The sequence below is a fragment of the Vigna unguiculata genome, chromosome 3 (assembly GCF_004118075.2).
Source record: "Vigna unguiculata cultivar IT97K-499-35 chromosome 3, ASM411807v1, whole genome shotgun sequence".
Classification (NCBI taxonomy): domain Eukaryota; kingdom Viridiplantae; phylum Streptophyta; class Magnoliopsida; order Fabales; family Fabaceae; genus Vigna; species Vigna unguiculata.
The window spans coordinates 46428052-46500140 of NC_040281.1; the positions used below are offsets into that span (position 1 = coordinate 46428052).

Sequence of the window (72089 nt, forward strand, 5' to 3'; positions counted from 1 at the left end):
AACTAGAAGTTTCATTGAAAGCTAGGCCAAGACTTGACGACACTTTGTACTTTTAGTTTCAAAGACAATTGATATTTCTTTCTTCAAACCTTTAATTATAACACAATTATAACATCGAAAATGTATTTTAACTCATTTTTTTTTATCTATTTTTAACTTACTACTTCAATCACTATTAGATAATTTATTTTGATTCCTAATGATGATTGAAATGATGGATTAAAAATGAGTAAAAAGAAAGTGGATTAAAGTATCATTATTCTTATAACGTACCTCGAGATTACAATAGTTACTCAACAAACAAAATTATTTAACTATGTTCTTCCGATATTTGAAAACATAAAAATATAGAATATTAATTATGACAGAACATTCAATCATAGCTTCTTAGGTCGCAATTAAAAAATTTGCATTTCAAAAAACTTTTTTATATATAAAAAATGCGTTTTATAAGTAGAAATTTTTCATTTACACAATTATCTTAAAATATATCTAAAAAACTATCCTTGATATGTTAAAGAAGGCCTTAGTAGGATGTTTTCATCATATACGAAACACTTAATTAATTTTAGAGGCTGGATTCATACAGAAAGGGACAAGAAAACATAAGAAGGATGTGTTATGTTCTGAAAGAACTTGTCTGAAGTAAATTTTCAGAAGTGTAGAAATCATTTTCAAATAGAGAATAATAAAAGTTTGCTTCGCAGTTTAAAGATAGTTAGCACAAATAACAAGACATTTTGAACAGAGAAGTATTAAAAAGGCTTACTTTAAAAAAAGTACATTAAGATATCCAATGGTTACCCAACCAAAGACTTTTTCTGAAATCTTCATTAGAAAGAAAATTTAATCCATATCATTAGGAATCCTATCAACTTAAACCAGGCCCTCGTATTGATTAAAAAATACAACATCCATAAAAAGAACAAGAACCTAACTTCATAATCATTCTACGAACATTGTCTCAACCATAATGTCGTTATTACGGAAGCACTAAGGCATGATTACAGGCCATAACAATGACTCTAATCAAATGCCTGGAAATAACAAATGGATATTCCTTATTCATATTGAAACTCCAGAAATATCATTATTAACTTGATTGTTAGAGTGTTTCCTTTATAGGGACACCTTCAAAAACTGTTCAAGACGACATCAACAATATATACAAGCATCCTCACGCATAATTATTGTCTCAAAACATAACATTTTAAAAACTAACATATACCTTATCATCTCTGATTGACAATTTATTAATTACTATTATCTGATTGTCTTCCAATTAAATATTTTTTACAAGGAATCCATATGAAACCATCATGATTTTATAATTTGAATAGTTCTTTATGGTGAAATCTTGATTGATTCGGCAGGTTGTTCTTTTTTCATATATGAACTACAAATATGAATTATTGAACTATTATGCAATAATATCTTAAATTTTATAAAAATAAGCTGGCATTCTTTTTTACTATATATATATATATATAATTATATGATTTTATTTATATTTTAATCATATTTTTCATTTTATTTGTTAACTTAAAGTATTATCACATATTATTGTATTATTCACATTATAAGAATTTTTTTGAATAATAAACAATTTTAGTGACAAAAAATAATTAGTCACTATAGTACTATAGTGTAGATACCAATTTATAAACTAAAAACTATTAATGACTAAAATAGTTTTAAAAATTTATAATTGTTCTCTGACCTTAATAACTAAAATAGTTTCTATTATGAATTAATTTTTACATTGGTCATTAATATTAATTACTAAATGAATTGATCTCTAATTAAAAAATTGATCTCTAAACATATTTTTAGTCATTAAAATTAATCATTATTTTTAAGAGTTTTCTTGCTATGTCAAATGAATTGTTAAGTAAATATATATTTTTTGCTTTGAAGAATGTCAAACTACTATTTTATTTTTTCATAATTTAAGTATGCACAATGTAACATATTCAAATATAAAGAAAAAACTACGTACAGGTAACTATTGTTTCCTTTTAAATTCTAAATTTTTCTAAAATTTGCTTACATAACCACCGCTAAAAAAACTCACATTTTGTAAGTATGACTAAGTGAACTGGATTGTCTTTCGTGGTAGTGAATTCTGAACGCTATAGGCATTACTGTTGATATCCAATAGATAGATATACTCTGTTGCATTTACCTTCTTCTTTATTTAATAGGACCAGTGTCTTATTGTCAGGGCCATTTATGAAATTAATGAAGGAGAAACGTAAAAATTATTCAATGCATTCATATGACGCAAGAGTTTATCTACCGATGTCAACTAACCGTACGTGCTCAATTAATGAGTGCTAATAAGATAGAAGAATGATATTTTAATCTATTTTTAATTTATATTTCAATTATTATTAAATTATCACATTACATCAGTAAGAAATTAAAATAATTAAAATAAATGATTTAATAATTATTAAAATACTGAATTTAAAATAAGTAAAAAAAAGAGAGTTAAAATATTATTTCTCAATTAGTTAAAATAACCCATTTAGTGAAATTACTAACTGATACTTGACATCTATACGATATTTTCATATGGGATTATTACTCTTTTGAATTGGAAAGTAGATATATAATTCCATCATAAAATAAGTAGGTGACTTTTAATAATTCCAACTTCCAAAGAGATGCTGATGAAGGGCTAATATCTTGTATGCTTGCCATTTGTAAGAGGCTTGTATGTCTTTATTCACACACACACAAAAAGATTATATATATATATATATATATATATATATATATATATATATATATATATATATATATATGTCTTTGAACTTTCTCATCCTTTCCCCTTTTTTTTCTCAAATAAATGCTTTTGGTTTTCTTATTTAATTCTTTTGGAGTAGCATGAAAATCATGTCTATATTATAAGATAAACATTATTGTCCATTCTTATTTTTTTTATAACTTAAAATAACACTATTTTTGACATAAAGACTAATTGAAAATAAGAATAAGATCAATTTCTTGATATATAAATGATAACTGTTATAAGAATTTATTTAGGATAATGCGCAAGTTCCAAAATAAAACAAGAATTTCTCAGGTGATATAAAAAGATATAATTATTGATTTGGTCTCTTAATTTTTTGATTTAGTTCAATTTGGTTCCTTTATTATTGATTGGTTTAATTTACATTTTTTGGTTTAGTTTACCGTCATAACACGTGGTAGTGGTAATAGTTGTGTTCAATATAGTCATTTATTTACATTTTTTATTCAATTTAGATCCCAATTTTTTAGAACAATTCAATTTTGTCCTTTCCAATTTGAAACCATATTAGTAAATGAGTTTAATTATAACTTATATATACATGTTAAAATAATTGTTTTTAATTTATACATCAAATCACTACACCTAAATATTCATATTATTTTATTTTTTACAAATGTAAAAAATTACAAAGGTAAAAATGTTAAAAATAAAATAATTTGAATATTTAGACAAAGTTATTTGACGTATATATATAAAAAAACTTATTGTAACATGTATATATAAATGTATATATAAGTTATAATTAACCTTATTTACTAATTTGATCTTAAATTGAAAATGAAAAAATTGGATCGTTTTAAAAAATAGGAATACTAAATTGAACAAAAAATTTAATATATAAAATTTTTTAAAAAAATTTTGTCCCTGAAATATATATATATATATATATATATATATATATATATATATATATATATATATATATATATATATATATATATATATATAAAGTGGACTATAATAAAAATAACATCAATTGATTAAATATTTTAATTGAGCGTGTTTTCTAAACTTAATTTGATTAGATATAGGTTGATATATCTTAACACTATTTTGTCCTTTTTCATTTTTTCTATCATTGTAAAAGTTTATTATTTTTAATTACTATATCATCTTAAATAAGGTTATGATAAGAGTGTATGGTATCATTATTTTCCAATTTTAAATAAATTGTTCCATGGTGATCAAGTTGAGAAAACCTGCATGGAGCATTAGTGTTGAATTTTGTTGAACCTTGGATCTGTTGTTTGAAGAAGCAACTTGGCTCCCACGGATTAAACAGCTGGTTTTGAAACTTTTTGAACTGTGTAACATGTGCTACTCAACTTGTTACAGAGCTACCACTCTGGCCAAGTGGAAAATAGATACACATTCAATTATATACAACAAAACAAAACAAAATCAGATTAAACTAAAGTTAGATTCTACAAGAACATCTACAGGTTTTTTTGTTTTTTATCTACACGTTTATCTTTGATTTATATATAAGTTAATTTTATATTATGAAGAAATTAGTTTTATATTTTTTTATGTGAAAGCCTAAATGTATTCATAATCCATTTTTTCTTTTAGAGAACACATCATTTTGAAGAAGTACATCCAAATACTGTAGCAAAGTGTTTACCTTTTGTGCATATTTAGGGCTGTTTCTCCCTGCACTCCCAACAATTTTTTTATACTCCAAATTTTACAAAATTACCTAAAATATCTTTTTAACTTTGACCATTACATTCTAAAAAATAACATTATCGATTGGATTATATATTTTGATTTTCGTAAATCGATTTCTATAATATATTTTAACATCCAGACTTCTGTAATATATTTTAACTTTCTGTAAAATATTTTAAGATTTAATATATATATATATATATATATATATATATATATATATATTCTAAATAGCTGTATATACGATTAATTTAGAAAGTACCATAGAAATCTCTCAATTTTTTATTTATTTTAAATGACACACTGTACGGGTTGATGAGAAGATCAACTTTTTACATTAATTGAAAATGGATGTTGAAAATCTTCACTTTGCTAGGGAAATTTCTAACGAATAATATTTAGAAAAAAACATAAAAACAAGTCTTTTTTAAAATTAAAAACGTCAATTTCAATTTAGGAAACAAAATCCAAATTTAAACAAAACGTAATATTTTAAGCTTACGGAAGAAAAATATTTATTTTTCAAGAGTTAAAATATATTTAGTATTTTTAGTTATATGATTTTAGTTTTACTTCCTAAATTCACACTTAATATTCGGTGACACTTTTCAATATTATAAAATTGAGGAGAGGACTAAATTTACATACAGGTTTAAGAACTAATTAATTTGAAACTATAAAAACTAAAATCAAATTTAACGAAAAAAATACAAATTAAATAACGCAAATTGTTTCTTAATTTTTTTTTCTCCTTTCTTATTATCGAGTAACAAAAAGAACACAGTTTCATTGAATAGAATTTTGATCAAATTTAATCGGTAAGTTTAATGCGATAGTATAACGTTTTTCTTGCGCAGAGATGTGTACTTTCCCAACCTAATGATTTCCAATTAGTCGATAAATCTAAATTCAAAAAGTTTCTGCTATATAAAATATTGGCTTTTTTTTTTTAAAAAGGGTCACTATGACCTAAAATTTGTAAAAATGGGTTCGTTGAATTTTTTTTTGCAAAATAGGATCAAGTCGTCATGGTGGAGGACGACATTAAAGGTGAAGTCGTCCTCCACTGTGCCGGTTTCTTTTTTTTTTTCCAAAAAGCGAAACCGTGCTTTGAGAAACCGGTTTCTATATATTTTGAAAGTGAAGTCGTCCTTGGGCCTGACGACTTCACTTTTTGGTTTTTTTCTTTTTTTTTTACACATTCAGCTTTGTATATATATATATATATATATATATATATTTTAATTATATATTATTTAGTTTTTTTTAAATATTTGTTTACAGTAGAGAAATAAAGTGACATCCTCAATGGTGATTTTTTCGTCAGTTTCTTCTGATTTGGTCAAAACATTTTCTACTTCTTCGTTTGATTTTACAAATTTAGTATTTTATTAAATGATACTTGATAATTAGTAGACTAACTAAACCACAAATAAAATAAACATTAACAAATTAAATATTCAAATATAATTATCGAAAGATTTTTTAATATTTTTTTAATTTGTATCATTTTATCTTCTTAATTTTGTATTAAGGTTTAACGATTAAGTATTTTAGAATTTTTTTAAAACTATTTTTCATATTTTTACTCAAACAAATATTTTAAAAAAACTAAATAATATATAATTAAATATATATATATATATATATATATATATATATATATATATATATAAAACTGAATGTGTAAAAAAAAAAAAAAAAGTGAAGTCGTCAGGCCCAAGGACGACTTTACTTTTAAAATATACAGAAACCGGCTTCCGAGAGCACGGTTTCGCTTTTTGAAAAAAAAAAAAAGAAACCGGCATGGTGGATGACGACTTCACCTTTAATGTCGTCTTCCACCACGACGACTTGATCCTATTTTGAACAAAAAATTCAAACGACCCTTCTTTACAAATTTTTGGTCAAAGTGACCCTTTTTACAAGAAAGCCTAAAATATTTTTTGAATGTATGCTCATCCTTCCCTACGGGGCAAATACCATCCAAGATTTCAATATCTCAATTCCACAAACCATGGAATTCCGAATCCCAGAAACTTCAACCAACAACACTGCTCACAATTTGAACTGTTCCTGTTTCTTCTGCATCTTGTCTGAAACGGTGCCTTCCGTGAGAAGAACCAGAATAGCTAAATACTTCAAACAAATGTCTCTCAGAAACAACCAAGAACATGTGCTGGTCCTAAGTGGGATTTGGAAAATCGCCATGACTAAACCAAACGACCCTGAATTTCCTTCCCTTGGCATCTTCACATGCATGGCCAAACTCATTAGTAAAGGAGTCACTCATAGAAGTTGGCTTCTTAGGCACCAGAACATTTACATACCCTACTACGCGGCACATATCATTGGTTCCTATACCATGACGAAACCCAAGTTTGCCAAAAAAGCTGTTAAGTCCTCAGTGATTCAGCCTTTGCTTGAGCTTCTTCGGGGTAAGATAAGTTGGGTTGAACAAAGGGTTGCACTCAGAGCAATGGGTCATCTAGCCAGACATAAAGCAACTTTTGAAGCCCTTAAAGCATACGAAGTAGAAATCATAGAAGCAGCCACGAACATAGCTTCCACGTGCCTGAACAAGGTATACGATGATTTTGTTGGGTTGAAAAAAACAGAGAGGTTGAAGTACCATAGGAACCTTTTGACAAGAGGGTTTGGAGGGTTTGAATTGGAAAACAGAAAGGCAGAAGAATGGGCCAGCCAGCTTCAATGTTGGTCTCTCTTTCTCCTACACTGCTTTGCATGCAGAGAAAGATCTCTGAGGCTGATATGTAAAAAGAAATTCTTGAAGAAGTTGTGTGGTATGTGGGGGGGACTATCAAACCCCTCTTCACCTTCTGGAATAGGACTTCTGAAAACCCTGTGTCACACACAAATGGGAAGAGAAAGCATAGCGAGTTTGCAAGAAGTTGTAGAGAGTTTGTGTCACGTGTCAAGATCCTCAGATAAAAGGCAACACATGGCTATTGAAAGTCTTGTTCAACTTCTCACAGACCCAGTTACGAGGTATAAAGTGATAGACACAGCAGCTCCAGCGCTTGCTGATTTGGTTGAATTAAGAGATGTGAAAGGGAAATACAAAGTTGGTAAGAAAATCATGCAGGTTCTCTTGCACGATTTCCACAAGATCAAGGTTCGCGAGTTGAGTTTGAGTAGTGAAAGAACGAGGAGAAGGTTGGAAGAAGTATGGGAAATGAAGGTGGAGAGAGTGAAGAGAGAGAAAGTGACGAGCGTGCAGGAAATGAGAGAAAAAAAAGCTTTGTCACGTGTTCTGAAAGAAGAAGGAAGTGAGAGATTTTTTGGTGGGGAGATTGAAGAGGCTGTGGTGAAATACTCAGAGGCTTTAGATTTGTGCCCATTGAAACTAAGGAAAGAGAGAATGGTGCTTCATGGCAATAGAGCTCAGTGTTATTTGCTTCTTAAAGATGCAGAAGGTGCGATCAGTGATGCCACCAGAGCACTGTGCCTATCAGGTGTTGCGCGTCCTCACAGTAAGAGTTTGTGGAGAAGATCACAGGCTTATGACATGAAAGGGCTTGCTAGGGAGAGCTTGATGGATTGTTTAACGTTCATGAACTCAAAGGGGTTCCAGATGCCATACTATGCAGCACGATTTTTCAACAGGCAAATGAATTCCACTTGGCTCTTTGCTTCAGCTCAGTCAAAGTGGTATAACAAACACCCAGAAATGAAAGAACTCGTTGCGAATTTGGGTCAGAAATCGAGGAGAAAAGTGAAAGGTGAGTACTGATTAAAATTTATCTTGTTTTTCTCTCTTTTTTTGTGTGAGTAATTTATAATGGTTATCATATTAGATGAGTTATTAGAGACAGAAACAGTGATTGAAGTGGTGAATGGAAGGGCTTAATAAAGTGTTTTGGTGTTTGCATTGTAGGTATGAGTTGGTATATTGATGTAGAGGAAGGTTTGAGTAAAAGAAGAGAGTGCAAATGTAGAAGGGTGAGTGAGGGTAGAAAATTAGTGACTGCAAATGTTAAGAAGCATTAGGTTGGAGGAGATGGAGCATACTTGATGTCTCTTTTACATTGGCATGCCCTGTACTTTTGCCTTCATTCACAAGAAAAAGGGAAAAATATTCTTCTACCAGTACACCTCCTTTAATTGCTTTCGACCATAAATCATTGAATTTTAATTCTCTCCTGTTTTTTCTCTTTTCATTCTCTGTCGTGCCTCCAAATTAAATTAAACTTATGGTCATTAATTTTAAAATTTTAAACTCAATAAAGAAATCGGACTTTAAATTAATACGCATAAAAGAAGCCAAAAAGAAACTAAACAAGTGCTTAAATAACTAATATCAGCTTAATAAGTATAATCTTGAATTTGAACTTAAATTATACAGATAGAGAATCATTTACTCATATTATAACACCTTGACAATTATTATATTATGTTAGTAATTTTTTCTCTAAGTCTTTTGAGACATAAGATTTAGAGTTTTCAAAACGGTAGTCTGATCCAACCCGACTCGACCCATCACAAGTTGATTATTTAGTGAGTTAATCAAATCCGACTCATTTATTAGCGAGTCAGAAGTATTTGAATCTGCCCCGACCCACGGCGAGTTGGTAGATTAAACGGGTTGTTCATTGGCTCACTTAATTACAAAAATATATAATTTTTATTTATTTTTCATACAAAACTAAATTCTAATTCTAATTAAAATCTAAATAAACTTTAATACAATCAAAATACAAACCAAAATCACAAAAATACAAATGTTAGTAATTTTGGGTCATGCATATATATGATACATAATTAAATGTGTTAGGGTCATTATTTATAAAGCCAAATAATAAAGTGATCTGACTAAATTAAAGATTTGGCTAAAGGCATATGTCATGAAAATAAATATTGTGTAGAGATCAGATAGTAATTTCTAATTTGATGAGGGGTCAAATTAGAAATACTAAAACTTAAGTAATTCAGTTTATAAATGGTCGTGGTCCCCTTCTAAGAGTACACACAGAGTCATAACGTACTCTTCCTGTCCCTTTCTCCCTATCCCCATCAAGAGAGAAAACCAAAGAGAAATAAAGGTGCTCTACAGGAGGAAGATCAAACCAAAGGGAAATAAAGGTACTCTACAGGAGGAGGAAGATCAAACCAAAGGGAAATCAAGGTGCTCTACAGGAGGAAGATCACTATGCATATAGGAGTGCTCTAATATTATCGTTATGGCCAATTCAGGTACGCTTCCTTTTACTATTTACAATATGATTATCAGTATGGGTATGAGATAGTGTTTATGAATTTATGATTGATTATTAGAATCAATATTAGGATCATATTCTGTGTTTATGCTTACAACAAATTATCTATGTGTTGGCTACAAAAAAACCTAACATGACCCAAATGCAAAGCTCAACTCAACAAAAAATACTTATGCAACCCTTTATTTGCGGATTGGTGAGCCAATCTGGCTTATCACAGGTTTACTTCGGGTGAGCCATGTCAAAAATCAACTCGTATTAAAATTTGTAAAAAAATTTCAATTCAACCCGATCTAAATTTATGATGAACCAGATTGACAGATAGGTTCCGACCTATTTTGACCGTCGTAATAAGAGTGTTTACTAAATCAGATTATGGAGAAGGAAAAATACAAGTGATGGCAAAAGGTATTTTGACCCCAATAAATTTTTACGCACATTTTATATTTATTATTTTATCCTTCAATTACTTTATTTTTTTACAAATATAAAAGTTACTTTTTTTTAATGATTAAAATACTTTTAAAACTGAGTTGTAAAATTATGCTGTGAAAGAAACATTTTTCTTTGTGAAGTTTAGCATAATTTATTATAATTATTGTACATAAATTAGTTTTTCTTTTTTAACACTTTTACAATTTTTTTACTCATTAACTATATTATTTATAATCGCTGCACATTCAATTCATTCGTATTAATAATCTCATTTTTATATTTACATCTCTTTTTTTTTTTTTGTATAATGTTTTATTGTATTAAGTAAATTTTTTTATAAAATACGATTATCTTTTCCACATTTAATTCCAGAATGTTTCGTACTTGTCAATGAATAATCATGCAAAATTGGGGTTAATATTCTCTGAAACAAGGATTGCAATTGAGGTCTTGTTTTAAGAAAAATTGTACCTAACGTTTTGTTATCACTAGGTATTTTTATAACAGCGATTATAAAATTAAATAAAAGATTTACCTTATTAAATAAAATATAAGTTTATTTTCTCATAAAATGTTAATACAAATAAAAGTAATGTTTCCAAACAATAAATTTAAAAAGGTACAACTATAAATATAAGTTTAAATAATTCTTTTTTTTAAAAATAACTTTATTTCTATAAATTTAAATAAAAATATAATTCTATGAAAGTAAAGTTTGAGCAGTTTTTCATAAATAATAAAAATATAATTCTATGAAAGTAAAGTTTGAGCAGTTTTTCATAAATATTTCCTTTGTTTACTTTATCCTAAAAAATAATTAAATAAAAATTAGAAACAGCTGTTATAGATAAAGTAATTATTGTTAAAATTAAATTAAGTATTAAGAAAATTTAGAATTTGATACAGAATTTAAGTTATATATATATATATATATATATATATATATATATATATAATTATGTCTAAAATTAATATACTTAAAAAAAATACATATTTGATTTTAATTTTTATTGATATTTTTTAAGACATCCAATATTTGTGGTTGGACCGATACGACTAAATCACGACTAGAAATATGATAGCATACTTAGCATATAGAGAACGCAAATTTATTAAGTAAATCTTCGCATTTGACACTTACGTTTGAGTATATGCGTATTCTAACTTATCCTTTGTTTGGATGGTGTGATGATAGTGAAAAGAACTTAATGTTTTTTCTAAATTATTTTTAAAATTTTTATTTTATTTTTAAATTAATTGTATATCAATCTAATTTTATACTTTATGAAAATGATATAAATATTCTTCCTATCAAATGGTAGGACATTTTATTATAGTTCAAATGAAAATTCCTTTTGTCTCATACAAATACTTTACGTACAGTTTGCTAAATAGAAAATTTTACTTTATTTTCATTTTTATGTAAGAACGAAATATATACATTGAATTTAAAAATAAAACAAATTTTTTTAAAATATTTTGAGTAAAAGAAAAACAAATTTATCATTAAATTCAAAAATCAAGTTATTTAGATTAAATGGTAAAAATTAAAGGAGAAAATAAATTATAGACATTTTTTTATTAAAACTTGTTTAATATTATTTTTATTATTATTAGTTTTTATTGTTATTTTATAATATTTTATATGCATGCAGATATATAAAATCTTTTATCTGCATTGCAATAACCAATTAATCAGTAAAGATGTAAACTTTCTTCAAATCTTTAGTCAATCAGTCTTACACAAACAATTTGGCATTTCTAGTAAAACAAATCTGCTTCATTATTTTATTACGTAGCGTTTCTTTTCTTTTCTCTTGTCTTTGGAAGGAAACAAACAACGAATTGGTTGGTTAGATTGGAAAAAAAATTCTTGCAGTAGGCAATCTGTTCATTTTACAGTTCATATACGCCATTTGAATTTAAAAATGATGGAGGGTTGTCATGTCTTTGAAATTTCACTCTAAAATTCCAACTTTTACATATTTGTGGGCCATTGCGTAGGTTATATCAATCAATTATAGGTTTATGATCTTTATTAGGTATGTTTGGCAGCAGAAGTGATGCTAAGTAGCTGCTAAAGAAATATTGTTCCTTGTTTTACCTGTCACGCACTCCTGGCTTCAATATGCAGAATATATATACATAATACATTGCATAGCTCAATCATTCCTATATGCAGAAAAGAAAACAAATCAAATATTTTTTAAGAATGATTGAGAAGATATTATTAAAGTTATGCCTACCCAAAAGTGTAAAGATGCTTACGGTCAGATTAATTAATTATTTCAATCATATATGTAACTTTTTCGCTTGGTTTGATATTTGTGATGCAAACATTTTTGTTTAAACTTTTTTTTTTCTAAAAAACCATTAATTTTTATATCTTTTATTAAATTTTTTCGAAAAGTAATCAGAAGTTAAAAAGAATAAAAGTTCTAATTACAATAAAAACAATTTAAAGCAGCTTCTCATAAAATAATTATTTTTAACTGTACACTCGTTTTTGTATAACTCGGAAATCGTAATCACGAAGTTATTTTAAACTAGGATCTTTTTTTTTTAACAAACTGATCCTAGTAAAGTTCTTTGTATAATGTTTTATTTTTTGGTTTTAAATTCCATTTATCCGCAATTCACATTTGACTCGAGCTAATGTAAACTGAGCCTGTTGAGTTTATTTAAAAGGATACATTTCTTTTAATATTTTTTTTTTCATTTACCAAATTCAAATCTCAAATTTAATCTAAAGGAATCTAATAGTTCCTTGTCACTTGAACCGAGAGATTGGTAATTTATGCAATTTACTTTTTATTTTTTTGTCAATCATCTTATATGTCAATTATCTTACCATTATTTTGCGTAACTGTTTTCCACATGTTAAAAAAATACAAGTGTCTATTAATACAAAATAACATTACAATTAATATAAAACGATAAGCGAATATTAAAATCATGTTGGATAAAAAAAAATACAGTGGTGATAGATATAGATTATTAGTCGTTGTAGGTGATAATATGAAAAAAAAATATGAAAGTATTAGGTAATAATATGAAAAAAATATGAAAGCAATCTTGTTATTTAACATATTTTTAATAACGTAATAAAAATTAACAAAAACTCAGATTTTTCACCGCATGACACACAAATATAGTTGTACAAATGAAATGGACAAAATAAATTAATGTTATAAAAAAAGCGTGAAACTTGAAAAAATTCAAAGCACGATTATGAGTTCATGAAAAGGATAAATGATGTTGGCGTTATTGATCATAAAATATTCCTGTATAAATATTATTTTAAGACCTCTTGCAAAATGGACAGATCTTTTGCAATAAAGTTGGATTCATGCACCTTATCCGACCAAACTGCTTTGGTTTCTTCTGCGCACTACACAATAAAAATACCTCCAAACACACTATCTCAATCATGGCCGTAAACCTAACCTTAAGGCATTACGGGAATAGTGTAGATAAAACAGGAAATAAATAGAAGGGTGGAGAAAATAATAAAAGGATGTAATGTAAATAATTATGACAAGATCATTAACGTTGCGAAAAGTCTAACAAGTAAAATACAAACAAAACATTCGCCTAATCACTTTCTACTGAAGCAGTGCATGAAAAAAAATTAGCGAAAACAGAAGGTTATTTTCATCCAATGACATGATAACTTTATTGTATAATCTTTAACATATGATTACAATGTAGTCAAAGTTAATATGCAATTACCTCTCATGGTCATCATATTACCGGAGTTCAATCATCAGAAGAAAAGCTCAAAGCAGTGATAACCGACCCTGTTGTTGCAAACGTTGACGCAACATCATGATAATCTTTCCATGAGGTTGTCACCTTCAGAGATGGGTACAGCCATGTTTTAACCGAATCCACAAACGAGTTTGGATCTAAGTTCAGAATGGCTTCCCAATCAACCTGTAAACCCTGTGGGATGCTTCCCGTGAACTCCATGTTCGCAGCAAGTAACAATCCCAGCATAACGATAAATCCAACTGCAGCAGATCCCCTAGTCAGTGGCATGAAGTTATACCTGAAAAGCAGTTCAGTCAGATTAAAACAAATGATTTTCAACTGCAGAAAAATCAGAATTCAGAAGATAAATTACCCATTTTGAAAAAAAAAAAGAAAAAGAGAAAAAACATACCAGTAATATGTCATTCTTAAAATTGCATCTCGCACGTCTTCAAGCATGTCGAAATCAGTAGACCCGTAATTTTCACCACAGTAAGCTTTGCAGATAGTCTGACGCCAAGATAAGTACAAGGTGAATATTATAATTTCATCTAATAAGTTGAGCCATATATAAAAACATTTTCAGATGAAACTTGACACCGATAAAATATATGTTGGCTAACTTCATAAATGAAATATTAATGATTACTGAATGAGACATATGAGTATAAGATAGATCATTGGTAAGGATGTCAAAACAAAACAATATATATACCACTGTCAGCTAATTAATACACTAAAAGTTGTTTGGTATAAGGAACATACATCCCATGCCACTGCCATTTCTTCGTCAAAATCTTCCCATCTAGCAGGTGTACTAGGTGTTCTGATTGCAAAGTCAAAACCGTGCTCCCCCCTGCAAAACATATAGTTTCCAATTAAATTCGAAGCGTGAAAACTAAAATTTTACAAGGCTTCTGAATCAAGCTCAAGCTTACATTTTTACAACGGTTATCCTAGTCCCTTCAAGCTGCTTCCTGAAAAAAATAACATCCAAAATGTAAATAAATGTCAAAGGAATTGTGTTTCGGCACAACAGTGTTACCACTATGAACACATACCCTTCAACTGCAGTACTGTTGCACCAGGTAGCCAACCAAAAATCCTCACCAACAACTTTGTAAAGATCAGAGCATGATTTTGCATGCATAATCTGCATATCAAACATTAAAGTGTTTTAGAAAAGGATACACTACGTAATATTATAAACAGGAAAACAAGTAACATCAGCTAGTAAAGTTTGATACCATTCAAAAGAAAGAATAATGTAGAAGCATTTCTTTGTCAAAAATATAACTGAGGAAAATAAAATCGGTGAGCATTAATTATATTTATAAAAGGGATATTTATCGATCTGTTTGAACGAGTTTCTCCAAAAATCCTTCGAATAATTTAACTTTTCCACAAGCTAAATAAAAATTAGAGGAACTATATGAGAGTTTCTATAAATTAGGTCATGCATGTGCTAATTTTAGCATATGGAGAAGCTAATTCAATTTTCCTTTATTTGTCTCTCCTATAAGGAACTTCCGAAAAAGCTCGTCAATCAGCCCTATGTGTCCATCTCACTTGATGCATAAGAAACACAGTCCATCATGCAACTTGGGAATTTCAACATTCTAAGGTAGACATTCAAACTATCTAATAATAAGGATGGTTTCTGTGAGCTATAGTACTTTGATTGCTATATGTGGCTGAGTGCATGGAAAAACCGGGTCCAAAGAGAATTTAATATATAAAGAATAAATTATGCCTATCCAATAAGTAACTTCAGTATACCACCGATCCAAATAAGCGCATAAGAGGCCTACTGATGACATCAACAAAACTACAACATTTCAAAAGCTACACCTCGTGGGGCTAAAGTCAGTGAGGAGGCCTATTGCATAGTAAGTAATGTTAAAAGGAAAGAGGTGCAACATATCTAAATCAACAATCAACAACTGACCTCTTCTAATTTCCCATCTTCGGAAAGATGAATGATCTTATCTGTTTTGCTTCGAACAAATGTTCTCTCTTTAATCACAGCCTTTGCAACTTCTAATGTTCTGTAACATTAAAAGCAATAACCATTTTCAAAGTTAGCCTACTACAAACACAACCAAGCCTTTTTCCCACGAGTCTACCAATATAGAATAAATCAATAAAAACGGGAGAAAGGTTTCACCTTTCATAATTGGGGAAGTAACGGACAACTTTGGCTTGCCCAAGAATCATGGGCGTGTGAGAACCAAATCCAGCAGCAAACTCATCACTGTAGAGCAAAACAAAAAATTCAAAATCCAACACAAGTCTGAAGTCCAACTCTGAAATAATAATCCGAGAGGTAAAACCAGGCACATTAACCAATATTGTGATGTCAAAATAAATAAGAAAAGGACTGTTATTTCATAGCGGTTTGGTAGCTTCCTATAAATACAGGACTGTTGTATTTTAGGAAAAATGTATACAGACTGAAATGATAATCAAGTGTCTGCACAGTTTCTCTGATCCTTGTTTCTCTGTATCCTCTCTATTCTGTCTTTTTTCTCTTTCAACTTTATTCCTTTCTCTTACCACCTAAATTCTACATCATAGTGCGATTAGGCTGGCAACCAATAAAGGCAAAAATTTATCCAACCTAGACAATATACTTCTGAGCTTACTGTTACAAATAAAGGGAAGTATATACTTCATAAAAAAAGAACATAACCTCTTAGATTGCAAAATTTGAATACATGTAAAATCAATCTTAGGAAAGCAATCCACAGGTGAAAGTACTTAAAGTTTAAAGTGATATGAAGGCTGAATATACATTAGCCACTCTAATTCCAACCAAAATTCATTTAGAGTAAAACTTTAGTAATCTAAGTTTTAAAGGTAAGGGCATTTCTATCTCTTTTTTATGGTCCTTAATGGAATAATAAAATGTCCCAGTTTTTGTTGAAGTCTAAGCTAAAAACATAAGCTTAGAGCAAACAAAAATTCCATGGCATCTATCTATCTCTCTCTCAAACTGTTAAAATAATATTTTACCTCTGTTGCTCAGCTTCTATAGAGCTATTTTTTTATGTATCTCGAAGGGTCATGGTTGTACCCTATTTGCTCTGTTTTATGTACTTTTGAATGTTTATAATACAAACATTAGTGAGATGTACTCTCACCAAGAATTTCTTGCAAAATCTTAAGTTGGTATCGGAATAGGAACGATTGTGCTCTAGTCCCATCACAGGTCGTATTCACCCACTGTGTTTCTTCACAACAATCGGTCGTCTGCCACCAGCTGGCTACCATTATTTCAAGTGTGGTCGCTGGTCCATTGTGAGCCCATGTGTGCTCACACCACCACCGCAGTACTTGTTGGAGGTTTTCCGATCTATTCCAGGTCCTATTTTTCTCTTCTGTAGATGGGGGTCCCCCTTTTTCACCTCTGTCTAGGTCTCTTTACACTGTTGTCTTGCTTTCTTCTTCTTAGTTTGAGTTCTATGGTATCTCCTGGTCCTGTTCTTTCTGTTTCTAAAACTCTTAACTATTAATATGGAGAAGCTCAATGGCAAAACCTATCTATCATGGGCTTCCTCTGTAGAACCTTGGTTCCTAGTCCAAGGTTACAACGATCATTTAGAAAAGGAAGATGTTGAAGGATCAATGTAAAGTCGTGCTTAGTGAAAGAAACTTGATTTTCAGTTATGCTTGTTCTGTGGCAGTTTGTAGAACCCAATGTGTGTGAATTCCTAGAACCTCTAAAACTCATTCTTATTTTTGGAAGATTCAAAGCATCTATGCCAATAACATTTAATGTTTGTATGATGTCCAAAATTAGCTTCTCTCAAACAAACCAGTCATGATATGGTTTCAGTTGTTGCTAAAGCCGAGGTTGCAAAGGAAGAACTGGAGATGCTCCTAAACTATGAGTCACTAAAGGAATTAGAAAAAATACTTGACAGGTTGTGTATAGTGATTATCCTACGAACCTTACACTCAGATTTTAATCCTGGTCATTATGAACAACTCCTAACTGGCCATGAATTTCCCTCAACAGACAGCTTGATTACCAAACTTCTTCATATTACCACAAAGGTAAAAATTGAAAATTGAACTGGGAGAGTCAAGGTTTCTGCGATGGTGTCTACTAGAGGAAGAGAGTGTAGAAGTTGTCAGCCTTAGTACACATACTGCAAGAAGATGAGTCACATCAAAGAAAATTGTTACTAGCGTTCCAAAAGATGAATTATCAAGAGTATCTTCAAGGAAAGTCACAAGTGAAGCCTATTCACCCTAAGCTCCTAGTGTTTCAACATGTGTTTCTCAATCCATTGCTAATCAAAGTCCTCGGATTGTTTACTCAGGTGCCTTTGTTCACGTAGCTAGTAATAATTCTCTATTTTTCTCTGTTTTCTTCAATGTTGCCATTCAAATGGGTTAAATTATTGCTACCCAAGGAATTGATCAGGTTTCTCTTTTTCCTTCATTGAATTTATATATTGTTTTATTTATCCCTGATTGTCTCTTCAATTGTATGAGTCAATTGTAAGACCTTAAAATGCTTAGTAACATTAGGTGTTGTATCTTGTCATTTAGCAATGTGAGCAATGTGGTACATGTCGAATGAATGGAGGGGGCATTGAATCTCGGGGACCTCTACTGTTTGAAATGCAGTCATTTGTATCTTCTGTTGTTTTCTCGAAAGTTAGTTCATGATCAATTAGGTTATGCAAGTTTGTCCAAATTGAAACTCTTGGATCCACGTCTCAAACAATTGAAGTGTTTGAGTGGGAATCATGCTTGTTCAGTAAACATGTTAGGCCATCTTTTCCCAAGCAAACTGAAAAAGGACATAACTTGGTTTGTAATACCATTCGCTCAAATATTTGGAGTCCAAGCTGTGTAACATTCTTTTGTTTAAGATATCTTATCATATTTATTGATCAATTTTCTTAATGTACTTAAGTATAATGCCAGATAGATTTGAACTTCAGTTTATTTTTGGGTGCACTTGTTTTTTTCATGATGTTTTTATTGTCTTTGGAAAGGATATAAATGTTATTCTCCAAAGAATAAAAAGCTACATGTCTTCTAAAGTTACGTTCTTTGACTATATACCCTTTGCTTTATCTATTGTACAAGATACTACTTCTATACAACACTCATTCTCCCACAAATAGTCCAACAGTACCTAAAGAGTTACTTGATTCATCTCCATCACCAAACGATGCTACTATAAATCCTAGAGATGATAATTCAAGGTAGTCCATTCCATTGCACTTAGGAAAGGTATTCACTCTAATCAAAACCCTCATCCCATTTACAACAATCTGAACTATCATTGTTTGTCCCCTATGCATTTCCTTCTTTCCCTTTATACCTTTATTTATTACTCCAAAAAATGTTAATGGAAATACTTGATCATTCTAGATGGCAACGACCATAATTGTTAAAGTGCAAGTTCTTGAACACAGTGGTACATGGGAGTTGGTTCCTTTTCCTTGACATTTTTAACATTGAAGAAAAGAAACCTTTTCACATTAAATCCTTAATGATATCATGTTTCCTTTGTTGCGATTTTTTCTTTTTTTGTGAAGAAATTATTGAATATTTGGGACAATATAAGGGTGGATATGGGTCCGAGTATACCTTCCACCTAATGGGGACAAAAATAAGACACAATTTTCATATTTGATAGGGATGGGATGAGGATAGGGAAGAGAATAAATTTTTACTTTAGGGGCGGATATAGCCAAACTTACACTCACCCCATTGACATCCCCAAGGCTTGTAGTGAGAATAGGAAATACTCAAGGCTTGTAGTAAATTTATGCCCTCCTTCTCTTCCTTCCCCAGTCATGTTATAGTCTTTTTTTCAATTATTTGCTATTAATTTTATATAGGAGCAGGAGTTGTCTACACTGAAAACATGGGATGTAAGAATGCTACCTCAAGTCTGTGGAGTTGGGTTTAAAATATGAACATGACCTTACAAATATTTACAATTTTACGTTAGCAGTATTAACTTACAATTAGAGTGGAAGTTTGAAAACATATAGAATTTCTGTAAAGTTAGTTGACCATAAAAGATTATAGTTTAGTCATTCCTATAGGACTACAGAATTTTAAACATCAGCAACAATTATATTAGTGTGCGCTAATAAAATAGTTAGCACAAAGAAGGGATACCTTAGCTTGTTCACCCATACAACAGGGTCACAAGGCTCAGAAATCTGTCTCCACCTAACAGCTAATGAGTAAACATCGTGCCATGACAATTTCCGGCTGGATGATCTTTCATCTACAATTCCATTTGAAGATGTTAATGAGGTACTGCTTGTACTACAACCAGCACCTCCTCTATTTTGACTGGTCATGTTAATTCTTTCCCTTCTCCTGGCCCTTTTCCCATTCTTTGAGTTTCCTTTACTTGAGTATTTCCATTCAGCACGCAGGGAACGCCAAGCTTTGGAGACCTTTTGTGCAATTTCAATGGCGGCAAGTCCAGCCATACGATGCTATTAGGAAATATTAATACACAGATTTAGAAAGGTTAATAAGATGATATTATCAACAATAATGAGCAAAATACCACAAATGTTCAGTGGACGCATGTCACTGTAAAGTGAATGTATGAAAAGTATAAAGGAAAAATATGACAACTTGCATATATCCATGATTTTAAACTAATTGAAAGCTAACAAATTATATGATTCCACAAAAAACCTGCATGTTCTTACTACGGGAAATACAACTAAAATAAAATGTTCTATTAGGTAAAAAATTTCAAGAAAGGAAGTTTGATTTGTTTAAAGTTAGTTGCAGTGTTAAATCAGAAAACTGAAATTCCTTGACTTTCCGGACTTTTTAATCTTATTCAGTCGTTATGCCTTATTATTTCTTTGTCACTAAATAAATGAAATAGAACCCCTTATATTAGACACCAGGAAGTAAATGGAAATAGTATAACATGCTTCCAACTCTTGCAATTTGATTCTACAATATATGAACAAGAATTATCAAATTTTTTGGATGCAACAAAATCCTTTTTCTAGGTCTCAGAGCAAACAAACGTACAAGTACGCTATGGCACATGAAAAACTGTCAGAATTAAAGTGCACCCCTACAGCTACGGGATTTCTTAAAAAAAAACAGGAAAATGACCAAAACTCGATATGGTACATGGAAGAAGAAATAGCTTTACCTGACGTCTATTAGGCAGAAATCCCGGACAAGCATACTGGATTTTCATGCCAATGGAATCTGAAGCCAGTAGAAGAGCAGCCTTCTGCTTGGTAATGGTAAACTCTTGCTTTTTAAGCTTTCCCTTTCTTAAAGACTCGCGTAAAGGAGGTTGCCTGAAAACTTTTTCACATACATTCTTTGGGTGCAATTTCTTGCACCAGTATTCCTGATGACAAGAAAATCAAAGATAAGAATACTGATCATAGAAAATGGAAATCAACGCATGCTTTAACGTGGATAAGGACGTTGTGGTTGAAAACCTAGTTGTTTTTGTTGGTAATTTGCCTAATTGCAATCACCCCTAGCCTGCCTCAGAATCTCAAGGGCAGTGGTTTTGTCCCACATCAAATAGATATGTCGCTTTAATATATAGCTTCTAAAGCTTGGGCAATCCTTATCTCACAAGTTAGTTTTGTAAGATTGAGTTAAATCTTTAACTCATTTTTAAATGGTATCAAAGTTGCCATGCTAGCAGTGAAGGAAAATGTTGGAAAGCCACCTTAATTAAAGTCATCCCTTGCCTGCTTTAATTACGACCTCAAGAGTGGTAGTCTAGTCCCACATTGACTAGAGAGATGGCCTAAATGAGATCATAAAGTTTGGTTGATATGACCATGACACATAATTTGTTCAAATGAGTAGAAAACTGTAAATTTGTTTGTGTACCAATTCATGGTTCATTTACAAACTGGTATGCCCTAATACAACAATAGAATGTGAACAATGGGAAAGACATTCACTTTGGCAGTGAAAAGTGTTATACAATAATGGAAGATGAAGAATGTAACAATGGAAATGATTGTGAGCAGTAAGGGATTGTGGAATGTAAGGCAAAGCAGTGGCAAGGTTAGAGGCAAACCAAAGAAAAGACAATAATGGGGTTGAAAAGAAAACTGAATTTATTTTTTATTTTACTGAAGTTGCTGACTTGTAGTTGGAGGATAGTGTTGTACAGTTGTGCACCATTTTTCTTGATAAAAATGCAGTAAATAGTTTTAAAATGTTAAAGGTCAACTTAAGAAACAATATCAATTATTAAAGGTCAACAGAATTAAATAATGTTATATTCTTAAAGGTTAGCAACATAAAATAGTAGTATTAATTATTAAAGGCCAACAGAATAAATATAAATATATTGGTGACAATATTTATTTACTGAAACATCCAGACCATTCATAGGTACCAATACTTTGCAAGGCAAATTATGGAACTGTGGTCCTAACCTTACAAACAAGTTTTGGAGATTGATTGGGGCCTAAGCTCAAATTCTAGGAGCTATACATTCTTTTATCCACTCTTAAATTCCGATAGGCATGCTTCTGGAAAAACTTACATTTTCTCTTATTCTTCCTGTTTTTCAGGTAAGTGACCTACTCTTACACATGACCATAATCAGATAAATAGGGTTTCCAATTAAGTCGCTTTTCAATAAAGAAAGATTAGAATACCAAGGAAAGTAGAATTGTTTTCACAAAATTTACCTTGAAAAGTGCATCAATATCCCCATCAATGTCAAACCAGCAAAAATCACTATTAAATTTTGAGGCTGTGTACAGCGCAAGCTCTTTCTGCAAAAAGTAAAAAAAAAAAAAAAATTCAGGCACACCATTGAACTAGGTTCTTAATTAATGAAAGGAACTTAATAAATACCATGTCAATTCACAGAGCCCCAATGGCATATGAAGCTTGAATCAAGGAAGGGCAAGATCTACTAGTATGTCATAACAAAGTGACACAAGGAACTAAAGCAGAAGGGAACAGCCTATTTCAAAACATGCCAACAGAAATCCACATGTTCAAATTAACATGCTAGCATTTTTATAATGTTGAGCTTATAATATCTCTCTTTCTCCCGTTTACTATGACTATCTCTCCTGCTCTAAATGAATGTTTGCTATGACATGTTAGTAGATCTTACAGCGTAGAAGGAAAATAATGATGTTCTTATTTTATCAGTAAAATAGGATTAAGAGGAAGAACAAAAAACAGACGAATTACAATTAATAAAACAAACCTGATAAAAGGAAAGGCACTGGAGCACAAACTTGTCCATCGTATCCAGTTCCATATCCAACGCAGCATCATAATCCTTGACCTGAGACAGTTAAAAAACATTGTAGTGTGTGACAAACAAACAATGCATCAAACATTTAAATTAAGAGAATTCTTACAGCTTCTTTGAATTGCCCAACAGCATGGTAGCAGGAACCTCGTAAATACAAACATTCGACATTGCTACCATCAATGCTCAACCCCATTGTCAAATCCTTGATAGCCTTCCTGTCACATCCAAACCCAAGTTAAAGTATAATCAAGTAAGAGAACAGAGTACCAAACTACAAAATTTAACACCTATAATTGGTGTGAAACATTGAAAGCAACTTACATGAACCTTAGGTGCCATTTCAAATCCAAACCCAACAAATTTTTATACTTTTAAACAGTATACCAATCATCCAATAATTCGTATACAATTTATCACTCTAGAATCCTAGATTTCAGGCAATAATAGCAGTAGCTATCCGCAAAGTTTTGGGAATAAGAATTTAGTAACAGAGATAATACAATTATATGATATTAGTTTAAAACTTTAGGAATACCACAATCACCACAAATCTTCCTCAAAGTACTCCTTCTCAAATATACAAAATGAACCTCCTTATAAGATTCCTTTCAAGTACTGCAGTTATTATTAACAACAGTAAGTAATCTAAGTTCCTGCATGAATCATGATCCCTCCTTGGTTCCTAAAACCAGTATTTTTACCACCCAATTATGTCTCCTTAATTGTCAGAGAGTGCAGCTACATCTTACACTAGCGTTTAGGGACCAAATCCTAAAGATTCATGAAAGTAAAAGCAGCCACTTTAAATAAATATTCAACTTCAATGATCAGCAGCAAGGCAACAGAAATACCTGTGTTCACCCATTGCATGGAATAGAAGGCCGCGCAAATGATAAGCTCTTGTAAACCTAACATCAATATGTAAAAGCAATCAGCTTCGGGTAAAGAGAATAGGCATAAAGTACATTAAATGGAAAACAATGCTGACACGAGTAAATAGAGTTAATTCATGACAATTACCTGCCATCAATTTGTAGCATATTACTTAGACATTCCTGAGCTTTGGTTGGCATTGCTAAATCTTGATAGAACTGCACAAAAACCACACATTCAGAACAACACTAGAAATAACATCATCTAACATAATAGCTTAAAGCTAATAACTGATAATTAGGCAGAAAAGGAGCATCGGGCTTAATAGATATTTACATATGCAGCCATGTCTTTGATAAAATTGTCAAATACATACTAAGACCAAAGATAGTAGCCTATTACTGCTGATCTTTGATAAAAACTGTGTCATGTTTCAGACCAAACTAGCATATAAGATCATCACACAGAATATATTTTAAGCCTATATATATAAAAATCTATAAAAAAGTGTGGCCTACCAGATGATTAAGCCTGTAATTGAATTTAAAAAATGTAGATATGAACTGATCTGATATGAAATGGATACATCAAGCAAGTTGAATCAGTAGATTGGATTACAGGTAGACAAAATAACACAGAGGAAAGTAGTGAAGCTAGATATAAGTACAGATAACATACAGACTCTAACATACAACTAAACACCTGGAAGTATACAATATAGTCATTTCTATAATATGATCAAACTATCAGTATGGGCACCATTGAATAGAAACCTGAGTCAGATGAGCCCATGCTTCAAGGAAATTTTTGTCAAGTTGAAGTGACTTAAGATGAGCTTCCTCAGCTTTCTTATATTCGCCAATTGAAGATAATGCTAAACCCTGTTAACTCAATTTGTTCAGTGAAATACTGAATTGAAAAGACCTTCCATACGAGAGATCCAGAAAACAATGTCAAATCAATGAGGATTTAAGCAGTAACACTTAAGGCCCACCAAGTATGTATAGGCGGATGTATTATCCTTATCTAGCTTCACACAAGCTGAAAGGTCTTCAACAGCTGCATCAAACTCTTTAAATTTGAAATTTACAATTCCTGCATCGAAAATCATGTAAACATGCGTTAATTAGCCAAAAAATTGAGGATTCACTAGAGTATTTCATCAATCAATTTGGCAGAATATATACAGAAGGTCAAACAATAGTTTTGAACAAAATATCTCCGTATTTTAATGTTATAATTTGTTAAAGATTTTCTAAATTATAGCCTATTTTTATGTTAAGTATTCAATCTTGGATAGCAGCACGCAGTGGCCAAGCCTAAAACCGCTAAAGTGGGATAGAGGATGGACACGGCTGTGAAGTTTACAATAGATATAATTTATATCATATACAAATACTAGATATATACACAATTTTTAAAGACAAGGTGTATGATATCTGAATTTTGTTATTACTATTATACTACTCTCATTTAATCTGTTTCAATAACTATATTACATGTTACACTTTATTTAGGAAGCTTCCATCCATTAGTGAGAAAACTGTAAGTTGTCCAGGGGCGGGCACCTCTTAAGTAAATATCAACCCACGTTAAAGTGTCTGGTTCATGAAATGCCTATACACTTCAATGTTCTTGGTTCAATCATGTTGAACCAGGCTGTGTGCAATGCCGATTTGCTGATTTATTTCATATTAAAGCTTCATAGATTTGTCCCACTTAAATCATCAAGTCTTCTAAAATAATATTAAGCCTAAGTAATTCACGAACCCCTTTAGGCATAGCAGAAAGTTCGGTTTCAGCACCAAAACTGCCACAACACTTTTAATTTTACTTCTTCCTCCAAGTTACAAGATTACCTTCCAGAAAAGTGCAATAGCCAGTTGTAGTTGACCTTTTGTCAACAATTGACCTTGCACAGTTGGCTTGCATGTAGGCTTCTAGTGTCATATTCCCATTTGTTTTCACAAAAAGCCTCTTCTTCAAGTCCCCTTTACTGTGAAATTCTGTGACTAGCCAGCAAATGAGTTCCTACGTTCTATGTACATTGACTAATTAGACAACATATGGCCTGGTGGTATGAGCCTTCTTACAAGGTGTTGATAAAATTTTTAGGATTGGAGCTATAGGGTTAGACACAGGTTTACAGGCTGTCTTGCTATGTCAGCAAAACTGGTATGCTTATTGTGGAATATAAAGATCCTTTTCCTAGGGTCCACCGCATCAAGTTCTTTGGTCAAGCACCAACACAGGATTGGCTGTTCTCTCCTATCCCATGTTAATATAATGTTATCCACAAACTCATGGATCCAATGGAAATGTAAATATACCTAGTAATTCCAAATGTTGTTTAACTTTTTAACTGCTTTTGAAAAAAATGGAAATGTATGCTTGCACAAGATTTATTAAGGGTGAAAACAGCAGTCATGCACAAGATTTATTAAGGGTGAAAACAGCAGTCATGCACAAGATTTATTAAGGGTAAGAACAACAGCCATGCCACAAAAACTATTCCAATTTCTGTCTGAACTTCTAGATATTACGAGAGCAACATCGAGGCATGCCTAATTATTCAAGTCCTGCCTAAATCTGCCATCCAAATAACAAATTAGTTAAAGACAAGCTACCTCTTTCATGTAGAATATCTGCTGTGTCAGGTTCAAACTCTAATGCCTTGGTCAAGTCTTCAATAGCCTGATATCATATCAAGAGAGAAGGGAAACAGCAATGGTCACATGTACAGGTTCATACTTGTGCAAGGAATGGAAATGCTTGTAATATCTACACAATAAAATCTTTTATTTTTTTATTTTTTTATTTTCATTTGGAATGTACAAAATATTTGCAATATTTTCTCGTCTGAGACATTTTTTACAATATCACATATGATGTTATACGTCACACATACAGACTTTAATAACATTGAATCTTGAAATATTGAAGAATACAGAACCCTTAATAACCACAATTTAGCTCTACCACCAAAATAATCAAGTGTTGAGTATTCAACTCAAAACCTACAGCTGTAGATGGTAATGTTCAAAGAGTATTAAGAAAGAACTGATAATTTCATTAATTATATAATAAGAGGGTTGCCTGATGCACAAGGCCCCCCAACCCTTGACATATTCAACATGTTAGTCAGCTACTAAGTTCAAAGAAAGTGTTGCATTCTCACCTCAACAAACTCTCCCAAGGCTGCCCTGGCCTGACCTCTCCTTTTCCATGCCTCACCAGCCAATGGGTTGAATTGTATAGCCTAATACATGTGAACTTCTTATTTAAAGAAGAAATATCATATCTCTATATGCACCTTCTAGGCAGTGTTTATTTCAGTACCTTTGTAAAATCAACTATAGCAGCATCAAGTTCCCTCTGGAATGCATGTGCGGTACCTCTTCCTATTAGTGCCTCAGGATAAGCCGGGTCCTTTTTCAGTATCTGCATAAATGATAGGTGTGCACAGCTACAGTATGTCATTTAATAGGAAAGAAAGAGAGAGAAAAAGATAGAAAAGGCATGAAAAGATGAAACCAAGAGAATCACTAGTAAGGAAAAAGTTTCACCTGGTCAAAAATGGATATTGCATTTGCATATTTTCCTTCATTAACCTGAAAAAGAGTCATAATATCAATCCTTCATGTAAACAAATAAATACAACAGCACAGAAACTGTTATGTAATTTGCTTTATTCAATTACAAGCATGAAAACAAACCTCTGCTATACCCCTTGAGAGTCGAAAATCTACACTAATGGAATTTGTATTTGAAATCCGAGCAACGCAAAACTTCTTATTTTTCTTTGCTTCACCTTTTCTTTCATCAGAAAATATAAACTTACTAATTGGGTTTCTAAAAATTTCAGTGACATTAACTGAGTCACCACTTTTGGTAGAAGATACTTTTTCACTTGATTCTGAAGCATCACTAGAGTCATTACATGATTCAGAATTATAACTAAGTGTATCGAGAACATCAGGGCTTCCATTCACTTGGCCATCACATTTATTACACTCTCTATCTTCATCATGTGATTCACTTTTTAAGTCGAAACTATCAGCAGACTTCAGGCATGTCTCAGATCTATCACTGGTAGCATTGTTGCATAATTCAGCCTTAGTGCACAACGTATCCTGGATCTTAAAAGCTTCACTTGAGTTCCCATTAATTGGAGAACCGGATTTGGTTTTCAGCATGAATGGCCCATGTGTTTCACTTTCACACAGTGCATTGTTTTCTTGTCTTGCTGTCGCTATAAGCTCTTCAAGTTCTAGCATCTGTTTCAAGTCAGCAGACTGATGCAGAGCATGTTCATAGCCCTGCTCCCACACCAATAGAGCATTTTCTTTCCTTCCCAACACAGAGAGTGCAGAACCTAGACAAGCGAATAAAAACAGCCCTAAGTTAAAACAATACAAAACATATTTGAGCATGAGAATATTTTACTCAAACCTTACCATGAAGTAAAAGAATGGCATGATCCACTATACAACAACAACATGGTCATAAACAGCATACCAAATCCACTATAGAACAACTCCAACATGATCATCATGCAACAACCAACCCCATTCATCATGGAAGCAAAATGCCTTTTCTCTTGACTACATTAATTTCAGTGTATAATCAATTATTAAACTAATCAGTTCATTTGGACACGCGTCCAATACACACATAATCCAGTCAATTTTCTTCAGTTACACAGAGGTTCCATATTGTTGCCTCTGTTCACTGCACCAACACCCACAAAATTCAGTATTAATACCCACATAAAAAGGAAAAATTTTATCAAATTATGCAGAAGTTTTACATTGTGACCTCTTTGCAACAAGCCAACATACATAACATTCAGTAATACCCGCACAAACCCATCAATTTTCAAAAATTATACATAAACTGTATATGGTAGCTTCTGTTCAAAGCACCACCACCTCTAACCTGCAGTAGTAATAAACACATAATTGACATATAACAAATAACATCCTATCCATCTATTTAATTAATCACAATAAATGGTATATCTGAAAAAGTCAGGACGAACTAGTCAGAAGAAGTCAATAAAACGGCTCAGTAAAGAAAAATTCCAAGGCAAAATACACAAGGAAAAATTAACCAACAGGAAAAATTTTACTCAAACCTAACTAGTTCGAATACCAATTCCGAGCAACTAGGATAGGTAAGAAGAGCATAAATCTAATTACATAAAAAAAAAAAAAAAAACAAAGAGGAAACCCCGAGATAGAGAAAGGGATCAAATTTGACTAGAGAAGATTACAAAACCTTTGAGAATGTAAGCTCGAAGAAGCGAGGGGTCAAGCTGAAGCGCTCTATCGCAATCCTTAATAACGTGCTTGTGAAGCTCCAATTTGCTGTAACAGAAAGCGCGGTTGCTGAAAGCGAGAATCGGAACAAGATCGGACGTCAGAACTAGACATATACATGCAAAGCAAGCATTGAGAAGAACGATGAATGAATAAGATAAAAAGGGTAACGAAACAGAAACCATAGGTCTTGAACTGCGGCGGACTGAGAAATGAGGGAATCCAGGATTCGAATGGCCTTGGACCAGTCCTTAGAGGCGCAGAGCCTGGCCAAGTCCACGCGCTCAGCGGAGGAAACAGGAGGAGCCATGGTGGATGGAGAACGTGAGGTGCACGGATCAGTCGTCCGGAGTTTGGGGAGGAAATTGGGGCTGGAAATGCAGTGATGAAATAAAGAAGATGATGGTAACTGTGATTGTTGAAGAATGAAGAGTGCAGACCTGGAAAAATTGGGTTGATTGAGAGGAAGAAGGTGAATCCTTTAAGAGTAACGGTTCTTCGAAGGAACGAACCACTTCGAATGAATGAACCGGTTCGAATGAACGAACCGGGTCACGTGCATTGCAGCTGTGCCAAAGCTTTTCTGTTCAGTATTTCTCCCCAACCCTCCACTATATCTATTTATACACATAATAATATAAATATATTTATCCAAAATATCAACTTTTTTACACATTTTACTTTATTTACTTGATAATGTATGTAAAATTATTACAGCCTTTTTATCTATTTTATTATCTTCCAGATAGTTGTGAAGTGATTCTTTTCTACCTTCTACATTTCATTTGTTGTTTTTTCTTAACTTTCAAGTTATCCAAATTCTCTATACTTATGTATCCCGATGATGAAATTAAATTCTAATAATTATGTTATATAATATCTTAAATTTAACTAAAACAACATGAAAATAAATATATATGTATTAGAAAAAGTTTATCAAATGTAAAATGAATATATATATATATATATATTAATGCAAAAAATAATATAATAATTAATTTTTAATTGAATAAAATAACATAATAAAAGTATAAAAACAAAAAGACTAACTATGTAATAGTTTATATAAAAACTATACTAATATAATATATGAACACTTTCGTACTACCAAGTTATAAGCAGTCTCTTTTAATTTATCTACTTTACTTTCTTATAATAAAAAGAAAAATCTTACTTTAAACAAGTTCAAATTATTTAAGTAAGTGATACTAGTTTTGGATGAGAGAGTTGATATTATTTTTTTCTTACTCAAATGTTGAATTATATTAACCACTACGTATCAATCATTCTTTGTGCATCGAGCATCATTATGTAATTACATGTTCTACCACGTTTCAAAAATTTGTGTAGTCATACAAATACTTGAGGGGCTTCTTGCCCCTAAGCAACACTCACTCTATAAAAAAAAATATAACATCAACTTCTCTCTTCAAAACTTAAAGATAGAACTCAGGACACCTACTTTTTAAACATTCATTTTAGTACTTAAACAACATTAATGACTTGAAAATTATAATATGTTTTAAATCCCTAAAATTATGATAATTTAATGCATAAAATCTTTTACCGACCACATATTCCTTTAAGTCACAAAGTAATTCAGAATGAGTTGAATTCATAATTAAAAATAACTCACTTATTATCGACCACATTCTCCTTTAAGTCACAAAGTAATTCAGAATGAGTTGAATTCATAATTAAAAATAACTTACTTATTATCGACCACATCCTCTTTTAAATCACAAAGTAATTCAGAATAAGTTGAATTCATAATTAAAAATAACTCATTTATTATCTATGCGTTATTATCTTTCGTTACATTGGTATAACAACTTCCTTCTTAAATATACTTCTATTTTAAATAAAATCTATAATGAATGAACTATAAAGAGATAAAAAGTATTATTAAATAAATAATGAATATTTATAACCTAAAATTTCGGGCTCAGGACCTGTATTTTCTTTCTAGTAACAAAAACAATTATTTCCAAGTTTAAAATCGTGTGCATATTTTATTTGATAACTTTATTGGCTTTGGTAAATAGTTTGTATGATAGTTTTTTTAACTACCTTGCATAATACACTTATGGTCTTTTCTAACTACCATTTTGTACATTTTTATTTTTAATTTAAAGATCAAATAGTTAAATTTTTCAACTTATCATTAAATATCTCAAATATAAAATGAAAATATTAAAACACCATATATAAGTGGTTATAATAGAAGTCATAACTCAAAATATTGAAAAGATATTTTTTAATATAAGCATTTTAAAATATAAATTATATAAAATAATTGTTTACATAGCTAAATTATTATTTACTTATTTATACATATAATTATAAATAAAATGTGCACTGCAGAGTGGGTCTAGTACTATAATGCTTTATTTATTTTGACTTAAATTTACTATTAAAATTTTGCATCATGTTACCTATATTTAAATACACATGTAATTATATGGTAAGAGGGTAAACTTTATGAAAAGCCGCAAGAACTCACAAAAATATCCATATTAAATAAGATAATATATGCTCATTTGAGTATTTTTAATTTATTAAAGTATAAGTCTTAACTGATATGATATAATATATATATATATATATATATATATTTATTTATTTATTGTCATAACAAAAATTTTACTTAAAAAAAAATTTTTTTTTGTTATTTGAATAATTTTGATGTCATTCTTTTGTAACATTAGATTTTGAGTCAACAATTATAGGTCTAAACAGTTGCAAAAAGCTTAAACACATCATTCTTACTTTCAACAAATCAAACTATAAGATGTGATTTGTGAGATGATTCGATGATCATATTTTACTTACATTTAACATTTAGTCTTAGCCTTCTTAAATTGTTTTTGAGATTAAATTCATTGTTTTAATTAAAATTTGCTCATTTAAGATTATATGAACCTTAAGTGAAATTATTTATTAAAATTAGTTTTTAGCTTTCGATAAACAGTCTAATTTAATTATTTGTTCTGATAATTGAATTATGTACATATTGTGAGTACACTGTTTATTTTTATTTCAATAATTCTTATGTCAATCTTTTGTGACATTAGATTTTGAGTCAACAATCATAAGCTCTTCAACAATAAATAACATCTTTGCCTACCTAATTGCAAAAATTTTAGACCCATCATTCTTTTTTCAACAAATTATAAGATGTGATTTGTATAATGGTGATTGATGATCATATTTTACTCACATTTAGAACATTTAGTTTTAGCCTTCTTAAGTTTTTGAGATTAAGTTCAATGTTTTAATTAAAATTTTCTCAATTGAGCTTATATGAACCTTAAGTGGAATTATTTATTAAAATTAGCTTTTAGCTTTGATAAACTGGATGAGTTAGCAATTTATTTGATTTGGTGATTTGAATTGAATAGTTTTACTCATAATATGTACATAATTAAATTATCAGAACAAATAATTATTTTCATCTTTGGTTTGTATTTATATTTGTAATATTATGTTATTTGTTTTATATAAAAACTTTCCATATAAAGCATATTTTGCCTAAAAGAATAAGATACACATATGATACGCAAAATTTCTTTTACCACGGTAAGTGCACAAATCACAATGTAGTAAATAATAAATAATTATAATTTTTCCAAAGGACTTGTGTAATTCATGACAATACTTACAATCAACAACTAATTTAGACGAATAATTATGCAAAAATACACAAAACTCTTTTTAGACTTTTATCAAACACTTGATATGCATAACAAAATAAAAATGATAGGTATGTACATTGTTAAAAATAGATTTCATCAACCTCACTCTCATGCATAATCAAACAACTCATTTTCAATCTCATGTTAAAATCTACTCATAAATTTACTCAAGTCCTAATCCCTTACCAACAAACTTAAGCCTATGATTTTCTATTAAGTTTCAATCCCGAGAATCCTTAAAAAGAGTAAACATGTTTTAATGAACAAGAGTTTAAGATTACTAATGAATCATATTTTATCCCTATATACAAGCTTCATTAGGTACTTTGTTCCAATTCTAGATAACACGATATTTTCTAATACCATATGAATCGATTATCAAGTTTTTGTGATCAAGCCACAACAAACATTAAGCAAATAAACATTAGAATGGAAAAGTGTATGTATTAGTAACATAAATACATGAAAATCCAGATAATTACATCTAACCCCTAACAAATAGGTTATGCTCTCTAGTATGGAGAATATACAAAATGGAAGAAGAACAAGGGAAAAATGTTTGTTTATTTAAAGTTGCAGAGATTATATTCAAAGGGTTACATAATAGAGGTCATTATTCCAACAGAAAACCCACCATATTCTACATGCCACACTTTACACTCCACGTCACTAATTTTCTATTTTTTTTTATAATTTTTCTTTTGTCTTCTGCATAGAATGTTACACCTTTGAGTTTATTCTCTGGCAAAGTCGTAGTGAATTTTGAGGTTTTTGTGCAATTCAATTTTGTTCTTCATTTTCAGTAACAAAGTGTGCTTACATCATTTGGAAACAAAGTGTGTTTATATCATTTGTTCTTCTTGAATTCTATTTTTTTTTTCCTTTAGGATTGTTTTTGAATACTTGTTGATAGTTTTATCTTGTTCTTTAATTGAGTTTTTTTGTTAGTTCGCTTAATTATATCAAAATCTTGATTGCTTAATTCAGGAGGTAGAATAATATAAATATCAAACATAGACACTTGGAGATGTGTTGGATACTTAACAAAATTGATTTACCTTGTTTGACTAATTCAATTTTGTTTACAAATTGAGTGAATGAAATTAGGGGAAAAAATGTTTCTTAAATTGCCTAATATGCTTCGATTTCAGGAAAAACTAAAATCTTTCAAAACGTGATGACATTTTTGAAATTTTCGCAGAAGGCTTCGATTATTTTTCAAATAATTTTAAAAATGTCATCGATGGCATTTTTTAAATTATTTTGCACAACTATAAGCTTTCGTTATGTAAACAACTTCTATTTGTCTACTAGGGTTAAAATTTCATATCCCTACCAAAAGCTTTTCCATTGCGTTGTTGTATCACTCCTCCACTGCAAGAGTCACTCTCCTCCGCGCCAAATTGAACCACATTGTCACTTTCTCCTCCATTATCCTCCCTTATTTGTTGCCAACGCGAACTGTGTCGTTGTATCGCCACTGTGAGCCTCCTTTCCTTCCCATTTTGAAAGTAGCAAGAGGTTTGTTCTCTCATCTCTTGCGTTTTTTTTTCAAAATCTTTTATTCCTAATGAAAGTATTTTTAGATGGATATGAGGCATACTAAGAAAGATAATGAACTTCTTTATGTTTATTTAGACAAGTGAAAAACAAGAGTTAAAAATAAAGTAATTCTACGAAATATTGTTCTAAGAATTAAAAATATAATTTTTGGTTTATTCATTTTTTTGGAGAGACCTTATGGTTAAGGACCACACACTTTAACCAACTGAGCTATTCCAGCTAGAGATAACAAATAAACCCGTCCCGTGGGTATTGTCTGAACCCGTCCTCGTTTTGATTAGGAATCCCCGCATTGACTGGGTATAGGTATGGGTATGGGCATGGGGAATCCCTAACTTTTTTAATTGGGTATGGGGATGGATATGGGGATGTACATATCCCCGCCATAATTAATTAAGTGACCATATATATATATATATATATATATATATATATATATATATATATATATATATATATATATATATATATATATATATATATATATATATATACTATTTTGTATTTCTTCTAATTATTTGGTTTATCATGAAACTCATTCACATCTCAATTATATTTTTCATCTTATCATAACTTTTATGTAATTATGTTAAAGATATGTATGTAAATTAAAAAAAATTATGTCTCACATTTGAATATTTCTATTATTTTTTAATATTTTTATTTATTGTATATTTTCCTTTCACATGAGAATTCAGTTTAAGTATTTAATAGCACAAACCTTTCGTTTATTAGGTAATATTAAAAAAAAATACTTATTATTATTAGTTTTTGTTTCATTTGAAGAACTCTTTTGTTTCACTAAAATAATTTTTGTTATTTCTCAACCATTGAGTATATATGTTGATATTTGAAAAGTGTTTTTAGATCTCTAAGATATTTTTCAAATTATCATACCCTTAATTATAAATTTGTTTTTCTTCGTGCAATTTTTTTCAATAGTCTCTCAAATTGTTTCTAAACATTTGTTAATTTTTTAATATTTGTATTTGCTGTTTATTTTCATTATGTAGAATATTATTTCGATATATTTTATCTAATTATTTTTTATTTTCTAACTCGTTATCAATCATACTGTAATTTTTTTCACTATAATTGTATAAATAACTTTTATTTACTACAATATAAAAATTTAATGTAATTGTCATAAATATTTTTGTATCACCATCTAACATAATTGAAGTTCAAAAGATACAAGATCTATGTTAAAATTTTATTATTATGATTATTATTTGTTTTTTGTATCATTTTGATCAAGTGATGTATTATAACTTGTATTAGTGTATAAAAAAGAGATTCATGAGAATGTAAAAGATTGAGATAAACAAACATTTAAAATATATTTTAATTTGAATATTTGTTTTTCTTTTATATTTTTTAAAAAATATTTTTAAATTTTAATAAATGTGTTTGTTCTCATTAAATTTTATTTGGTATTATAATCTAAAATGTAAACAATTATAATTTATTTTAAACTTTATTATGATTATTATTTATTTTTTGTACCATTTTGATCAAATGATGTATTATAACTTTTATTAGTGTATAAAAAAAGATTCATTAGAATTTAAAAGATTGAAGTAAACACAAATTTAAAATATATTTTAATTTGAATATTTGTTTTCCTTTTATATTTTTTAAAACAAAAATTTAATTTTATCAACTATGTTTCGTTAATATTTGCAAATTTAATAAATGTGTCGGTTCTCATGAAATTTTATTTGGTATTATACTCTAAAATGTAAATAATTATAATTTATTTTAAAGTATTTGATATTGAAGAAATAACTATTCTTCTAATATTGAATATTTGATAATATTATGTTTCCTTTACCATAACTTTTTATTATTTTATAAAAGTTAATTAAAATTAATATTGAAGTAGTAAGAAAATGGGTATGGGTACGAGATTATACCCATTACCGGATGGAGATGGAGATGAGACAAAAATTTGATACCTGTTGCCAACTGAGTTATTCCAACCTTCATATTATAAAAAAAAATATTATACTTTTTGTGAGAGATCATAATTATTCCATTCCATTCTAATTTTTCTAATTTGTTGGGAAATACGGACCTTAGGTTCCAAAAAAATAAACCTAACATTATACTCTTTTTTTTTAGAGAACATAGTTATTCCATTCCATTCTAATTTTTCTAATTTGTTGGGAAATACGGACCTTAGGTTCTAAAAGGAAACTCTAACCAACTGAACTATTCCGACCTTCATATTATAAAAAAAAAATATTATACTTTTTTTTAGAGATAATAATTATTCCATTCCATTCTAATTTGGAAGAAAAATATCGACCTTAGGTTCCAAAAAGAAACCTCTTCGCCAGAAGGAGGGCTCGAACCTCCAACCTTGTGGTTAAGGACTACAACACACTCTAACTTTTTTTTGGAGAGATCATAGTTATTCCATTTCATTCTAATTTGGAAGAAAAATATCGACCTTAGGTTCCGAAAAGAAACCTCTTCGCTAGAAGGAGGGCTTAAACCTCCGACCTTGTGGTTAACAGCCACACGCTCTAACCAACTGAGCTATTCCAGCCTTCATATTATCATTGTTTGGAGAGATCCAAAAAAAGAAACCTAATATTATACTTTTTTTTTGGAGAGATCATAGTTATTCCATTCCATTCTAATTTGGAAGAAAAATATCGACCTTAGGTTCCGAAAAGAAACCTCTTCGCTAGAAGGAGGGCTTGAACCTCCGACCTTGTGGTTAACAGCCTTCATATTATCATTGTTTGGAGAGATCCAAAAAAGAAACCTAATATTATACTTTTTTTTTGAGAGATCATAGTTATTCCATTCCATTCTATTCTAATTTGGAAGAAAAATATCAACCTTAGGTTCCGAAAAGAAACCTCTTCGCTAGAAGGAGGGCTTGAACCTCCGACCTTATGGTTAAGGGCCACACGCTCTAACCAACTGAGCTATTCCAGCCTTCATATTTTCATTGTTTTTAATTTTTTATCATTGGGACCTATATATAATTTAAGTAATATACTAATCATATGTTTCAATAAACACATAAATAGTTAATAAGGAACAATAATAAATAGTTTTGTAAATACTCTTAAAACTTCATATTTAACAATAATAATAGGACTCATGTAAACTTTTTCTGTACCAAATTTTTTTTTTAGATAAAACTTACTAGTTAAGTAAAAATACAATCAACAACACTACCACGATATTCTATTCCATAATTAATTTAAATTTATGATTTATTAGTATTGATCAGTCTAAAATGTTCCTTAACTCCTCGATTTCATAGTGGTGCAATTTTATTTTGAAAAGGATAAGAAATTGAAGGTGAAAGTTTAGATAGAAAGAGAAAAGTAAGAAATAGATGGAACTACATGAAGAGAAAAAAAAAGACAAAAAAAGTGACTATGCATAAGATTTTAAGAAAAATTAAAAAAAAAACTAATATAAATAATATAATATATATATATATATAAATATAATTTAAATATATATATATATATATATATATAATTAAATGAAAAAAAATTGGGGGGATCATGGATCCCCTATCTCATTTAAAAGGTCGGTCAGTGCGTTGGGACATCAATCCCTCTTGAGTATGAGACAAGTAAATTTCTATCTATAAGGTCTGATTCTTTTCATATTGAAGCTCCAAATTGTAGGAATCTCACTTGACTCTCACAACTATATATCTTTCTCTATGTGAGTCTAAACTAGCAGAGTGAGACTAACTTCTTCAAATCCCTCTCGATACACCACCTACATCACACCAATCTACTAATCCTTCCCTAAGATTCACTACATTCTTCACATCCACACAAGAATTCATAATTTACATTCACATAAGAACTTAAGTCATCACACCATGTCATACATATGTATCTTACCTCAACTCAAATTCATCAATCACACATTATTTATTCCAATTGCGGTGATTTTTGATAGGGAAATTTGGAAAGATAGGTATCGGAAGAAACTGAAATAATATTTAAAAATAATAGGAATAGACCTCAGTTCAAGAAAGAACCGAAGCATAAAGTAAAGAATAGAATTTGATTCATAACTAATGAAGAATTCAACTATGAATGAATTGGAGAATCAATATGGTGTTGTAGAAAATGTGATTGTAAATATTGACAATATCATATATTTTGTAGACTTTGTCATTATGAACTTTGAAGAAGACATTGAAGTTTCTCTCATCTTTGGACAAACTTTGATGAAAACAATCAGACTTATCATGGATGTAGACTATTATACTTGTATTCATAAGTTGGTTTTGTAAAGGAACAATGGGAAAACCAATATATAGCATAAATTATTTCAAAACATGTACAATACATATGCATATATACATTTATATATAGATATGCTAAAATCTGTATTTGCACCTAACTTTCATTTCAATTATTCAATTTGGTTTCTTTTCTTTTTCTTTTTTGTTTAATTAATGCCCATTTTTTGTTAAAATTATTCAATTAGGTATTTTTCGTTCGATTGAGGTTAGTGTTGTCTTTGTTAATGTCAAGTGTTAATTTGTAGTATTTTCATTTTTTTTGCCATGTGTTAGGTTATTGTTGTGTCACATGATAGTGTCACGTGACAATGTCAGTGTCATGTGTTATTGCTAGTACCACATGTCAGTGTTATGTATTCAATTTAGATTTCATATTTGAAATTTTAACCCAATTGAGTACTATTTTTTTTATATCGAACAATGTTGTTTCTCTCCAAAATAGAACCAAATTAATAATTAGTCTAATTATAATTTATATTTACATGTTAAAATAATTTTTTTAGAATTTATACATCCAATCACTTCACCCAAATTTTGAAATTAATTTTCTTTTTTAAAACTTTTAATTTCAATAAAAAAATCCTTATTTTAAATTTATAATTTTTTTTAAAATATTAAAAATAAATGTAAAGTGACACTTGCAATTTTAAATTTTAAACGAACAAGGTGTTAATGTCAACTTAATGAAACAAACCAAATTGAACCATTTTAAAAAATAATATAACTAAATTAAATAAAAATAAAAAGACAAAATTGAACCAATTGAACAAATATGAGAACCAAATATATAATTAAACCAAAAATAATAAATAAAGGATGTAATATGTGTTAAATAATAGATGTTATTTTGTCTAGAAAAGAATCTCTACACATCAGTCATGTTAAATTGATGAAAGAATTTTGAAAAATGTTCCCTAGATTTCATGTATTACACATCAATTTATACATCTCATTTAAAATGTTCTTTTAGTCCAACTTGAAATTTTAAAAATAAAAAATGTTAAAAACAAATTAATTGATGATATTTTATGAAAGATAAAACATGATGTATTTGCGCTTGCATACATACATATATATATATATATATATATATATATATATATATATATATATATATATATTAATTTAGTAAATTATCATATTTAATAATTAATTATCTAAAATTTGTCTCAGAAATACATACATTCATAATTATCTATAATTTAAAAATAATATATAATTCCTTTTTGTTAGAGTATCCAAGATACTTGGTGAAATATTGTAAAATCAATTGCTTTTAAAGTAAAGCCGGATAGCAGACCCTTCTTTTAATTTTCTTTGTGATTTATCTTTTTTTTTCCTTTCTTGAAAAAGTTCATCTCTTTTTTCTTTTAAAATTTTTTCCTTCAAACCTTATTTATTTTAACTCTGATAACACTCTTGGGTAATAATTAAGGAGCTAGTGATAAATTTTATTCTATCACTTTCAGTCTATATTTATTTTAATGATTCTTTTCTCTCTCTTTTTTTTATGACTTTGTTGTCAAGGTAGAGTAAATCGAAAAAGTGGTTGTTTTTTGGTTTAACATATACTAAAAATTTTGTTACGTTTGTATACTTTGATTTGAGTCCTTGAATTTTAAAATAGTTTTATTACTTGAGTTTTGGAAATTTATTTGTTCTTTATAAAATTTTAAAATAGATTACATGGATGTGAAGACATTTTAGTCGTAAGATTTTAATTTCTATGAAAGGGTGATGTTTTGGTTGAAAGTTGTTTAAAATTTGAAATTTATTGCTATTTAAGATTTAGGTTATTATATTTTTCTTTAGAATATTTTGAGTTATTCATTTAGAAATTTATTTGGTGGTTATATTAAGCATGTTAAGGTATATAATTTATTAAATTGAATTTTAAACACGGTTATGATAAATATAGTCTATTTCCTATATTTTTCCTTTATATCCGTTTGAGTTTGATGTAAATAAAATATATAATAAGTTTAAATTATTAAGATTAAATTAACACAAGATGATTTCCCTTGTTTTCGTTTGAGTTTGATATAAATGATATATATGCTAAAGTTTAAATTATTAAGATTAAATTGAAATGAACGAAGACAATGTTTAAATAAATTTTGGACTTTATTGACATGTTTTGTATGCCTTTGAGAGTCATGTTTGTTAAATTGGTTTTTGATAAAATCTTTGAAAATCATTTTGTTTCCTTGCATAATATAGGTTTTTTGAGCAAAAATATAAACAACATTCAAATTTTTTTTTCTATTTTTCTTAATTGAAGGAATTTTTTTTCTCAAACAAAAATGAGACCTTAACTCAATTTTTGTTTAAGCGAGACAATTTTCGCTCAAACTAAAAAAATATTTCTTTTTCTTTTCTAATATCTTTGATTAATTGTAGTTAAATGTTTACTATACATGTCAAATGAATATTAGTTTAAATATTTAATTAAGTTTTTTCCAAGTGAATTGTGTTGTATAAATATAATTATTAAGATGATAAAACTTATTGTTAAATTACAAATTAAAACAATATATATAGAGAGGGAGAGATAAAGAGAAAGAGAAAGAAAGACATCATATATATTTTAAAAGTTGAAGTTAATTAGTAATAATTTAAATAATAAGATAAGTTTTGTATTGTCCTGATCATCCGCGACCAATATGATTTTTGAATATGATAAGACATTCCAAAGTTGACCTAAAGTCTATAGGCCCAGAAATTGGACTAAGTCCCTACTTCTACTAATTGATATTTTATCAAAAGATATTAATGTATAGGAGAGATAAGAGATATTAAATATTAACTCAAAGGGTGAGGGAATGAATTTACTAGCCTTAGGCTGTGTTCTTTTAAGATGAATGATTTGAGGGAGAGGGAGAGAGTAGAAGGATTATAGGGTGAAGTTGGTGTTGTTTCTTTTAGACCGTGTTCTTATGAAGGTATTTACTGTTTAGAGATTATGGGAAGCGATGATTCTGAAGATTTTTTGTGTTCTTTTTCGTAGATTTGAAAGCGAAGGAAAGTGTTGATTTGAGGCATCCCTCCCTGCATCACATCTTGCTAGCATGGTGAGCTTGGAGAGTGATTGGGATAATTTTACGCTTATGCCCTTGTTATTTTAGCTCTAGCAGGTGAGCTTCTTCCATACCACTCTCATTCCATTTTCCTTTCTTTCTTTTCCTTTGAATATTCCCTAGGACTTGCTACCTTTCCACCATTGTTGGTTGTTGAGAAGAGAGATGGTGGCGACGATAGTGGCGCGACGGAGGGTTGACGTCGCGATAGAGGGTTCACGGTGCGACAGAGCGTTCGTTCACGAGGTGGAATTGTGAAGATATCTTCTTTGGAACCAAACCTATTTTTGTGAGTATTTAATGGAACCAGATTTGTTTTTGCCATAATGGAATGAAATATGTTCTCTTTTTGTTGGATTTGATTCCAACTTTGTGAAGCACATGCATGGTTTCGTTTTAACCGGTTCCATTTTCATGTAACCTATTCCATTTCCATTTGTGGTGTTTTTGGAAATTAAAATATTAAATTTTTTAAATCAAATATATTTTAATATTTTTTCAATTAATAAATATTATTAATATTTTTATTTATGACAATAATATATCAAAAAACTAATTACAACTTATCAAAATATCATTTTATTATACTTTTCTAATACCAAGGACAATTAGGTCATTTTACATTTTCATCTATTAAATTTAATTTTTTTATTAGTCATATCAATCAAATCTTTCACAAACTTTCATACAATTTACTCTCAAATCTACTCCACTATCACTCTCAAATCCCTAAAAAAGAACAATATAAACATCACTTTCTAATCAACTCAAATCAATCATCTCCCTCTCCCTCAAATTCATTACTCAATAAGAACACACCCTTAAGGGGTTTGGAGGTGATTTTGAAGTGGATTAGAGAGTGAAGTGTGTGAAAGTTTATGACTGAATTGACTGATGTGACATATTAAAAAAAGTTTTAATAGATAAAAAAGTTAGATTATCGAGATGTTCCTATTGTTAAAAGTAATATAAAATGATATACAAATTATTTAGAATTATTTTTATAACTTTTATTGAATGATTGAAATTATAAAAAAAATGAATAATACAAAATATTTGGTATGAAAATAAATTTAATATGTAAGGTGTGAAATAATTTATTCACATACAGATTTTATTTTATTTTTAATAGTAATTTTAGAAGTAATAAATTTTTATTATAACCATAATAAATTTTTAGTTGTGTTATTAATTTTTATTATGTTGTTAGAAATGAATAAATCACAATGCAAGGAAACTGAACTATGAGAGGTAATTTCATAAATTTGAGTGGGTCACTTTAAGACCCAATTTGGGGTGTTACAGGTCACCCTCTAATCTCATCATGCATAGGATTTCATTTGGAATTAATCTTTCTAATCATTGCTCGACATCACATTTTATCACTCTCAAAGAAATAAGGTAATCACCTGCTAATCTTCCCTTCCCATTCTGCATAAACAGTAAATCCTTCTAAAAAAACACAATATTAATGTTCTTTATTTCATATCAAATCAAGATAGTACTTCGTATTTTTGTTTCGGTAAGAGCTCTATTTCTTTTTTGTCCGATCAAGTTTCAAAATAAATATAAACAAGAATATATTTAAAATAAAGTGTTTTTCAATAAATAAAAAATAATCATAACTAAAGTAAGACTAATTAAAAATTCCAAAATCATAAATATAAATAAGCTCTTAACCTCTAAGTCTAACTCTATTAATCTTTGCCATAATTCTCTATTATAGGACGAGATTTTACTGAATCACCACACGTAATAGAAGGTTAAATTCAATCTTAATGGACAAGAAGTTGACTTTATTTATTGTCATAGAAACAACCTATTCCTCCGTACAACAATAAGAGTAATTTGTTCTATGAATAGAAGAAAAAGAGATAAGTAGAGAATGACAGTTATTATTTGCATGTCCAATACACATGCAATTTAATTTTTTTTTTAAATATTTTATACTTTAAAAGTAATTTTAACTACAGCTGTATATAATTAAATAAAAATAAAAATATTTCGAGCTATAATCTTTTTAAGAATGTGATTTTGATGATATAATATAATTTCATAAAACGAGTATCCTTTACCTACATTAAATATTTAAAAGAAATTATTTTATTATATATAATAGCATAATACATCTATGTACGTATGATGATAAAAATATTTTTCTAAGAATACATTTTACCTTATTTCAGAAGGAAAAAAAAAATAGTTCAACCGTATGCTGCCCCGAATGAAAGACGAGGAGGAGGACAGTTATCAATAGAACATGTCCTGTATCTTTTTTATAAATTATTTATTTGGTCTTTATATTTATATAACTTATTCAACTTTTTTATATTATTAGATGTTTTGATTAAGTTATTTAATTTTAATTATTATAAAATTAGTCTCTTTCATCAGTTGGTAAACAATATGACAACAGGAAACATATTGATGCTAATTTAAAAATTTCTAGACTATTTTTTTAATAACATAGGACCAAATTAAATAAGTTATATGAATACAAGTATCAAAGAATTATTAAGTTATACAATTAATTATGTATTAAAATGTTAACATTAGTTTATGTGAGGAAGGTAAATATATTTTAGGGTTATAAATTAGTCCCAACAAAAGAAATGAAGTGAAGAACAAACGAGTTTTAAATTCTTATAATAGAAATATTAACATACATCTAACTATTTTTTTAATGTTTTTAAAATCACAAATATAATTTTTATCTTATATTCAAAGTTTACTTTATAAACATGTTACATAAATCATATATAAAAACGAAAAAAAAAAATAGTATTAAAGTCATTAAAGTTAACACTTATCTATTTTTTATAACTTTGAAAAGTAATTTCGAATGAATAAGTATTTAAAAATGTGTAGGTAGATAACATAAGATCAAAAATTCCCAAATCAATCCGTGTCAATATTTTATTATATTTGCATACTGATTAATACATTTGTTAAAACTAATGGAAACGAAGAAGAAGGAGGAATTGTATTTTTCATGAAAAGTGACGGTTAAATACTTCTTTGCCCTTATATATTTATATCATAATATATTTAATTCGCTCTTGATATTACTTTTCGATTTTTAAATTAACATAAAGTGATCAATTTTTCAGATATTTTGACAACATATTTGTCTCGATTAATGGAAAGGATTTAATTAATACTAATTTTAACATTAAGAAACTTATTAAAAAATTTAACAATGTAAACATGAATATTAACATGGTGTAAACGAAGTAATTTTTTTAATAGAGAAAGGAACATGACCAAGTAGCATTATGCACTTATAATAGAGTATGAAATTTTTTGCAGTTTTGGGAAGATATTTTGAATTGAAACGGTGGAGGTTTATGATATTTGCATGGAACTTGGAAGTTTGATTAATGAATGAATAATAAAAGGAAAAAAAGGTATGATTTGATTTTTAAATATGGCAACCAAAGTGGGTTTTGTGATTCCTTTCTTGCCAGCTAGAAGGTAGCCACAAAACTAACAAGAAAGGGATAAAGTATTGTGGAGCAAAGAATCAAAATGAAATATTCTGTTATTTTGATTAATTTTAATCTACTGATACCATATATTTTAATGTTGCGTGTTACAATTACCTAGCTTGCCAGGTCTGTCATATATTAAATTCTTCTTGTGTTTCTCAAATCTCTTAGTTTATATTTTCTAGGTGTTAGTTTCTACAAGTTTCTGTTCATTTTATATCGGGTTGAGATTCCCTTACTATTTCAACTCTTTAATATGTAAGGGTAATTTTATGTTCTATGGATGTTTATAAAACGAAAACATCCTATTACTCTTACCTAGATTAACCTTACTAACTCAATTATGTTTCTATTACTCTTATTCTCACATGACATGGTAGAATATAATACACTACATAGAATTCAAATCAATGATCTCAACATATCCTAATAATCACAAAGAATCAAAGATCAATCTTGAACCTAAATGAGTCACATTTAAATAATATTTTCATATGCATGCAAAGGTCCTAAATATTACAAAAATAAAAATAAAACTGAACTTACTTAGATGAAAATTCTAATTAAGTAAGACTATTTTACTCTATGTCAAGATATTTATGATGACTCTAATATTAAAAAAAATGAAAATATCTTTTAAAATAAAAAAAGTAAAATTTTATAGAAATAATAAAATAAAACTTAAATAATTAATTTTCTATTTATAAACTTTGTATTTTATACAATAAAATAATCTTAGAAAAATCACTTATAGTTTAACTACTATTATGTTATAACAAGTATTTGATCATACATTTTTTTGTATGTTTCAAAATAAATTTGGTTAATTTTTCATACTTCTAGAAACATTTTAAAAATTTAAGTCAATTAAAATAAAAGTTAGAGCATAAAATATCATATTCATCTCCTAAACGCGACAATAAAATAAAAAACATGAGAGTGTAACTGTTTTTAAAATAAAAGATTTTAAGATTTTCTTTTTATAGATATTAGTAAAAATACATACGCTCTATCACATGTCGATAACAAAAAATATTAAATTTATTACTATTATAATTATAAAATTAAATATAAATAATTTTTGTAATTTTATTACAAGTAATTATCTTAAATTAAAAATGATTAAATTTTAAAAAATAAATAAAAAGAAACTAACTTTTAAATAAGTCACTTAAAAAATAAAACTGATAAAATGATTATTTTAATTTAAATTTAAAAGATAAAGATGAAAAAAAATGTAAATCAAGACGGAAATCCATGTATAGATATTAAATAATTCAATTTTCTATTTTTATAAAGTGTGCACAAATTATTCAATGATTTATTTGCCTTAATTCATAATGACATATCTCTAAAAATAATTTGAACTGTCAAAATTTTATTTATAAGAGTATATAAATTTAAAAAGGTCAAATATACTATAATTAGACATAATATTTTTATTTATATATTAATTTTTATATGCATTAAAAAAAATGGGACCTCCAAAAAGCTCTGTTATTGTCCATAATTACCACTATAAGTAGCCCTAACTTTTATTTAGAGATAAATTTAGAATGAAATAAAACTTTAAAGATATAAAAAAAAAATTAGAAGTTAATTTTTTTTTTTTTACAATTAGACTTCTCCAACCATCTAGATAGGACAGGTATAAAATTTGGTGTTGGAGAATCACAAAATCACGATCTTGAAACGTGGTTTAAGGACCACTCACATGAACTTGATCGTAAGTGTTGCATTGGGAAAGATGTGGCAAAGATTGAACTCTTTATTAAGTTAGTATTAAGTCAAAAATTTTGTTCAATTATTATGATGCTTTTACTGGTTCTTTGTGGATAAATGTATGCACAAGCATAATGATAAGATACGTCAAATAGATATAATAATACATTAAATATAACATCTAAAAATTTATAATGTAATATTCTTTCCGTAAAATATATTAAAATTATAAATAATTTAAATAATTTTTTTAATATATAACAAAAACAATTAATGAAATAAAAAATTAAAAACAAAAAGAGTTGATTAATTAATTAAAATAAGGAAAGATTATATATATATATATATATATATATATATATATATATATATATATATATATATATATATATATATATATATATAATGAAATTATTGGGTTCTTGATGTGGCAAGATGATCATTCATATTAACTTGATCATAAGTGTTGCATTGAGGAAAAGATGTGGCAAGGATTCAACTCTTTATTAAGTTATTAAGGCAAAATTCTTGATGGATGTATGCACAATCACCGTGTTAAGATACGCCAAATAAGTATAATAATACATTAAATGTAACATTTAAAATGTTTATAATGTAATATTTTGTCCGTATAATATATTAAAATTATAAATAATTTATTTTAATATATGACAAAAATAATTAATGAAATAAAAAAATTTAAAACAAAAAAGAGTTGGTTAATTAATTAAAATAAGAAAAGATTTATGCTTGTCTTTTCAAAGAAGAGATAAGCATGTTTTAAATAAGAAAAAAAATATAATGATAGTATATGTGTAACTATGAAATTGTTGGGTTGAGAAAAGATCACCAAAGACACACAATACCAATAAGACATAAGTCCAACATACGCATTAAGGATTGACATCATTCTTAACCTAAAATCTTAAAATGATAAGTTTATAGGTTTTCATCCATATATGGTGCTTAACTTTCTTATTTTTACTCAATGTTAGACTTAGACTCACACTTAGATTCCCAATAATCTCTCTCTCAAGTGTGAGTCCTTTCACATTGACACTTCTCCCTCGAACTAACTACCGAATACCCACTGTCAGGAATATCTTTTGATATAGAGTCTTGTCTAAGCCGATCATCATACGAACCAGACTTTGATATCTTTGTTGGGACTCACACTTGAGGGAAAGATTGTTGGGAATCCAAGTGTGAGTCTAAGTTCCACATGGAGTAAAAATGAGAAAGTTGAATACTATATAAGGATGAAAATTCAAATCCATGATTGACTCATGTTTCGTTAGTATTATATCTTCCTAGTAATATTTTTTCGAATGAACCAACAAAAAAACATGTAAATACCTTAACCTTACGAGTGATCTAATCAAAACTTGAAGACATTTCATTGTTGTGTAAGAGTCACACCATGTATTAAAAATATGATTAAAAATTTTTGACATCTTGTAACAATGTTTGTTCCAATTAAGATTGTTCACTAAAAGTTTTGTGAAGAATATCTATAATGCAATTAGTTATGCTGGTTGTTGTATTCTATTAATACTTGACGATGTATATGGATATTGTTATAAAATTAATGTTTTAAGATATATTATGACTATATGTTAGAATGTAAAGAAATTAGTTGTATAGCATTAGTACTACATAAAATGTTGGTGATTTATATGGTTGTTTGGTTATATATATATATATATATATATATATATATATATATATAATATATATATATATATATATATATATATATATATATATATATATATATATATATATATATATATATATATATATATATATATATATTTATATTTGACAGATATAATTTATTGAATACATACCATTACTATTATGTAATTTTAGTACATGTGAAAAATTATTATGAATGTTATTAAGTATATCAAACATAAATTATTCAATGTAATTGTTTTTCCAATTACTTTATAATTGATTTTAATGCTATTATTATTTTATTTTTGTTATTCAGTCAAATATTTTTTTGATATTTTTCTTTCATTCATTGTCCATTTTCTTTCTTTCTTTCTTTTCTTCTTCTTTTTTTCACTGTATCAAACGTAGCACTATACGAGTGTACACTAATAGCGATGTACACAATGATACATGAGTATACAATGATGTTGATTTATTAAAAGTTATCATGACATGCAATCCTAGAGCTACTTTAAAGTGTACACTAATATTGTCCATCGTTGTTTTATATTAATTACAAATCATTTTATATGATCATACAATGATATGTGGAAATAATAAACAAAATGACAACATAATCAAAATATCATACATTTAATAACAAAAATTAAAAAGTAGAGACTTAAAAAATAAAAATTTTGAGTACTCAAATAAATTAAAAAATTTAGTTAACATTTAATTAGAAGTATAAATTTATAAAAAAATAGAACTTAACTAAATCTATAAAATGTTAGAAAGATAAGTATAATAAAAAAACAAAAAAAACATATTAACGTGATTATTAACATAAATGATCTTTCACATTGTGTGTCAAAGATAAAAAAAATCAAAAGTTATTAACCAATAAAAATTGACATATATATAGATTGAGAAAAAGAATCCCTCACATTATTTCTTTTTTATAGAGAAGTGGTATATTTAATTACTTTTATGATGAACATGTGTTGGTTATATGATTATTAACCACATCAAAAAACATAACAGTTAGAAAATATGAGAAAAATAATCATTTTTGCTTACAAAGAGAGGGAGTCAGATACAACAAACTTAGTTAAATTATTACATTATTATCTTAAAAGATCACATTTACATCTAATTCAATTTCATAACATCAATTTAATAAAGTGAAAATTCATAATATATATATATATATATATATATATATATATATATATATATATATATATATATATTAATTTGACTATATCATTGATGTGGACCCTTACAAATCAATAGTACATCTTTTTAAGGATGCACTTTCCAACAAAACCCTTGAGACTAAACATAGTCTAGGCTGTAATGGATCAAGATCTCACTTTCTCCAAACTAACAAAATCAAATATGCGTTTCTTATTTTCTTGCTTTGCAGACGTTTTGATTATTATTATTATTATTATTATTATTATTCAAATTTGAAACTATTTCTCATTGGAGATTTGTTATTTGTCAGATGACAACATGTTCTAAAAGCAAGTTTGATGCAGAAAACTTGTTTTCCAACCGATTGAAATGTTTTGTGCTTTCAATTTTGTGGGGTTTCTTTTCACGCATCCATGGTATATCCATGAATGTGGGGAAGGGACTTCACGAGGGCCTTCATAATCGACACATATTTGTTTAAAAGATTTTGAAATCTTTTCACCACATCATATTTGTTTCAAAAGATTTTCACATATTTTATGAAGATTTTAGGACTTCACGAGGGCCTTCATAATCGACACATTTCATTTTTAAATTGGATAGATCTAAATATGACGTGTTGGATTTTCCAATTTTCCAGCTAATTGTTGCTCACAGAGGATAAATTGTTGTTTTATGAAGTTGTGTTTAATGATCAGAAAAAGAAGAAAAATGGATAGAAAAGATAAATAATACAATTCTATCAACTCAAATTACTGGTGTTTTAACATATAGAAAATAATCCATGTATTCATTCCAAATGGAGTAACATTTATTATGAGATAGAAAGGAGTAACTAAGAGACATGAAACGAGGTTTGATTTGATTTTAGCTAGAATCCATTCAGATCCAGTCATCCCAATGGTGCACCACTGCATACACATTATTAAATATACACTCCCACTACTCATCAATTCCATCACCTACCACTACACTTCAACTAACATCAATTAATCACAAACAACACCCACAAGCCTCCATCCCCATTTCCCTTCGTCTTTTCGAAACCGACACACTCCTAATTTTTTTTTTCTCAAACCCCCAATAATGGAATCCGCACACCAATAAACACTCTTCCATATTCAACCCATTCGGATACTGTCATATAGTAACTATTTTATTTCTGCTTTTCAACCTTCATATTTCCTATCACGTAGGTAGATTTAAGACAAAAAAATATCTAAATTATCATTCTCCTCAACCTGTGAATGATATAGAACTTCTTTCAGACATTACATTTAAAAAATATATATAAGTTTTTATGATTAGAAATTAATTTACACTTAGTTTCTCCCATCCGTTACTGCTTCGTTGCAATGTCGAGGTGAATGTGTTTCAGCAGCACGGGTATAACGATATCGGGAGAACTGAGTTGCGGCAGGTGGCCCTCCGTCGACATGACTTCAACGACGGAGTCGCCGCCGATGTTTTGGTGGAGGTACTCGGCGACCACGATGGGAACCGCTAAGTCCTTCTTGCTTTGGATGATGTGGCATGGGACTGTGACGAGGTTGAGGATTTGACGCATGTCGCTTTGGAAAATGGTCTGCAACACGCTCAGCGCAATGTCTGGGCGCATATTGAACAGGGTTCGGCTGAACTCCTGCACCGCCACGGACTCCATGTCCCCACCAACGGCCATCGGAGCGAACCCTGAGCACCATGCCTTGTAATTCGCAGCCATGGCGTCGAATAGTTCGTCCAGATCTTCCTGCTCAAACCCCCCGAAATACTCCATGTCGTTCAGATACCTTGCATTAATTCCACATTCAACATTATATATTAACCAATTCGATAATGCTAATTAATAATATAGATAATTCTCTTAAATTATGTGTCTCATAATAAGGTAATGAGTATTTCTTAACAAAATTATTGGTTATTCAAACTATATTGAAGAATGCAATTAATTTATGCGAGATGTTAATTAATGAAAATACTGTCAGAAAAGATAATTAGGGTTTTCTTTGTTTTCTCAAATGATGAAATATTTTTTGGACAAATTAAATGCTGAAAGTGAAACACAATACGATAAGGGCATTTTTAACACTTATATTTGTTACTAAAAAAGGAAAACAAACATATTATATATGCTTCTCGACATTAACCTTAACAACAAATAAAGATGGATTATTTATAACAAATATCTCGAGAGTATTAGTTAAAAATGAACAAAACAAGAAAGATGTAATAGTAAATTACAGCGAGGTATATTGGTAGCATTACTTCCCTTCCAGTAAGACCTTTTGGGTGGTAATAATGAATAGCATAAAAGGCTTGAATTGGAATATACCAGTGCAGTTATAGACGAAGTCAAATACACATGATTAGTGATGATTAGTGAATCATGACATGAAAATAACGATTGAGTTACCTGGGCGAAGCGGAGAGCATGATGATTTTGGCGAATAGATCGGGGCGAGAAATGGAAGCGACAGTACCAATCATAGCGGAGACAGAGTGACCAAGAAAGATGCATGAATGAACACGAAGCTCTTCCAAGATAGCAAGCAGGTCGAAGGCATAGCCTTGCAAGGTGGAATAGCGGTCGAAATCGAAGTAATCGGGGTTGGTGGTGCCGGCTCCCATGTTGTCGTAGAGCACCACACGAAAGTCGTCGAGGAGATGAGGTACGAGGTGTTTCCACACGGATTGGTCTGTGCCGAAGCCGTGAGCCAGAACTATGTAGCGCGTGCCGGATCCCAAAACCTTCACGTTGTGAGCTTCTTCCACTATCCCCATTTTTTTCTGTTTTGCTATTGACGCTTAGGGTCCAAGTTCCAGACCTCTTCCTCCTCCTATTTGTACATAACAAACAAGCCTGTGAAGCCAACGCAGAGAGGGACCAAACCAATATAATAGTATATTACAAAATTATATTCTCCCATTTTTTTTTCCTTACATGATCTTTTTTTGTTTTTTAAATAACATGTTGCAAACAATTTCTTAATTCAGAAGAATAAATTATGCACATGCCGTAAAATACTTTTACACGTAGTTATATAAGTTTATTAATTGATTTTCATTTTAAAAGTTATATATATATATATATATATATATATATATATATGGGTATATTTTTTCGTACGTAATAAAAATGATAATTATCATGTATGTGTGTGTAATTATATATAACTGGGTTTAAATATTCTTAAAAGTAGAAGAACCATCCATTTGCAAAGTGAATGTGGTTAACACCGGAGGCATTACATGTGCAGTCCTTCTGTAGTGTTTGTTTATTTATAGTGAAAGGGAAAGGACGCGGAATAATAGCAATAGTAAGAACAAAAAATATTATTTAGGTGGATAGAAGGCATAGTAAGAAAGAGAAGGAACTTTAAAAAAAAAATCCAATAACGCTAGAAGGAGGACTTGAACCTCCGACCTTGTGGTTAACAGCCACACGCTCTAACCAACTGAGCTATTCCAGCATTTATATTATCATTGCTTTTTATATTTTATCACAGGCACCTATATATAATTTAAGCAACATTAATCATGTATTTCAATAAATGCATAAATAGTTGATAAAGAACAAAACCATGTCTCACAGTCTTACAAGGACGTATAGTTTTAATTCTGATGAACAATGTGAAAATCTTGTTGATGGACAATTTATAAGTAGTTTTGTAAATATCTTAAAACTTCATATTTAAGAATAATAAGTCTCTAGGACTCATGTAAACCTTTTCTGTACCCAAAAAATATTTTTATAAAACTTACTGGTTAATTAAAAATTCAATCAACAACACTACATTTTATTTCTACCACTAGATTCTATTCCATAATTAATTTAAATTCTTGTTTTATTAGTATTAAACAAACAAAACAGATAAATAGTATAATTTTGTTATCTTCTACCATATCAATGTTAACCGTCATTTACACAATATTAAATCCATAAAAATATATTAAGCATAGTTGTAAACTTTTTTTTTACAACAACTTAATTTATAGTTAACACGATAACAAAGTCATCTAAAAATTCAATACGTTAATACTTCTTGTAATTAGCTAGTATTCAGATCATATTCATATTAAGTACTCATTTAATAATTACTTTCTTTGAGAATTTGTTTATTTGGTGTTGTTGCAACCAAGATCGTGACAGAATAATGAAAAATAAAATTGCAAAAAAATAGAGTTTGGAGTCGTTACCTTAGTTTATTTTAGAAAACTAAGAAAAAAATAAAAAGATAAGACAAGGTGTGCAAAAAATCAGATTTCGGGTCTGGGAGTCAGTTATGAGTGGAAAGTGCATTAGCATCACGCAGTGTTCGTCCTAAGACGATACCTTTACTTAGATGTGCAAAAGGATGCGATTCTTTTAAAAGGTATATTTTCCCAAAAATAATAATAAAAGAATGTACAAAAGAAAAAAAAATAATTTTTTGATTTTTTGTGTTTGACAAGTATTAGATCTCGTTGTTACGTATCTCCATTTACAATGGAGAATCAGGTTATCTAGTTCTTTCTGAAAAAACTATTTAATAAAAGATTTTATTTTTATTTGGAGAATCTTTTAGAAATTGTTGATTTAATTTCTTATTTTTTATAATTTTGAAAACCTTTTTATGTTTTTTAGTATTTTTAATTATTTGAAAATAAGCGTCACGCGATGTGAGCAACAAGAGAGACACTAAAATTTAAAAAATAAAACTAGTTTTTATTTTTAGTTCTTTATATGTTTATTAGAAAAATATAAAATTTTAAAATAGGTGTCACGCGGCCAGACAAACACTAAAGATATGGAGAAAAATATTATTTATGATTAAAACAAAATATAATGAAAATTGAGAAAAAAAAAACTTGCAGTGACGTTCTTCTCTATCAATCTCACTCTCTTTTTCTTTACGTTATAACTACCATTTTTCTATTTTCTTTCTTTTTTCCTACCTCCTTCATTATGTTTTTATTTTTTCAAAAGAGAGATAAAACGGATGTGTGTATGTGTGAGTGGTGATGCGAAAGAATCAGGAAAGTGCAGAGAATATTTTCTTTTTTTTTTCGATTCCCTTTTTCATATGACAAACTTTCGACACATTGCACATTGGAACACCAATCTCTCTCGAGTATGACAAAAGTAAAATTCTAACTATAAGGTCTGATCTCCTTTTCATATCAGACCTCCAAATTGTAGGATCTTCATTTGACTCTCAACTAAATATTTTTTTTGTACTTGAGTCTAATACTAGCAAAGTGAGAATAGCTTCTCCAAATCCCTCTCTATACGCCACATATATCACACTAATGTAGTATTTCCTTCCTAAGAGTCACTACATTCTTCACATCGATACAAAAATTCATACCTTACATTCTCATAAGAATTTAAACCATCACACCATGTCATACATATGTATTTGTTGAGTATGATGGAAATAACATCTTATGAAAGTCCCACATTAAGTTAGGAAGTGGGTGTTAGTGACTATATAATGAACTTTAGGTCCATGATGTATCTTTCCCCAAGTCAAAGACACTTTGAGTTAATGTTTAACTTTTCTTATACTTTTGTAGTAGAGTGTTATGAGATGTAGTTAAATGTTTGCTTTGAAGAGTATGAGTGTACTTCGTGACAAAGGCTAACATTGAAGTCGAAGCCGAAATGTGTCAAACAGTGTAAAAGACTCAAATGTTATTATGAAATACGTTTGAAACGTTAAATAAACGTAATAAAATTTGCTTAATTTTACACCATACTCATACCCGTACCCATTTTCTTACTACTTTTATATTAATTTTAATTGATTTTATAAAATAATAAAAAATTGCGGTAAAAAAAATATAATATTATCAAATATTCAATATTAGGAGAATGATTGTTTTTTCGATATCAAATACTTTGAAATAAATTATAATTGTTTACATTTTAGATTATAATACCAAATAAAATTTCATGAGAACCAAAACATTTATTAAATTTACAACCATTAATGAAACCTATTTGATAACATTTAAAAAAATATAAAAGGAAAATAAATATTCAAATTAAAATATATTTTAGATGTTTGTTTACTTCAAAATTTTAAATTATAATGAATCTCTTTTTATACACTAAGAAAAGTTATAATACATCACTTGATTAAAATGATGCAAAGAACAAATAGTAAACATAATAATAAAATTTTGACATAGATCTTGTATCTTTTGAACTCCAATATATGTTGAATGGTGATAAAAAATATTTATGGCAATTACATTAAATTTTTATATCGTAGTAAATAAAAGTTATTTATACAATTATAGTGAAAAAATTACAGTATGATTGATAATGAGTTAGAAAAAAAATAGATAAATTATATTGAAATAGTATTTTACATGATGAAAATAAACAACAAATAAAAATATTAAAAAATGAACAAATATGCGTATTAGAAATGTTAGATTTGATGCACCAATCACCAGCAAGAGGGAGATGAATTGGTTTTTCAAACTTTTGATTTGTTCTTACACTTGAAAAATAATTTTTATGAAATCTTTAACCAATTGACAAAAGCAGTTTAAGAATGCATATTGTTCAACCTTTATACCTAGCAAAAATTAAAAGAGAATGAAAGAGAACACAAGAGACAACAAGATTTATACTGGTTCGATTCAAATGAATCTACATCCAGTCTCTAGTTTTCCTCACTAGAAATTTCACTATATCAATAAGAGAAGGAATACAAGAAACACCTATGCAATTCCTAAACTCTAAAACCACACTTTCTTGAAAACACCCATTCAAGAAATGTGCAAACTGTAATGCTCCAAGAAATTACACACAATTACCACAATCACAGTGATAACACAAAATTTCAAATTCAAGAAACTAATACAAAAACAATGACAGTAATGAAACAATAACACCTGATTTAGTACACAACTTTGGTGTCAATATTACACCTTCTTCATTTGATCTTGATGATCATTCTTGATGAACACTTAAGTCCTTGCTGCAGAATTTGCTCCAAGAAGATTTTCAACACTCTTTTATCTTTCTTTTTGGTTGAAAACGTTGTTTTCAGAAGGTGCAGGGATCTGTTTTTATCTAACAACTGTTGTCAAGACGAGTCTAGTCGACTAGATTAGTTTGCTAGTTTACTACATTATGACAAGGCCCAAATCCAAATTCCATAACTAACCTATTTAACTAGAGTAGTAGCCTAGTCGACTATCAAGACAACATACTAACATTTTCAGATTATCACATACATATATTTATGTCTTGTTCTGATTCCAATCATTTTCATGTTATTGTGGACATCACAAAAAATATTTTTTGATTCGAATCATTGTCATGCTATTATGGACATCATCAAAAATATTACAGATACACTTAATCAGCAACAAAAAATAATTTGAGAGACTATTGAAAGAAATCGCACAAAGAAAAACAAATGTATAATTAAGGGTATGATAAGATGAAAAATATCTTATAGATCTAATAAAGCTTTTAAAATATCAAAATATATACTCAATGGTTGAGAAATAAAGAAAATTGTTTTAGCAAAACAAAAGAATTCTTCAAATGAAACAAAAATGAATAATTGTAAGTAAAGATTTTTTTTTATATTAGCTAGTAAATGAAATGTTTATGCTATTAAACATTTAAATTGAGAGTATTAAACATTCTCATGTGAAATGAAAATATACAATAAATAAAAATATTAAAAAATAATAGAAATATTTAAATGTGAGACATAATTTTTTTTTTTAATTGGCATACATTATTTTAACATAATTACATAAAGATTATGATAAGATGAAAAAAATATATTAGAGATGTGAATGAGTTTCGTGACAAATTAAATAATTAGAAGAAATAAAAAATAGAAAGTATATATATATATATATATATATATATATATATGGTTACTTAATGAATTGTAAATATTTTAATAATTTAAATGGGGACGGATATATGACGGGGATATGTACATCCATATAATCATTCCCTTACATAGTTGAAAAAGTCGGGGATTCCCCATATATATACATAGTCAATGTGGAGATTCTCCGTCAAAACGGGGACGAGTTTAGGCAATACCCACAGGGGACAGGTTTATTTGCCATCTCTAATCTTAACCATACTGACATCATAAGAGTGTGTTTGGATAGAGTATTTTAATGAAGCAATTCATTTTTTTTGAAGAATTTAGATTTCTTTGTAATGAAATGCTTTGTTTGGATAGAAAAATTAAAAAGTATTTCAAATGCAAGCATTTTTTTGAAGGATTTCAATTAGCTAAATTAGTAGAAATTCAAATACCCTCAAAATAGGTGGAATTTGAAATTCTTCTCACTCAACCTAACATTTTAGACTCTCTAGTAGAGTTGTCAAACGGGTATGACGACCTAGACGGGACGAGCATGCTCGATGATCTAGACGGGCCTGATGACCCACACGGGCCCGACGACCCACATGAGCCCGACAATCCAAACGGGTCTTACGACTCGAATGGGCCCGACGACCCATACGGGTTTGATGACCCGAACAGGCCTTACGACCAGAACGGGCCCGACAATCTGGAATGCTCGACGACTTGGATGAGGCAGACTATCTGGACAAGACCAATGATCCGACGAGCCTGACAATATAGACGGGTCTAACAACCCGAACGGGCCCGACGACCCAGACGAGGCCGACGACCCAGACGGGCCTTACAACACAGAGTAGCCCGACGATCCGGACGAGCCCGATGACCTGGAAGGGTCCGACGACCCGGACGGACCCGACGACACGGACGTGCCCAACGACTCCGATAGGTCAAAATATCCAGACGGGGCAAACGACCCGGACGGGCCCAATGATTGGACAGGCCCGACAAACCGGACGAGCCTGACCACCGGACAGGCCCGACGACCCGGATGGACCCGACGGTTTTGAAGGCCCGTGTGGGTCGTCGAGCACGTCTAGGTCGTCAGACCTGTCCGGGTTGACGGGCCCGTCCGTGTCGTCGGGCCCTTTTTGATCGTTAGGTTTCCAAATTTATCATGAAGTCAAAACATAATTAAGCCTAAAATAAATATTGTTAAAATTAAATTTTATCTCACAATAAATTCAATTTTTTTTTTCCAAACAAGAAATTGAAATGTTAGGTATTTTAATTTCCTTATCCAAACAAGTTATTTAGAAAATGAATGGAATTTAATTGCATGTAATTCAAATGTAAATCATTTAAATTTCTAAGCATTGTTGAAATGCTCCATCCAAACACAAGGTAAAGTCTATAAATCATTTGCTATCACATTAAAAATTATTAAAAAATTCAAATAAAATAAAAGAATATAAAACTTGAGAGGGTCACATCAAACCTATGATAAAATTTATACTCTACGAAATATGGGCAAATTATACCTATTATAAAAAAATCTAAATAATACATTGAGGTAAAACATTAAACCACTTATATTATTTTCTATGAATAAAAGTTAAATTAACTAACTTATCAACATAATTTCCTTTATGAAAAATATGAGAGACTTTGAAATGCAAGCACTGATATCATCTTACTCTAAAATTTCCAAAAACTCATTCTTTGACCAAAAAACAGACTAAAAAAATTACTATTCAATCAAAATATATAAAAATTCTCCCTTCAAACATGTTCCATAACATAAATAACTTCATAAATTTAACATAAATAAAATTTTAAAGCATATTTATTGATCAACACTAATTATGATTTTTTTTTAATTAACGTTGACGTAGCTACTTTTTTAGTCTGTGTTAGTGAAAGTTCTTTTTATTTAGTAAAATTATTTTTTAATTGTTATAAGTTATATTTATCCATCAATATTATTAGGAATTCTTTTTCGTTTAACATTGCTAAAATTATTTTCTTTATTGATGTAAGCTAGATATATTTCTTACTCAATATAAAAAGTTGTTATTTGTTTGGTTAACGCAAACTTGTTTTTTTCTGTTAACATCTATTACGATAATTTTTTTGTTGCAATTTGTTGAAATTAATTTTCAATAAATTCCATCATAGTTATTTTTCATCAAATAACATCTATTTTGACTATTCTAAAAAATTAACCTTATCTAATATTAGCAAATATAATAGAGATTAACATTAGTAAAAAAAAACCTGCTAAACAATTAATATTAAATGAAAAATTAGAATTAAAGGAAAAATAGCTTAAACGTAACTAATTAAAAAGATGATTGATTGATATTTTTGTTATTAGATATTTTTTAATACTAAATTTTTATATTTAATCATAATCAATACATTCTATAACTTATACTTAAAAACTATACAAATTTAGTGTAATTCAATTTTATTGAAATTGTGAAATTCCTAATCAAAATACTAAGTTTAGTCATTCTTCTTCACTTGATATTTATAATGTTGGATGGAGCTTCTAAAGTATTTTGTGGGGGTACATCACCAACTCCACGGGGGCATAAAAAGTAAAAGGTGAGAGTCTATATCGAAAATGGAGGGTATATTTAGCAATAGCCATGCCATATTGGATAAGGGCCTGGTAAGTAGACACTTTCCTCTTACTTGCACAAACATGTCTTTTTGTTTAATATTTAAAGTAATTTTTTTGGGTATCAGAGTACTAGCACAAGTACTAGCACAAGTAAACTACAAGATGAAAATAAAGGAACAAAAATAGATAATAGGCAACGAATATAATTTATTCAAGAATGGGAAAAATTACATATCATTCTCTCTGTTCCCAAGGAGAAAACAATGACAACCTCTCTCTTGGAAATAGGAAAAAATTAATACAAGGAGAACCTTAAAAGAGAAACTAACCTTCTCTCTTAGAGGAGAAACTAATATTCTCTCTTAATTATTCTCTCAAGCAAATAAAGCAAAAAGGAATAGAAAACCAGAGACTTTGGAATGATTTCCTAAGAAAACACTGGACTTCTTTTATAACATTAAAAGTAAGCCCCAAAGTAAGTTCCCATCGATGTGGGACTTCTTTTCTCACAATCTCCCACTTGAAGATTTTGATGAATTAATCAAATCTTCACACCATGCTTTATTCTCTGCCTTCGTGTTGCTTGTTCTTCTTATAGACTTCAGTAGGATCGAATCCCTGTAGACTTTATCGACACATAATTCTGATCCTCCGAAACACAATGTAACACCCGAGGTTCCTTCTAAGGACCTCTTGTCAATACTTCATTGCTCTCCACCAAACCCGCCATGAACCTACTAACCACTCCCATTGCTTGTGCAATGTCTGGTCTTGTACACATCATAGCATTCATAAGGCTGTCCACCACCGATGCACTCGGTACTCGAGACTTCTCCATCCTCTCTGCTTCACTGCTAGGACTCATACGTGAGGAACAATTGATAGAAAGTGGGATCGAAATTGGCTTGCAATCTTGCATGTTGAAGCGTTGCAAGATTATCAGTAAGTATTTCTTCTGAGAAAGCCAAACCTTCCTATCTTTTTTGTCTCGGTGAATTTGCATCCCTGAAATCCTTATTTGCTGGTTCCAAGTCCTTCTTCTCATACTCCCTAGCCAATTATGCCTTCAATTCTTGGATTTGAACTTTGTTGGGGCCTACCTCCAACACGTCATCCACATACAACATCAATGGTCTAAACACCCAGTTTGTTGTAACCGAGGCTTATGAAGGAATCGAATCTCTGGTATGAACATCTGAGCTCTCTTTAAACCGTACTGAGATTTGTTCAACCATGCAAACCAAGTTTTCTTATTCTTTAATGCCTTCTAGTTGGAGCATCATTTCGTTTCTGCTTAACAATAACCTTGTGGGTAGTGGGACCCACAGGTGGTACCCCTTCACATTGTTAGCATAGTCCAAGCACTTAATTTTCCGCAGTTTCAAGCTCTACTCGTGCTTTGGATTCCTTGAACTGGTAACAACAAATTTGACTTTCTCTTGATGTAGTACACCCACAATCTCCTGGAGTAAACTTTGATTCTCCTAGTGATAACTCTGGTGATTCCCTTACATCAGAATAAACTAAGTCTTCTTGTGTTTTCCTTTTTCCTGGTAGTCAAACTAACAATCTGCGATCTATGACTATGTTTGTTGGCTTACCACACAGTGCTCATGTAGAGATAAAACAACCTTCTTGAGCCCGAGTAAAAGATTACGTTCTGCATGGATTTGCAAACTTCGCACTGACTTATACCCAAGCTTACGATGTCAAATCAACATCGCTTCTTCTTCACTTGTCGATGCAACCATTGCATTAGCTTCCTGCAACGTATCTCCCAAAAGCACATACACATCTGCCATGATCTTCTGCGCTTTCATGACTTACCAGATCTCTCCTTTTCTTCACAGAATATCTTCGTCCTCCGAGGTATTTGCCATACAACCTTGTGAGGTTGATGCCTCAGAGTTCTTTCCTCCATTCTTCAAATGCCAACAATCTTTCTTCATATGCCCCTTTTGCCACAATGGTAGCATTTGAGATGCTTCTTACTTTGACATCTATCATGAGACTAACTCCCACTAGATCCACGTTCTGTTGATCTACCTCTTGTCATCACCAAAGTTTCTATTTGCCTTGCACTTTCCACCATATCCTCTTTGTTCTTTCACCTGGATTCTTCTTCAAGAATAGCTCCGACAACATCCTCAAAGTGTAGGAGGTCAACAACGTTGTAATTTGTAATGTTGATGACAAGCTGATCATACGAATCAGGTAAACTCTGTAGTAGAAGTTCCGCACGTTCATTTTCAATTATGTTGAAATCTGCCGCTGAAAGTTGGGCAAACAACGTATTTAGATTGTTGATGTGGTCTGTCACCAATGTAGACTCACTCATTCGAAGAGTATAGAGTTTTCTCTTCAAGAATATTCTTGTGTGAAGTGACATAACCTCGTACAGGCTAGTGAGAGTATCCTAAATCTCCTTCGCTGTAGTCTTCTCCGCAATGCTGGATAAAATTGCATCTGCCAATGCTAAGTGAAAATTTGCTATAGCATTGTTATCTATTTCCTTCCACTTTTTATCTATAATGTCGTCAGATTTTTCTTCAATTGCTTCTAGACAGTTGTCCTTTCTCAATGAGAAATTTTTCCCATTGAACTTCTCTATCTCGTATCTTGTTGTCATGGCTTTAAAACCGACTTATGCACTTCTCACTATGAATAGTACTGTCTACTGGAACAATGGAAGCAGACCGTGAACCACTGCACCAAGTAATTCCCAGGAAAGAGAGGTGGGTCACTAACGGACACGCTTAAGTACCAAGTCTTTCCTAGCCAGAACTTTCCTAGCCAAAACTTTCCTAGCCAGAACTTTCCTAGACATGCACTTTCACACTACCACACTTTATCCACTATCACAACACTATTCTAATGATAATAGCAGCGGAATATAATTACATAAACCAACAGCTCTGATACCACTGTTGGGTATCAGAGTACTAGCACAAGTACTCACAACTAAAATACAAGATGAAAATAAAGGAACAAAAATAGATAATAGGCAACGAATATAATTTATTCAAGAAAAGGAAAAATTACATATCATTCTCTCTGATCCCAAGGAGAAAACAATGACAATCTCTCTCTTGGAAATAGGAAAAAGTAATACAAGGAGAACCTTAAAGGAGAAACTAACCTTCTCTCTTAGAGGAGAAACTAATATTCTCTCTTAATTATTCTCTTAAGCAAATAAAGCAAAAAGGAATAGAAAAAGAGAGACATTGGGATGATTTCTTAAGGAAACACTGGACTCCTTTTATAACATTAAAAGTAAGCCTCAAAGTAAGTTTCCATCAATGTGTGACTTCTTTTCTCACAATTTTTAATTGAACGTGATAATAAAATATTTGCAGTAAAAAAGTTAAATAAAATTTTCTCATAAAAAAATTATACATCATTTTTTTTTCAATCATTTGTAAGTTTTCCCAAGATTTAAATCAATTAAGTTTCCTTGGTATGAGAAATTAGAACTATGATCATAGATTATGCATTATATTTCATGATATTTGAATGATAAAAATAAATAAAAATTTATGTAGTTTATTTATTTGGTTATGTAACTAGTAACTTCTAATTTTAGTTAATACAATTTGTTTATATGTCTCATTTTTGCAACTTTTGTTTCCGCGAATATATATATATATATATATATATATATATATATATATATATATATATATATATATATATATATATATATATATATATATTCACCAAAGTTCCACATCGAGTAATATAAAGAAGAGAGTAGCAGAAAAATACTATAAAAGTAAAGAGTTGGTTTTAGAGTTGTCACAACAACTCAATAGGTCTCTTGGGTGTATGAGGGGCTTGTGTAGTTGTGTGTGATTGGAAGGTTTGCAATTTTTGCCAGAAAAATTGCACTATGAAGGGTTTACAATTTTGGTCCACAAACATTGTACTATGAAGGGTTTGCAGTTTTGGTCCATAAAAAATTGTATGAAGGTTTGCAATTTTTGCCAGAAAAATTGCACTTGGGTGATAATATACTTCTTGTTGAGTGGTTGTGGATGTAGGCCTTGAGGTGTCGAACCACGTTAAATTTCCTGTGTGCTTTTATTTATTTTTCTACTTTTATTTGTGGGTGTGCTTCCGCTTGAAGATATTATTATTTTTAGTGTGTGATTTCCCAACAATGGTATCAGAGTTGAGGTTCTGACCAAGGGTTTCTAATCAAGGGAGGAAGAGGAGCAGTTTGACATACTGACTAGTATCAACGTCCTTTGAAGAGAGTGGAGTTCATGTGTGGTGAGATGCTCCCAGATCTACGAAGGAGGTTGCAAATGGTGCTCATATGGCCTAATGAGTGATGTACCATGGAGATCTGATCCGTGTGAGTCATGGTTTGTGACATGTGCGTGGAGAAAGTGCTCTACGGCTTACAAATCTGCGTTGTTGTGTCTAGTAGACTGCGATGTTTGATAATGTTGGATCTGCATGGTGAGTGTGGAGCTCGAAATTTCCAATGGTGGTGTTTTGCATGACTCACGCGATGCTTCGTCAACAGGGTTGCGTCGTTGTGTTGTGGCAGTGTCGTGGCTTGACCAAGGTGGCGTTATGATGGATTCCCCTTGAGTATTAGTGAATTGTTAGTGACAATGATGTGAAAGTTGCCGACAACAAGTCTGATGTGCAAGGCGGTGATGGTCGATGATGGGGAAAGATTGTCATCGTCAGTGAGTCTGTGCAGATCACCAGTGACAAGAGTGGTTCAAACAGATCTATTGGATCACTAGTAGCAAGAGTGGTTCAAGCATATTTGTTGGTGGTGTGTCAAATGTTTGTTCCATAGCATGTGAGACTTTTGGTGAAGGGAGGATATGTTGGTTCTCAAGTGGGTATTCACCAAAGTCCCACATCGAGTAATATGAAGAAGAGAGTAGCAGAAAAATACTATAAAAGTAAAGAGTTGGTTTTAGAGTTGTCACCACAACTCAATAGGTCTCTTGGGTGTATGAGGGGCTTGGGTAGTTGTGTGTGATTGGAAGGTTTGCAATTTTTGCCAGAAAAATTGCACTATGAAGGGTTTATAATTTTGGTCCACAAAAATTGTACTATGAAGGGTTTGCAGTTTTGGTCCATAAAAAATTGTATGAAGGTTTGCAATTTTTACCAGAAAAATTGTACTTGGGTGATAATATACTTCTTGTTGAGTGGTTGTGGATGTAGACCTTGAGGTGCCGAACCACATTAAATTTCCTATGTACTTTTATTTATTTTTCTACTCTTATTTGTGGGTGTGCTTTTAGTGCGTGATTTCCCAATAATATATATATATATATATATATATATATATATATATATATATATATATATATATATATATATATATATATATATATATATATATATATATATATATATATATATATATATATATATATATATATATATATATATATATCCTTCGTGATGTACAAATTTATTTTAAAGTAGCATAGTCACAGGTACTCGGTGATGTTGGTAGAAAATGAGATAAATTTATTGACATTTTACTGTCCCTCGCTCTGATCAACATTTCATTTTTATTCTTGAGAAACACGGTTAAAATATTCAATATCTTTGATTTTTTTAAAAAAATCATTTATACTGAAAATGGGTATTTTTTGTGTAATTAAACTAAAGGTATGTACACAACATAATTTTATAGAGGTAATCAATAAAAAGAATGTGAAGGCTATAGAGGTTATGAAAAATACAAGACCTATTTAAAACTTCGGTATTTTCAATTAGGTTTGATTAAGGTGCATGAATAATGTGCGTTGGATAAACTTAGCTTTTATAAGTTAGCTGACAATTTATAAAATTTATAAGCTAGTTGAAGGTTGCTATGACATGAAAGTTTACAAATGAGTAAAGTGAATTGAAAGGTTAATTAATAAGTTAATTCATATATATAAAATGACAAAATAAATACATATTTAATTATCTAAAGTAAAGTGAAAATTTAAATAAATAATAAGTGTGAAAATGACTAAGTAGTTTTCAAAATAAAGTACAAAGTAGTTAATAAAATAAACTCACTAACAAATAAAAACTAATTTCTAATTTAGCATAATATTTTTAGGTCATTAATATCTTGAAATCTCTTCATTTAATTAAATATTGTTTTTCATTTAGTTATAGTTACATTAAAATAATATTTAAATATAATAATTGTGGTTTTTTTAGTATTTAAATTTAAGTCCGACAATATCAAAGTCAAAATCAAACTAAATTAAAAGTTAAAAAATGGTTGGGAATCTAAATTTTATATTGAATAAAAATAATAATAATATAAAAATGAAGATTTATAAATTTATTACTTTAAAGTTTTTAAAATTTTGAATTATAATTGATATTGATTCTTCCTTTATTTTTTTTTATAAGGATTTGAGGTAAGCGTGTGTATCCTTACGAGAAGGGATAACAAGACCTATTATCTGAAATTATTTTTACAATAATAAAACTAGCAATATTATACAAATTATGGGTTGAAGCATTATTATATATAAAAATTTTCATAATTAGTAAAAGAAAAGGACATACGATGAAAATTTTAGAAGGATTGGTAAAAAAATTCCTCAATAAAATCACAAAGGCTACATGTTTAGAAAGATTAGAATTGAAATTGATTTATATGAGTACATTTATTGTACAAATATATTTTTGTAATGAATATAGGTATTGTTGGTTGGAAGACATTGAGAGAGATTGTTATAGGGTATTCTTGAGAGGGGGCCAAGTGTCTGTTCAATTCACATAAATGAAATTAGTTGAGAAAATTTAGAAGTTTTTGACGAAAGAAGCGTGTATCTTCTATATCCATACATTATGATTGCCAAGTCACTCTAGCACGACAAAATAAGCTTTATTACTATCTTTACTTCAAAATATATAGTTGTAATTTTGACTACTTCAAAATGTTTTAATATAATTGCTGTTTACATTTTTGTTAATGTAGTATTTGTTTTTTTTCTTCTTAATATAAACAAATTGTTTTTCTTTCTTATTTAAAATAATGTGTTTATGAAAAATGTGATATTAATAAATTTTTTTAAATAAGCTATTTTAGAAATGTGTATAAACTTTATTTTACAGTTATTACGATAGAATTACTAATAAAAAAAAGAGATATTTCGTATCTCTAAATATTTAAAAAAAAATTACTTTATATTTAACTCTATGATAGTATATTTAATTAATTATTTATTAAATTTATTTATGTATTGAATACTTGGAATTTTTATATTTTCTAAATTGAGTCAGTATTATTTAATATTTTTTTTTATTTGTATGATTCTTCATATTACTTACGTGTTTTCACGTGTTAAAAAATTTATTTTCCAACATATTTCTAATAAGAATAATAAAAATACTTATTTTATATTGATAGTAATATCATACTTATATTCATTAAAATGATAGAAACTTATTGAAAAATATAAATATTTAATATTCAATAAATAATAAATAATAAAAAATTAGTAAGTGTTAATTAAAAATATTTAAATTTATCTACAAATTAAAACTTAATCAAAATTAAAAGATTATAATTACAATGAATTGTGATGAATTCTATGTTTGAAAGATGGAAATAATTAAAAAAAAGTGAAAATAAAATGATAGGAATAAAATAATAATAATAATAATAAAATAGAAGAAGATGGAATTATACTACAATAGATAAAATAAATAAGATACAAAAATTTGTAGATTGTGAAAGAAATTAGTGAAGTAGATAATTATGCAAGTACCTAGGAAACACTAAATCATACCCCTAAATTATGTAAGGTAAAAAAATAAATTGACTATCTTCTTATAGCGCGAAGCTATTATTATTGAGAAAAAAAAAATACTGAGAAGGAATGAGAATAAGCCAATTTGATATTTTAAAAACTAAACATTTTGTAATTAGATTAGATATCTCCTCAAAACTGGGTTGGAAAAGTGATAATAAATTTTTGTTAGTTTTGCTAACAGTATTAATTTTGTTATTTACTATATGCGAGACATCCTATCCTGAAAAATGGGTTAGAAAAGTGATAATATATATATATATATATATATATATATATATATATATATATATATATATATATATATATATATATATATATTTCAATATATTAAAAATAAAATTTTTGCATTAAATTTTAACAAAATTTAATATGAATAATTATAATGATATGAGATTATAATTTAGTGGTGAAATTAATAAAAATTATTAATAATATGTAATAAACATTATATTTATATAATTTGATTTATATATAGAGAGAGATAGATAGAGACAAAATAAATCTGTTCATCTATAGAAAAAAAAATGAAATTGTGTTTATGAAAGTAAAGTGTAATCACATGTTTGTTACTAAAAATTAATTTGTGGAAGACTCGCGAACTACGTGCTCATGTATGGTTCATAATCATAAAATGATAGCGACCGCATAAAATAATATAGTTTTTGGTTCGTAATGTAGGTGACAATAAATTCAATGCATTTATATTGATCCTGACCAAAGAAATTTCATAAAGAAAAACTCATATTTAAAAAAAAATATATATGATGAATAGTGAAATGTTTATATATAATTTTTAAAAAAATAATCTTAAATATTGGCTAGTTTAACTTTTGCGTGGTCTATCCTTTTCTTTCTCAGTCAAACTTTATACTTTCTAAGAGACTACATATTACTCACTTTCTGGTCGTAATTACAAGTTCACATCGCTTGAAGAAAATATTTCTAGAATATAAAATTGTCATCTTAGAGAGCACCCAGTTTCTCCTCATTTTTAATACATTTACCACTGTAATTTACTATTGTATCATAAATTCTAATTTGCTCCCTTTATTGTAAAACAAAAATTTCTATCCCTCCCATTATTTTTTTCTCAGGAAAAGAAATACATTACCTATTTAACTTTTACCTAGTAAATGAAAAACCAGTAATCAATACAACTTATCAAATAATAATTTAGTGCTAACTTTCTTTCTCCTTTCACTCTCTGTATATTTGAGACATTCTTCAGAAATAAAAAGTTTACTCGATCTCTTCAAAATATTATAAAGCTCCATTCGGTAAGTTTCATTGGTCTTAATTATTTTTTTAAGAGACTGCAACTAATTTTAAAATTAGTTGATGTTAAATATTATTATAAACTTTTACATTTTTATCATTCTAATTCCAATGTCCATTCATCATTTATTATATCACTCTTCTTAATTCACTCCTGTTAACATTTTATTATTAATTAAAATTTATTAGAATTTATAAATTCATAATATTAAAAAGTACATTTTAAATAAATTCATAAAATCATTTCATAAAATAGACTTTACACATATTTATATATTATAAAATTATTTTATCTTTAATCGATGATATTTTGATCATATAAGAAGGTAAAGTAAGACATATAATTTATAAAAAAAACTGATTACAAAGACTTTGGCTAAAATACATATTTATTGACTATGATTTGCGCGGTAATCATTTGGATATTGTTAAAGGATACAGAGGATGCCAAATATTTGATGGAGGCTAATACATCACATACTTCTCACGTAATAATAATTTGGCAACACCAAAGAAAGTAGTAAAAAGGTAATAGAAAAAAAAAAAAAAAAAAAAAAAAAACCATCCAAATGAAGAGCAGGACGTACTACGTGGGACTTTGGAGTCCCTCATTTGGCCTCCGCCAAATCGTGGCGGATATGGTTGAGAAGCACCGGAATGACCACATCGGGGGCGCTCAGCTGCGGCAAGTGGCCCTCCGTCGGCATGACCTCCACGATGGTCTTCCCGCCGAGATTCAGCCGCAGATATTCGGCCACCACAACTGGCGCCGCTAAATCCTTGGTGCTCTGAATGATGTGGCAGGGCACCGTGACGAGGCCCAGGATTGACCTGAGATCGAACTCGAATATGGTCTGCGCCAAACTCAGGGCTATGTCGGGTCGCATGTTGAATAGGGTTCGGCTGAACTCTTGCACCGCCACCGATTCCATGTCGCCGCCTATCACCAAAGGAGCGAACCCTGAACACCAGGCTTTGTAATTGGATCGGATACCATCGTAGAGCTGCTTCAGATCTTCTGGCTGAAACCCTCCAAAGTATTCCGAATCATTCAGAAACCTTTGCAAAGGAAAAAAGTTAGAAGTTAGTGTTATGTGATAGAAAGGTGGTTTAGGTTTATGGATTACCTTGGAGAGGCAGAGACGAGGATGAGCTTAGTGAAGAGATGAGGGTGGGAGATGGAAGCGAGGAGACCCACCATAGCGGAAAGAGAGTGACCAACGAAGATGCAAGATTTCACCTCAAGCTCTTCAAAAATTGCCAGTAAATCATACGCAAACCCATGGATTGTGTAATATCGGTCAAAGTCGAAGTATTCTGGATTCGTGGTACCAGCTCCCATGTTGTCGTATAGAATCACGCGGTAATCATCAACCAGGTGTGGTACCAGGTGCTTCCACACAGATTGGTCCGTGCCAAACCCATGAGCCAGAACCACGATTTCATTTCCCCTCCCAACTATTCTCACGTTATGAGCCTCTTCCACGATACCCATTGGTGTCGAAGTATATTTTCTTTTGGGATTGTGATACTTGGGTTTGCTCACTAAGTATTCCCTTCATAGCCATGGTTCCGTTATTCAAGAGTGGGGTCGAATTTATGGTGCTTGACGTTGTACAGATGATGCCAAAACCCAACTTGCATAACAAAAATTATAGATTTATACTTCTTTCTATGTGGTGTACATTCGTTCTACCCCTTGCTATCTATTTATTTTTTTATATCGCAACACATTGGTTAAATTAGTCTCATCATTTGGTTAAACTGGTATAATTGTCGGTTAAATCTTATTTGAAACATATTCCAATATTACATAATCGAAAGAACTTCTGAAATCTCCGTGATATCAACCTTGTCATTACATAAAGAATCAATTATTAATATATTTATGAATGTGTAATTGTTGGTTAAATAAAATTTTAATAGTTAGTTAAATATATTTTTTTTATATATTATGTCTTGTACCATATGGAAACAATATAACTGATGGGGAAAACAACAACAAACAATATACCAGAGAATGCAGCGGATATAATTTCCCCTAACTTGCAAGAATCTATGAGGAGCAATAATCAAAGAGCAGCAATAATAAATCACCAAAAGCACAAATAAAGGCACCAAGATTTTTAACGTGGAAAACCCCTCAAATCAAGGGTAAAAACCACGAGTCGTCCAGACCAAAGAAATAGTTTCACTATGATCAACAAGAGTACAAAAGAGTCTTAATCAATAGCACAAATTAGTGCCAACACCCAACCAAATAACAAAGCAACAAAACTTTCAAATAGAGAAGAACAAGAAGAGGAAAACCTCTAAAAATCACTGCTGCAGTGCGAAATTAATATCTCCCAACTCAGACCTCGTTTCAAAGATCCGACCTGTCAGAATGAAGAGCAATGAGTTTCGAACCTGCTGTAAAAATTTCAGCCCGATCCAACGGTGAACGAATCCGCAGC

General features: G+C 29.6%; 4 protein-coding genes and 3 non-coding genes across 7 annotated transcripts; 1 reads left to right on the forward strand and 6 right to left on the reverse strand.

The window, feature by feature from the left end:
- The first annotated feature begins 6211 nt into the window (after positions 1-6211).
- LOC114179174 lies at positions 6212-8602 on the forward strand. Its single transcript, XM_028065415.1, has 2 exons — positions 6212-8235; positions 8391-8602. Exons 1-2 carry the CDS (start codon positions 6447-6449, stop codon positions 8501-8503), a joined length of 1902 nt encoding a protein of 633 aa, XP_027921216.1. The 5' UTR covers positions 6212-6446; the 3' UTR covers positions 8504-8602.
- Positions 8603-13668: 5066 nt separating this feature from the next.
- LOC114177931 (suppressor of RPS4-RLD 1-like) lies at positions 13669-29976 on the reverse strand. Its single transcript, XM_028063536.1, has 23 exons — positions 29568-29976; positions 29345-29454; positions 27781-28439; positions 27631-27675; positions 27404-27505; positions 27243-27323; positions 26692-26758; positions 25059-25159; positions 24838-24945; positions 24212-24282; positions 24043-24099; positions 23298-23406; positions 23141-23221; positions 22608-22694; positions 21086-21292; positions 20071-20399; positions 16085-16171; positions 15866-15965; positions 14979-15070; positions 14856-14894; positions 14683-14773; positions 14330-14427; positions 13669-14215 (listed from the first exon to the last, which is right to left on the reverse strand). The coding sequence occupies exons 1-23, from the start codon at positions 29693-29695 to the stop codon at positions 13924-13926; spliced, it is 3141 nt and encodes a 1046-aa protein (XP_027919337.1). The 5' UTR covers positions 29696-29976; the 3' UTR covers positions 13669-13923.
- Positions 29977-37123: 7147 nt separating this feature from the next.
- TRNAN-GUU lies at positions 37124-37197 on the reverse strand. The gene has a single exon. It is a non-coding gene; the product is annotated as a tRNA-Asn (tRNA).
- Positions 37198-37521: 324 nt separating this feature from the next.
- TRNAK-CUU lies at positions 37522-37595 on the reverse strand. Its single transcript has one exon. It is a non-coding gene; the product is annotated as a tRNA-Lys (tRNA).
- A 13284-nt stretch (positions 37596-50879) lies between these two features.
- LOC114176138 (probable esterase D14L) lies at positions 50880-52937 on the reverse strand. The gene is made up of 2 exons (XM_028061072.1): positions 52500-52937; positions 50880-51876 (listed from the first exon to the last, which is right to left on the reverse strand). The coding sequence occupies exons 1-2, from the start codon at positions 52865-52867 to the stop codon at positions 51426-51428; spliced, it is 819 nt and encodes a 272-aa protein (XP_027916873.1). The 5' UTR covers positions 52868-52937; the 3' UTR covers positions 50880-51425.
- A 545-nt stretch (positions 52938-53482) lies between these two features.
- TRNAN-GUU lies at positions 53483-53556 on the reverse strand. Its single transcript has one exon. It is a non-coding gene; the product is annotated as a tRNA-Asn (tRNA).
- A 16448-nt stretch (positions 53557-70004) lies between these two features.
- LOC114176725 (probable esterase D14L) lies at positions 70005-71256 on the reverse strand. The gene is made up of 2 exons (XM_028061859.1): positions 70761-71256; positions 70005-70692 (listed from the first exon to the last, which is right to left on the reverse strand). Exons 1-2 carry the CDS (start codon positions 71126-71128, stop codon positions 70242-70244), a joined length of 819 nt encoding a protein of 272 aa, XP_027917660.1. The 5' UTR covers positions 71129-71256; the 3' UTR covers positions 70005-70241.
- Positions 71257-72089: the final 833 nt, after the last annotated feature.

Coding starts and splice junctions, on each gene's coding strand:
- LOC114179174 (XM_028065415.1), top strand. CDS start 6,447: ATGCTCATCCTTCCCTACGGGGCAAATACCATCCAAGATTTCAATATC. Junction 8,236..8,390: donor ATCGAGGAGAAAAGTGAAAG/GTGAGTACTGAT, acceptor TTTGCATTGTAG/GTATGAGTTGGTATATTGAT.
- LOC114177931 (XM_028063536.1), bottom strand. CDS start 29,695: ATGGCTCCTCCTGTTTCCTCCGCTGAGCGCGTGGACTTGGCCAGGCTC. Junction 22,695..23,140: donor AGTGCCTTTCCTTTTATCAG/GTTTGTTTTATT, acceptor TACTTTTTGCAG/AAAGAGCTTGCGCTGTACAC. Junction 20,400..21,085: donor TTCTGCCTAATAGACGTCAG/GTAAAGCTATTT, acceptor ATTTCCTAATAG/CATCGTATGGCTGGACTTGC.
- LOC114176138 (XM_028061072.1), bottom strand. CDS start 52,867: ATGGGGATAGTGGAAGAAGCTCACAACGTGAAGGTTTTGGGATCCGGC. Junction 51,877..52,499: donor ATGCTCTCCGCTTCGCCCAG/GTAACTCAATCG, acceptor AATTAATGCAAG/GTATCTGAACGACATGGAGT.
- LOC114176725 (XM_028061859.1), bottom strand. CDS start 71,128: ATGGGTATCGTGGAAGAGGCTCATAACGTGAGAATAGTTGGGAGGGGA. Junction 70,693..70,760: donor CTCGTCTCTGCCTCTCCAAG/GTAATCCATAAA, acceptor TCCTTTGCAAAG/GTTTCTGAATGATTCGGAAT.